Below are 60,208 nucleotides of genomic sequence, written 5' to 3'. Positions count from 1 at the left end.
GTTACAGCTAATCCGAATTCATATATAAGGGTAAATTAGCAGCCACCCTGTATTTAATTAGGGGGTGGTAACACTTATCTGTTCTGCCCCAAACTTTGTTTTGCGGAAAATTTTAGATTTATTAGTACTTTGTCCTTGGCCTGTTGATGGGGTCAAGGTACTAAATATCAACAAGGCGTTTGTAGGGCGTATCGACCTGTGTCAGTGTTTCTTTTTTTTTTTTTATGTTTTACTTAATTTTTTGAAATTGGTTTAGAGAGACCGGTTTAAGACCCGGTTACCTTCTGAACCAGTGATTGACCCAATACAACCTTTGTAGGGATGTATCTAGAAGCCACTGGCATGGTATGTATTGTTGACCGATACTTTGAAGCTTGGATGGGATTGACAAAAATAAATAAATTATCAAATTTTCCACCTAATTTTTTTTTTGGGATTGTTAACAATAAATATCAAAATGATGAAAATAACCATTCTAAAAAGTGTGAAGTGGCCAGTGACTGATGGCTGGAAAGTTAGGTTCCTCAAGGATCCTTGATGCCAAACTTTAACGCCTCTTAACCTTGGATCCTCATCCTCTACCATTGTTCATGGCCGTTGTGTGGTTGTACTTATTGATATAGACATGAATCAATGGAAGAGTAATAAAGTCCATTTTTTCCCCGTCATATTGCTTTGCATATCTTGAATATCAGCCCCCCCCCCCCCCCCCCCCCCTCAGCCGAAGCACAACTTAAAATTCTCTAGTTTGGATGTTTACAAAGAATGGGAATTTCAACTGTTCATAAGCTATAAATCCCTCACTCTGGATCGCCCTGGCTCCTCACTAAAATCTTGGGCTTGGCTGGGAGTTACTTGGAAGCAGTTCTGGCAAACTGACCTTTCTTATCAGAGAAAAATGTGAATTTGGGAGTTACTTGGAATTATTCCCTCATCAGGTTCACATTTTTCATGCTTCTGGTGACCCTTCTTGTCCCATTTGCAGATCTGAAGCGGAATCTATTAATCATAGTTTTATTTTATTTTTTCAATGCAAGGTTATGCATCCTATATGGTTTGGTGCTACCAATTGTAGCGTGGACATCTATCATGAGTGGGGCCTTATTGATTGGTTGAAGGAATAGCCGTAGGCCGATCCATCTTGTGCACTTTTTACTAATTCGGTATTGTTTGGTTATAGAAGGGAAGGAATTTATTCCTCGGCTGGTCATTAATAAAGTGAACGCCCAATTTCGAGAGTAATTGCTGGTGTCCAATGACCCACCAGTAAATAACAATATTAAACCCCGTTCGCCTCCTAGGCTCCTCCCTAGTCTCATTTGAAAGTTGACGTGGATGGGACCAATGGTAGTTCTTGCTCGGTTGAAGAAGCTGAAGGCCAAACAATTTTATTTGCGTTCCGCTTTGCTTGTGAATTAAATATTTTAACATTGTAGTGGAGAGTGATTGTCTCTAGCCATGGTCAAATTTCTGTTGGAGGGGTCCACACCTCCATGGCATTTAACCAATATAACTGGAGATTGCAGGGGTTTATTATCTTACTTATTGGTGTGCTTTCTCTTGTGGTATCCGTAATGTGTTCATTTGATCATCTATACCATCTTTTTAAGAAAACCTCCTTAATGAATAGATACCTTTTTTTTTTCTCTAAAAAAAAAAAAAATCAACGCATACAGGAAGTTATTGTAATTTGTGTTTGTACGCAAAGTACACATGAAACCACTATTTACAAACTAATATGTACAGAACATCTAAAGTTAAATCATATATTGTACATATAAATGATAAACTCATCCCAAATTGATCTTATATATAAATGTCGAATATAAATTTTTTGACATATGAGAGCTGGAAATCCACAAATCATGTTGACATAATATCCAAAATATTTATAATAAGTTATTACATGTATTAATATAACTCTTGTGTTCAACTTAAAAACATATAAATCTAATATAAAATAGCATCTTCATACATGTCAGCATGTATGAATTTCTAACAGTCCGTATCAGCTCAACAGTAGAATGGACCTAAATTCAATGAGTGTATTGTATTTTCATACATATCCAGAATTAGTGGTTGACGACGCAAAATATCAACATTCACATTCAGCTGCAAAGTCCAATTCACTGTAGTGACTAGTGAGAGGCTGCTGGATGGGCACGACACCAATATCAGATTGCGAGGCATCCAAAACCTTCCAGACCTCGCTTGCTTAAGCTTTAGCAGCAGTAGTAACTAAGTAAATATGCAAGATCGAAAGAATAATCTAATAGGAATCCATCAACTTATAAAGTTGGGCGAGCTATCAATATAATATTTAGTTAGTAGTCAGTCAGGCACGAATAACTTTATGGTCAATTTGCCATATAGTTAATTGGCAATTTGTGATATCATCATTTAGGTATGATTTGCCAATTGACAAGTTACAGATATCACAAAAAGATTGACACAAGTAGGAGATCCTAACCAAATCCCCGGGTTAAATTACTGACTTTTGAGGTAGAGAAATTGGACTAGGAAAGTGGCTTGGCTTCAAGCCTTCAAGTTCAAGAGACAAAGAAGGTTGTTGACATGCCGCAGCAATTTGAAGCAAAAGGAAAAGAATAAAAGAAAAAAAGAAAAAGACAGTGGATGATATTTTAAACAAGCCCATCAAATTAGGAAAATTAATACAAAAATAAATTGAATTACATTACACTAGTGGATGATATTTTACACAAAATTGATGAGATGGGATGGCGAGCAGATGACCCAAATGAATCAAAGGTCCAACCATCTAAGCTTCATCTCTCAAAATTTCTTGGCATTCCCCTGTTAGCTTTCCCACTTTTCAGGTAAAGTTTACTCGGTCGATTGTTCGCTTGGTCAGATATATGACAGACATCAGGAAGAGCCTTCTATAAGAAAATGTAATTTGTGACTCAGTCAACCTCCTTTGCACTTTTAATCACCTGTCCTCCAGAGTATTAAGAATTCCAATCAGGTAAAGCTCGAAATTCCATTTTTGTTTCATATTGTATTTTTTAATATCATGAATCATGAGAGCCTTGGACCATCAGAGTAATACGCTTAGCACTGTCTGCACGAAGGCTTTCGCCTTTAAACCCAATCTGGAAGTCCAAAACCATATCGAAAATATCTTAACCATTCACTCCTAAAGGATGAAAGCAATCTTCAAACAAATCAGTGACAGGGATAATGAGTGCCAAGATAAAATAAGTTACCTCGCCTTGACCACTATCAGGGGAGAACCAACGCAGTAGAATTCCAAGATGTACAACAGCAGGTATCATCTTGAAAAGCAATGGGGTTGTCACCTGCAAATGGTGCTCTTTAAGTCAGTCATCTGTACAAACTGTCAAGCCATAGTGAGCTACATACAGGGAGAAATTGCTCTTGAAATGCCAACGATCACACAAAAGTCATAACCTATATCAAACTGTCTAATCTGTAAGATACTCCACATTTTCTGGTAGCCGTAGAATTTTTTTTTTTTTTTGATCAATAACAAATTCATTGACTCATCATTAAAATAATTACAAAGAGGAAGACAAACACTCTTATCTTCCAAGTACAACTTAAGCCTTCAAAAAAAAAGAAAAGGAAAGGAAGAAACAATAAAGTTACAATTTAGCCCAAAACATTGAGTCCCTTTCTACCCCTTGTTTAGCTAATCCAATTCATCTTCACTTCCATCTCCCGCACCAGCCACTTAAATTTTCTCCTCTCATTGCTGTAATTCCATAAACCACTGTCATCTTTATTCAGCCACCCTATCACCACCTCTGAGTCCCCTTCAATTATAAGCTTTCTGATATTCATCTCCTTAGCTTTCTGGATTCCTTCCATAACTGCAGAGATCTCAGCTCTAAGAGAGTCACCCACTCCAATTGGGCCTGAGAACAAGGTAGAAATGACCCCATTCTCATCCCTGAAGACACCCCCAATCCCTGACTGTCCGGGATTCCCCCTACTATTCCCACCAAAGTTTAATTTTATGAATCCAGCAGGTGGTGGGGTCCAGTGCACACTCATTACTGATCTGACCTGTGTACAGTTTGCAATCTCACCCCACTTCCTCATGTCATCCACTGTGTAATCTGTAAATATCTCTAAGGATTTCAGCCATTGGACAGCCCTAATAATGGATTATAGCCCTCAGTTCTTCAGCCCCTCTCTCCACTTCTGAGAAGATCCTGGAATTTCTTTCTTCCCATAATGACCAGCATACTGCAGCCCTCAATCCCCTCCACATAGTCCTTCCTCTTTTCATACGCCACCTGAAAGGTAGTTGTAGATTTTTATTTTGATTTAAATGAAACTCACTCTCTGATGACTTTCCATTTCTAAACATCCTGAACATGGATACAATGAGAATTCCATGTACAATCACTTTATGGTACACGGGAACACGGGAACCATTGCTTGGTGTTATGGTAAAATCTCATGCTGATAAGTGTGAGAATGCAGGTTCAAGTCTAAGAGCAGCCACTTCGTCCAAAAACGTTGCCAAAGGTTAGGATCCCTCCCTCCCAAGACCCCAGATAACTGGGACTAACTTTGGACAATCACCTTCTTACATAATTTAAATGCGTTTAATACTATAGAATACACCTATGGTATAGAATACATCTAGAAGCGTCCATGAAACATCTGGTGTGCGAAAGCACACCCAGAAAATGTCGTTTCGGACACTGGTATGCTAAGCATGTACAAATATCTGGGTATAAGTATTCCCAAGTCTTCTATTCTCCACCAAAGAGTTAATAAACCCATGATCCAATTAAAAAGGATGTCCATGGAAAACTCACCTCTTTGGCAGTGATCAAAAGAAAAGAAATGATGCAGGGATCATGGACCATCAAAGAGTAGCATCCATCCTAACACAACAATTAGTCTCCACCTCTACATTGTCAAAATCTAAAGTGAAAATCATCAACCCAAGATCAAGGTAAGGCTAAGAACTTGGCTCTCGGCATCCCCAAAAACAATTTGGGGGGGAAGAAAAAAAAATGAGAACAAACGTGCCCTGTGCATGTCTGACACCATGACCAAATTCCTACACCAAATGCTTGAATGCATTTGTTATTGCTGCTATCTACATGTTTCTAGTTTGAAAACTGTTCTGCAACCATTTTGGCACATAAATAATGTGCTGGCAGTGACTTTTGGACCTTTTCCAGTTATTTCTCTCATTTCATTATTAGGCACCTGTAGATTGTCCAGACTGCTATTCAGTCTTGATCACTAAGAGATTTCAGGTTCGATGAGAAGAGAATGTGAAGAAGATGTAGAGGAAAGAGTGGTGGAAGAGCAATAGAACACAGACTTTTAGGAGAAGAACAGAATGTCAATATTCTGCCGCCGTCAGTTTAAGTTAGTATATATAGGTTATGCTATTTACATGAAAGGACATATCTGCCCTTGGTGTTTACATCATAACTGCTAACAAATAACAAACAACATAAAACTGAAACTAGAGATAACAGAACAGAAAAATAACCACAGCTGTGACTAGCTACATTCTACCCTACGGACAGAGTGGGACCACAGCTGTGCGGCCCACATCACTGTTCTCTACACTCCCCCTCAAGTTGGGAGTATATGTTCATCATTCCCAACTTGGATAGATCCGCCTCTAGCTTCTTTCTTGATACGGCTTTAGTAAGAATGTCTACTAGTTGCATACTGGATGTGATGTAAGGGAGGCATACTTCTTGAGATGAGACCCTCTCTCGCACAAAATGACGGTCAACTTCAATGTGTTTGGTTCTGTCATGCTGTACTGGATTATGTGCTATATTAATGGCGGCTTGATTATCACAGTACAGCATCAGGGGCTTCTCATACTCAATACCAAACTCCTAAAGTAGAGATCTTAGCCATAGGATTTCAGCCACTCCATTGGCCATGGACCTGTATTCTGCTTCAGCACTTGACCGGGAGACAACACTTTGTTTCTTACTTCTCCAGGAGACAAGGTTTCCTCCCACAAGGGCACAATATCCCGAGGTAGACCTTCTGTCATCAACACTCCCAGCCCAATCTGCATCAGTATAAACCTCCACCTTCATGTGGCTGTTGTTCTTGAAAAGTATGCCCCTACCTGGGCATCTCTTCAAGTAAACTAAGATTCTTTCTGCCGCAAGAAGATGTGTGGTTCTAGGAGAATGCATGTACTGGCTGACAACACTAACAACATAGGTAATATCTGGCCGAGTGAGGCAGAGATATAGGAGCTTTCCAACCAGTTGTTGGAACATAACTTTGTCTTCCAGAAGCTCCCCACTCTCGGCACTAATCCTGTGATTCTGTTCAATTGGTGTATTTGCAGGCTTAACACCTAACTTTCCAGTTTCTGCCAACAAGTCTAGGACATATTTCATCTGAGAAATAAAGATCCCTTGTTTGGATCTAGCAACCTCAATACCCAAAAAATACTGAAGTACACCAAGGTCCTTCACCTCAAATTCTTGGTGAAGAAGCTATTTAAGAGACTCGATCTCATGGCTATCATTCATTGTGACCACAATACCATCAACATATACTGCCAATAGTGTCAAAGAGGACTCCACTCTCTTGATGAATAGGGTATGATCTGACTGGGCCTGTACATATCCAAACTTCACAAGTGCTAGTCTGAATCTATCGAACCAAGCCCTAGGTGACTGTTTCAAACCATACAAAGCCTTGTTGAGCCGACAAACCTTCTTACCTACTTCTGCATCATAGAGTCTAGGAGGCAAACGCATGTAAACTTCTTCCTGCAGATCTCCATTCAGAAAGGCATTTTTCACGTCCATTTGGTATAAAGGCCAGGTGTGACTTGCTGCAAGAGACAAGAGAACTCGAATAGTAGTCATCTTGGCTACCGGTGCAAATGTCTCCAAGTAATCTATGCCATAAGTCTGTGTAAACCCTCTTGCAACTAACCGAGCTTTGTACCTCTTAATGGATCCATCTGCATTATGCTTCACCGTAAATACCCATCTGCATCCAACTGGTTTCTTTCCTTTTGGCAAATCAACTACCTCCCAGGTGTTGTTCTTCAACAGAGCATCCATCTCAACTTGCATTGCATCTTTCCATTCAGGGACAGATAGGGCTTCTTGCACTGTTCTTGGAATAGAGACATTGGAAATGGAGCTAAGGTAGGACCTGTAGGTAGGAGATAGACGATCATAGGATAAAAAGTGGGAAATACAGTGGGTTGTGGATGTGGTACAATGTCGTTTCCCTTTACGGACTGCAATTGGAAGGTCAAGATCATCTGTAGGGGAAGTCTCTGTGGGCTCTGGGACTGAAGTATCTGGACCTGGAGCTGCAGATCAGATTGGAGCTGGTCTGGATTGCTGATGATCAGGATCAACCTGCCTGCACCGCCTGTGATAAACCCTCAACTCCTGATCCCGCTGACCACTCTCACCATTGCAGCTTTCCCTCAACTCCTGATCCCTCTGACCACCCTCACCATTGCGGTTCTCATCACCCAAAGGAACAGGTAAAGGAACTGCCCCACTCTCACTACTCTCCCCCTGAAGACAAGAACTCAAACCCCCACTCTCACTACTCTCCCCCTGAAGACAAGAACTCAAACCCCCACTCTCACTACTCTCCCCCTGAGGGGCAACCCGAGGATAATAGGGTGTCCCCTCAAAGAAAGTGACATCCATAGAGACAAACTTCCTCCCGGAGACAGGATCATAACAGCAATAACCCTTTTGAGTTTGTGCATAACCAAGGAAGATGCATTTGGAGGCTTTGGGTTCGAACTTGGAGGGATGGGGTCCGAGAAGCTGAACAAAGCAAGTGCAACCAAATGTCTTAAGGGGAATAGAAAACAAGTCCTTACGTGGTGTAGAAGCGAAAAAGGAGATCGCATATCAAGGACCCTGGAAGGGACCCGATTAATAAGGTATACCGCCGTGAGGATAGCATCCCCCCAGAAGCGAATAGGGACATTGGAAGTAAACATGAGGCTTCTAGCCACTTCCAAAATGTGCCTATTCTTCCTCTCGGCAACTCCATTCTGTTGAGGTGTATGAGGGCAAGAGCTCTGGTGGATAACCCCACGATGAAGAAGATAAGATGTCAATGATTTGGCAAAGTATTCCTTTGCGTTATCAGATCGAAGAACTTTGATCTTGGCATCAAACTGGGTTAGAATCATTTGGTGAAAATTTTGGGTCAGGGCAGGTACCTCATCTCGTGAACGCATGAGGCAAACCCAAGAAAACCGGGTATGGTCATCAACAAATAACAAAAAGTATCTGTAACCACCCATGGAAGGGATATGATAAGGCCCCCAAACGTCAGTATGCACAATATCAAAAGAATTATCACTCTTTTTATTACTCAATAAATAAGGCTTTCTACAATGTTTAGCAAACTCACAACTTTCACATTGTAGTTGAGACAACTCAATAGACTCAAATAAAGTAGGAAACAGACTCTGCAAAGATCGAAAAGACAAATGACCTAATCGGTTATGCCAAAGCATAACTGGACTCACACTCTGAGAAACAAAAGATAACTTCTCTACTGACTCTCCCTGTCAGAACCGCTCCCCGAGCAGATAGATCCCATTCGTCTCATGGCCAGTCCCAATCACCTTCTGCATCTCAAAGTCCTGAAAAACACATCGGTCAGGGAAGAAGGTTATTGAGCAGTTCATATGCTTGGTAATACTACTGACTGAAAGAAGGTTAGTATCAAGCTTATGCACATGCAAAACAGATGATAGGGACATAGTATCTGAAAGCTTGATGTCACCCTTCACAGAAATAGGAACCAGGGAGCCATCAGCAATAGATACCTTATCTCTACCAAAAGACAAATGGTAAGTAGTAAACAGTGAAGGCAAGCTAGTCATGTGATCAGATGCACCTGAGTCTATTACCCAACAAGGCTCAGTAGTACCTGGAGCTGAGGCATGATAGGCTGAAGCTCGAGTACCTGAATGGGCGAAGGCAGATGTGACAGGGGCTGATGGAGGTTGTGGTGGCTGAGTTGAATTTCCTACCTCCTTTTCTATCTATATTAGGGCAGCCCGAACTATAGCTAAGGTCTCCAAAGATGTTCCTTTTGTGCCAGATGAGGATGCTGAATCAGTGTTCATGGCTACATGAGCAGTGCCCTTCTTGTTTCTTAATTTCACAGGAACCAAGTGAGGATGCGTTTTCCAACATGTTTCTTTTGTATGTTTGGGTTTCTTACAATGTTCACATACTACATCCTTCTTGTCTTCCTTCCTCCTGTCCTCTGAATCACCCCCTGATTTGGGTGTAGCCGCTACAAAGGATGATACGGGTTGCATCATAGCCTTCATTCTGGTTTCTTCACTGTGTACAAATGAGTAGGCCTGAGAGAGAGTCATTGTCTCTAGTCAAAATCTACTGCCTCACAATATCATATTCTGGGTTCAGTCCCGCCAGGAACTCAAACACTCTGTTTGTCTCAATGTGCTTTCTATGGGTCTGAGCATCTTTGGGACTCTCCCACTCAAGAGTCTCTAAGTGATCAATCTCATGCCACAGGGACTTCAAGGTAGAGAAGTAGACTGATACCGGTTTCTCTCCTTGTTTAAGGGTGTTCACTTCACATTTCAATTCATATGCTCTGGCAACATTACGGGGTTGGGAGTAAGTTTCTTTCATAACATCCCATATCTCCTTGGCTGTATTTGCCCACAAATAGTTCCGGCTATTATGAGGCTGCATAGAATTACACAGCCATGTCATAACCAAGTAGTTTTCTAGCATCCACTTGGTATATGTCGGGTCTCCCTTGGAAGGTTTTTTCATATCTCCCAGGAGGTACCCTAATTTACCTCTTCCACCAATAGCCATCATGGCTGATTGGGCCCATTCCAAATAGTTTGATCCATCAAACTTTACGGTCGTAATCTGACCACCCATCTCAGAAACACCACCATAACTGCTGTTCCCAAAATTGCCTTTTGCCTGAATCTTAGACTCCATTTTTGTCAAGTCTCAAAAACAGTACTTGAGTCACCAATCACAATCAAAACAGTATAGGCCTGACCTGTATTGTCAGTGTATGTGCACAAAACCGAAGTAATTCTGATCTGAAACCAACTAGCCAACATAGCAGTAGCTGTCCGTAGATCTCTAATCCCCTTAGAACTCTGAGAACAACTTTAAAACAAAACTGATATGCTAGGGAAAGTTAGGGTTTTAATCAGTCCTGAAATGAAGCAATTCAGTCGCACAATCCAAACTGAATAGATGAGCTTGTAGTAATAAGAAACCCTAGAATCTGATCGGACCTACCAATCAACTTAAGAATAGCTCTAGGTAGATCACAGGGTTCAATCAACCACTAGGGCTTGCCGTAGATCACTTTCAAACCCTAGAGTAGAGAGAACGCAGTTCGGTTTAGGGTTTGCTGTAAAACCCTAGGAAATCAAAGAGAGAAAGAGCTAGAATGGTTCGGCCTTCCCCTCCAGATAGGTCCAACCTATCTTCTATGAAAGAACTTTTGTTAAAAAAGTAACAACTTACAAGGAAAAATAGTTCGCTGCCTTCTAGGGTTACCTGAACCCTAGTCTCCTCTGATCCTTCCTGACCACCAACACTCTACAACCCTAGCAAGTTTCCAACAGCTGCTAGTACCTCTGGCGATCTCCAAGAATCAGTCTACAAACTCCTCCTCTTCAGCTTTCAGTCCCAGGAGATTCTCATGTGGTCGGCTGGTATTAGACTCACATGAAAAACCCTAACTTGGCTTTGATACCATGTAGATTGTCCAGACTGCTATTCAGTCTTGATCACTAAGAGATTTCAGGTTTGATGAGAAGAGAATGTGAAGATGTAGAGGAAAGAGTGGTGGAAGAGCAATAGAACACAGAATTTTAGGAGAAGAACAGAATGTCAATATTCTGCTGCCGCCACTTTAAGTTAGTATATATAGGTTATGCTAGTTACATGAAAGGACATATCTGCCCTTGGTGTTTACATCATAACTGCTAACAAATAACAAACAATATAAAACTGAAACTAGAGATAACAGAACAGAAAAATAACCACAGCTGTGACTAGCTACATTCTACCCTACGGACAGAGTGGGACCACAGCTGTGGGGCCCACATCATTGTTCTCTACAGCACCAACAGGACAAATCAGGCCAAGCTACATACTCTCACTACACAAGTAGGGTAGCAATTGGATGGGTTGGGTTTCAACCCAAACATCTAACCCATCAACTTGTTAATGACCCGTTTAAATGAAATTACATGGGTTGAGTTCAACCCAAACCCACCTTGACCCAACCCATTAACCCGTAATAACCTTAGCTTATGAAAATGGCTTGAAAGTTGAAACCAGCTTACTTTTATTTACTTGGTTAAACATGTCTTAATGGTAAGAATGGTTATAGGTTCAAATCACATCACTTGCTAGAGAATTTAAATGGATTAGTGGAGTTAATCATTTGGATTAGTAATTTAAATGGAATTAATGAGGACCTTAAATTCAAAGAGAAAGAGGACAGAGAATAAGATAGAATGGTCTTTAGGGGTGTTTCCAACCCACGATTGAACCGGCCAGCCTGACCTGTTAGTGGTATGGAAAACCAACCAGACTAAACTGGTTGACTCTACCAACACCATTGTAAATTGGTTGGTTGGACCAATACAATGTCCGGCACATATAGCCATCCTGTCAGACCGGTCAGTCTTGTCAATTGCCCTATAAACTGGATGATTGAACTGCAAAACCATTGGGCCAGGTCAGGCTTGAGTTAATTTAGGTCAGATATGGATTGAACCATATCTATGCCAAACCCAACTGTTAATGGCAAGAATGCATTAATTATGGATTGAGAGTTAGTTACAGCACTTTACAACAATTCTAGGCATTTGTATTTTGAGTTAATAATTATTTCCAACAATTAACAATAAGTTAATGCATTAATTATGGATGGAGAATTAACTACAGCAATTGGAGATTCCATAAGAGCGGAAATCTTGGCACTACATCAAGGTGTAAAACTGGCCAAACAGTTGGGGCTACAGCAGATTGAGATAGAGGGAGACTCCAAGTTGGTAATTGGGTGGATGCAATCAGGGCAGCTGGGAATTTGGCAATATAGACAGCTAATAAGGAAAATTCTTAGCATAACAAGGGAGATGGGTGTTTTGTTCAAGTGGGTAAGGAGATCAGCAAATGGTTTTGCAGACGCCCTAGCAAAACAAGGGACTGCAAGGGAGAGTCATTTTTGGGCAGTGCTGTAATGTTTGATGTTTATTGAAACAACCTTTTCTAATAAGGGTTGAATTCTGTATTTCAGGTTAATTTATCTCTAATGAAAGTTATCGTTTCTGATAAAAAGAAAATGAATTAACTACAGCAGTTAACTATGATTTAAGTCAATGAATTATTTGAATTTAAATGAAGGGCTAATGAGAATTAATGAGAAAATGGCTAGACAACTTAGTCCTTACACTAAACCATTTATATGCGATAAACCCAATGGGTACCCACAATCCCACCCAATTCAACCCATTTATGTTGACCCAATGAGTGATTCAACCCATTTCCAAGCAGCTAAATATATGGACAGGTTAGGTGAATAGGTGAGTTCAGTGGGTTGGGTCTAAAATTTCCATCCCTAGACATAACATTAGTCCAAACATGCAAGGCAAAGATTCTTAGAAACATAGCCAGATGACCCGAAGGAGGGAATGGTCATGGACTCATGGTTAGGAAGAGTTGGAGGAAGAGGGAATGAGCTATCCTTCTTGGGATGAATGTCCCTTCCTTAGTGGAGGGGATAATACATTTATGAAGGGTTCAATGCAATGTGCAGGACATTCCTCCCTTCGAGGTAGGGGTGGCCACGAGCCGAGCTATTCACGAGCTGCTCGAGCTCGGCTCAGTTTCAACCGAGCTTTGAGCCGAGCTCGAATATATATATATATATATATATATATTATAATTCTTAATTTTTTAAATATCAAAATAAAAAATATTTTTTATATATAATTTTTTATTTTTATAGAACATTTTTTTCTGAAATCAAACTCAAGCTCGAGCTTATGAGTTTTTGAATGTTCTAGCTCGAGCCTCGTACTATTCGGCTTGGCTCGGCTCGAATCCACCCCTACTTCGAGGTGAGAGAAAAAGAGAAGGATCACAGCACGTTTTGAGGGTAACAAAGCCCACACAACCTGCCACAAAAACTGGCTGGTCTTCTACCCGCCACTGTTCAGGATGAGCATGGCCAGCTTTTGGCTGCAATGTCCTCATCCTGAAGCCCATGTCATTGCAGGTCGCCGTTCTCAGGATTGCAAGGATAGCCCTTGAGGCAATGAAGGGAAGCTACATTGCTACCACCCTTTCTTTTTGGGAGGCAGTCTGAAAGAGGGACTGGAATGAGAGCCCCAGCTTGCATCCCCCATCATGCCACCATCTGTCTTTTCTTCTGCAGGTATGCCTCTTTTGTCCTTGATCCACCTCCGCAGACACCAAACCTCTACTCTATTGCCAGACTACTTGCCTCATTTCTCCATCCATTTGAGCAAATCAGATTGTCAGGTTGGTCTGGCATGGCCAGCTGAGTTGGACATCCACAGAAAATACCCTCAACAAACAAACACAATAAAAACTTGTCCTGTACACACCTGACACCTCCAAACCCACCATTACCTAAATTTGGCTTATGCAGAATTGTTGACAGGGATGTTCTACAACTCAATAATTTCTGTGCCTAGACTGCCAAAATCTGGCACTGAAAAATGGCAAGATGTTACATGCAAAACACGTTATATCGCTTGTAATATGATACCAAAAGCACCACGTACCAGACTAAGAGCTGTTGTACCAAGAAGCAGCAGATACAGTTTCCCCTGTAAAGGTGAAAACTTAGTTATTGACAAAATGTCTAATATAATTTTACTACGAACATACAAATACATGCACATTTTAGTTATGAAAGACATTGTCTGCAGATTATCTGTTGTCTGTGAGCTAGGAGACATTAATCTGATATAAGATCACTCTCTGGAGAAAAGAAAAGTAATTGGGCAGGGGGGAGGGGGGTGTTAACCTCAACCAAATGAAGATTAGATGCACGACTGAGAAGAACAAAGGCAAATTCCCCAATTTGTGCCAGAGACATCCCAACCTATAAATATAGGAGAATCAAAGTTCCATCATTAAATGTGATATATGATGGTTCCAAGATAATAAATATCCAAGTATGCAAATATCTTACAAGAAGTGAAGTCCTGTTGTTGTAGCCAAATCCTTTAACAACTATGGCTATCACAAGTGTTTTTATAATGATCACTAATATAACAGCTGCTAGTAAAATATCAACATGGTTCCAAAGGAAATGGACATGAATGAGCATTCCAATGCTGGCAAGAAAAAGAGCGGCAAAGAAGTTGCGAATGGGCTCAACCTGCAAAATATTAAAAAAAAAATTAGTGTGTGCTTGAAGCCACTTTATCTGCTAAAGCCAACCAAATATTTGCCCAAGTATATCTGGCACAGTGCATATACCAGTAAGACAGTGTTCATCCTCCATAACATTCAACCAACCACCCAAAATACCAGAGGAATAGTTTGCCCATTTACCAACCAAAAAGTTGATAAAATAATTATAAATCCCGGAATTGCAATGTTGATAATTAAAATTTTCAAGAAAATGCCCTGAATCACTACATAATGAATGATCAATTGATCATATTTCAATTGTTGAGAAGTCAATTGCAATTATAGAGCATGTATCATAATCCCAATGGAAAACAGCATTACAGGAATGACTCAATGTCCTAAATAATTATGGTCATCTTCATAAGCAGAAATGGAAAGTTTAATTCCATTTATGGAAGAAAGGCATACGAGAGAGAGAGAGAAACATATTATCTAAAACTTTCCCAGAAATTCTCCTCAATATGCTGAATCTTGGAGGCAGAAAGTTCATCATCCAAGAATGCTAATAAAAAAAGAAGAAAATAATCTTGCCTGTTCAAGTGTATGTTGTGCAAGATCGGTGGTTGATATCATCACGCCCGCAGCAAAGGAGCCTAGTTCAAGACTTAGACCAAGCTTATCACTGCACTGAAATGGTAAATAAGAAAGAGAAAAAAAAATGAAAAGTTAGGTCAGATGAATAAATGGTCACAACATTTCACAGAAACTATGATGATAAAAAGCTGAAAGCATTGTAGTGTAAAGATAGGAGCAAAGGAGAGAGGCTGGTTGCAGGGTGTGGCAGGTGCCACCAAAACAGATTCATCCACTCAATAGTTCTGGGCACTAAAAGCTGGTGGATGGAGAAAAGAAGGGAGAAGAACATAGTGCGGAAGTCTCATTCAGAAAAGCACATCTAGCTTTCTTTACAATTAGACATTGAAGTATAAAAAACTACACCAATGTGAAGGTAACCGACTTGAGTAGTGAGAGTTTAAAATCTTAAAACTTGACTCAGGACATTGCAGTTCCTGAATCTCTAGTTTCATCCAAGTATAACAATTATTAATGGGCATGAAAATAACATGAAGATAAATCTAATTTTCTTTAACCAATAAATATGAAAAGATGCAAAGTACTTGTAAAGGAAGGTCATTTTTGTCAGAATTTGAAAATTTCAACTACACTAGAGGGGTTTTTGACAACAAGGTTGGTTTTGTTTTTGAAATAAAAAACAACTACCTAACATTGTGCAGCTGGCAGAGCCACTAAAGATATGGTCAGGCACTCATAAGCATCATGACTTTTTATAGTAAAAGACTGCCAACAAGCTTATGAAATAATGACTTGAGGTTCTTTCTCTGCAAACTTGTAAGAACTCTAAAGATTTCATATAATAAATACTTTCAAAGCAAGAACTTAACCATTACGAAAGCTGTCAGTGCAGCAATTATTATCACAACACAAAATAAAACAAACAAGTATACTGAAGCAAAAGCAAGACATGCATCAGTCCAAGTTCTAAGAAGTGGCACAAACCCAAGCAACAAGTAAACAAAATGCCACTGAAGCAAGCTGATAAAGTTCATTAGTCTGCACAGATACAAACTTCAGTCAAAACATGCTGAAACAGAAAGTAAGCAATTTTAATCCTATCATTTATGGAATCCATACCTGTGATGACAGGCTTATCATCAGCTTAAGAAACCAGGGTACACATGTGCGAGAAAATATTGACAAAATGGCCAAAAATGTAATCAGCAGGACCAACCTGGAACAGAGAATGATCTACTAATTAATAGCCATTGCTTGATACAACAATACCAAATATCTCGGGTGTGAATTATCACGTTCACCTTGAATGACAACATACAGCAATTGCTTATTCTAACCACAAGAATAGGTAATAATATCAATACAGAGATCAGGGAGCTACTTGGATGTACCACAAAATGTTGTTGGCACTATCAATTTGTGCCAACCATGTTTGGGGTATTCATGCACTTTGGCATCCTTTAGTCAGTGCCTTTTAATTTGTGCCTGGAGGAAAAAAAAAACCTCTAATTATGGAGTTTGGATGTTCATGCATTTTGGCATCCTTGACTGAAAATAAGGATGATCTCTTCCTCCTTATTTCACATTTGCATTGGCTACAAATAACCTTAGGCTATTCAATTAATAATTTCCCTTTTCAACCAATCCAAACAATAATTTTCTTCCTAAGTTTTAAGTGTTAAATGAATATATTTTTAGTGTCTATTTCTTTAAATAGACACATTGATATGGCCACAGGCATGTCATCCTTAAGGTTAGAGCAACGCCTGCAGTTCTAGAAAAGTGCATCTTAGGTGTAGTAATGCACATTAATAAAAGTCAAGAAAAAAAAATAATCCTCCAACAAAATAAAAGTGTAACACCAAACAATCTTAGAATTTTCTTCAGATACAGAGATGTATGGTCTTATCAGGAACCATAAAACTAATACCTTCTTTTCATGCATGAGGAAAAGCCAAAATTTGTTTAATTGAATTAAGCAGCAAAAGCACTAACAGAAGGAGGAGGGGAATATGTGGGTCCTTTACTTACAACTTAGTCATGGATATTACTCCTTGAAGAATCCCAGAAGAACCACCCAGAACAGGTAACAGTGCAAACAGCAAACCAACAGCGCAATCCTGGCAGGAAAAGAAAACTCAGGATTCAAGCATGAAGTTTTTTGTATATGCATTCATTCTCTCATAAAGAATAACAAATATTCCCCACTTGAAAGTGCAACAGTAGAAAAGCATTTCTACTCTAAACTGATTTCTGAACTCCTAGTAATTGTTATAACGTTTTACATTAATTATGATACTGTTGTAATACTAGAGTTAGATTGCCATAGGGGCATAATTGTCTTTGTATTCCTTTTTGTTAAGTGATGTCACCGTAATATAAATACAAATAAGGGCCCCTGCCAGCTCAATTTCTTGGGAGTTTTCAAAATTTTGACTCTCTTTTTGTTCTCTTCTCTTCTTCCCATCTACTTCTCTTGTTTTCTATTGGATTATATGGTATTAGTCCTATCAGAGCAGGGATCTTGATCAGCTTCAACTTTATCCATTTTCTACTCTCAAACCTCTCTGTTTTCTGATTGGGAAGCATATTACAAGAACCCAGGTTGGTCTGAAATCCTTTTTCCCCTCCTTTTTTACTGTTTCTTGGTCATGGGACCAAGAGAACCATTCTTTGTGGCAATCAGTTTGTTTAGATGGAAGTTTAAAGTTTTCCTAGAACTTCCCATGTTCTTTGTTGGGTTTGTATGATCTATGTAAACCTCCTTGAGGAACTTGGTTTTACTGTAAACAGCGCTATGTTTTTGTATTGTGATAACAAAGCAGCTATTAACATGAAGACTAATCCAGTCCTCTATGACAGGACTAAGCATATTGAATTTGATAAGCACTTCATCCAGAAAAAAAATTGAGAAGAGAGAGGTGTATAATCCTTATGTTAACACAGAGGATCAGCTTGTTGATGTTTTAACAAAAGAGTTGTGTTCTTTGCAGGAGCAGCGAAATCTGTAACAAGTTGGGTATGATTGACATCTACAGCCCAACTTGAGGGGAGTGTTGTAATACTAGAGTCAGATTGCCACAGGCACAGAAATTGCCTTTTTATTCTTTTTTTATTAAGTGATGCCACCCTAATATAAATACAAATAAGGGACCCACCAGACCAAATTTTTGGAAATTTTCAATCTTTTGACTATCTTCTTCTTCTTGTCTTCTCAGCTTCTTCTCCTATTTTCTATTGGATTATAGATACCATTCATGATTGCAAGATAAGTTGGCAGTGCTCAATACCTGAAGAATGAGGGTTCCAATTGTAACTTGACCATGAAGGGCATTAATACTATTTCTTTCCATCAGAAACTTCAAAACCTGGATGCAGATAAGATGCCACACATCAGATATACTCTTTCTCTTATTCTTCATTGTATTAGTAACAAGAAATTTCTGATAATAACAATGGAACATTACAAGAAAATAGAAAGAGAGTAGGAGAAAAGAAGTGATCAAGAAAGAAAAGTTACAAGCTAGGGTACCTTTACCCTCTTGTGGGCCTGTCTACAATCTACATTCCCAAGAAAAAGATACATAAAAAAAGATGGTTCTGTATTTCTCTGTAAATACCATGTGACAATTTTGATTGTATCCTATTTCATCACATGTTTCTATTCCAAAATGTCCACAAAGCTGCTCCCCTCGTGTGTGTGTGTGTGTGTGTGGGTGGGTGGGTGGGTAGGTAGTGAATCAGAAGAGTGCCTTTTCGTTGAATTGGGAGCAAGATAAAAGTCTATCCACAAAACAAAGAACAAGGAAGAGTGTCGTATATGAAAACGTTAGTTATTAATTTAAACTTGAGAAAATTATAAAACCACTTTGCAAAGTGCAAGATAGTGCAACAGAATTGTCTGGCCTCCATGGGGAAGCAAGGTATTTAAATACACACATAGTTTTCAAGGCACCAAGGCAAGGCTAGGTGATAGGGGAGGACCTTGTCGCCCAGTCGCCTAGGCAATGGATTTTTTTTTAAGTAAAAACGATATATCCTAGGGTAGTTCCTTAGGTTCCTTAGCAACTAGCAACCATATTTCCTTAATAATTATCTATAATTTTCATAAGAAAAATATGAACTTCATGTTAAAGTATAGAAAATTAACATATCCATGAGAAAAAGAAGAAAGAAAAGAAATTTCAGAAAACAAGGGGCTGAGCCCCTATTTTTTTAATAGGAAAAGGAGAAAAGAAAAGGTGGAAGAAGAAAAATGTGTTGATTGGACAAAATTTTAAGTTCTTCCTTACTTGTTGTTTCAGGTTTTGACAAGCTTGAGGGTTCAAGACAGCATACAGGAATGTGTGTGTTGACTGTTGTTTGAACCCTCACAAATAAGAAAATAATACAAAGAAACTAGTGTTAAGCAAAGGCAACCCTCCAAGGGCATCTTGTTGCCTAGGCATCACCTTGACAACTGCGAATACAGGATTAAGTAGTGGAGTTATGCTAGATACCTGAAGATGTGTTTTCTTCCCCTTCAAAAAGGCTCATTAAATAATGCTGGGCAACTCACTATATAATGTCTAGACTGCAAAGATCCAGAACTAATCTAACTTGAAACATTAAAAAGAGTAAAACTTTTTACTTTTCAGAATTGCAATCCCCCAGCAGTGTGCTAATTGCTAAATACATGTTTGAGGAACATTCCATCTTTGATCAATGCACCACTATTTAGTGGACTTGGATTACCTTACAAACATCTCTTTATCTCAACCTATGTTTTAGAACCTAACCCAGAGGTTGAATTTCCCTCTTGGTGATGGGCTGGTTCAACCATCCGGGTCAATGGATCAACCTGTGATGCCATAACAGTAAAACAATTCAAGTAAATAAAATAATAGAAAAAAATGGTAACCAAGTGAATGGGTTGAATAAGTCAACAGTTCAACTATTTGGGTCAATGGGTCAAAGATGGGTTATGACATGCTTTATACAACAGGCAATTCATGAATGAAAAGAATGGCCATGCAATATTCTTATCACTTTAGATATCACAATAGGACTCCTCATCAAAGTCCTTTGAAGCAAGGATCCAATAAACCAATAGCCCAATATAACATTTTTTTTGGTAATTAATGGTGCACGATCTAATGCTCCCTACTGGTGGACAGCTCGGACGACGGACTACATAGGTCGCCTAGTCGAGCTACAAGAAGAGAGAGATCAAAGTGTCTGGGTTGCTTCACCTAGGGTGGGCACTCCGATGCTTAAGTTAGCGATAAGTTCTTGGAGAGCTATAAAGAGAGAGCTAGTATGCTTGAGAGCTAAATCACACGTACCTTTTTTGAGGAAGGGGACACTTTTATATAGGCAAGTTGTCGTGAGGCTCACGAAGCACGTCCGAGATCTCCAGCTTGTCTAGTTCGAAGGTGGTTTCACGCCTGGAGGTGGACTCCACGTAAGTAGATAGTGCTTATCCAGTCGTGCTCGAAGCAGGTGGGGTGATAACCGGCTCTTTCGACGTGGCGTTGTGATCCCAGGGAAATTTGAGACGATAGCCCGAGGCATTAGGCAGGTCGCCAACTGGGTCCCAGTTAGGTCGGTGACTCGGTAGGGTCTCGGAGGATGTCACCCTTAATGTCAAGGTCCCTAGCTCGGTCGTGATGAGGTCATCACATGAGTCTTCGTTAGGTCGACAGAGGTAGGTTGCCTCTTCTGTCAATCTAGTCCTGTCGAGATCTTACGCCGTCAGGTCGGCGAAGGTAGGCTGCCACTTGAGTCTTCGTTAGGTACTTAGGTTGGCGGAGGTAGGTTGCCTCTTCTGCCAACCTAATCCTATCGAGATCTTACGTCGTCAGGTTGGTGAAGGTTAGTCGCCAGTTGGGTCTTTGTTAGGTTGGTGGAGGTAGGTCGCTAGTTTGTCAAATCGACGGAGGTGTAGGCAGGTTGCTACCTGGACCTCAGTTTGGTCGATGAGACCTTGGTGGGAGGTCTCCCTTTGTGCCAAGGTCTCAAGCAGTGCTAAAAGAGAAGAAAAAAAGAGAAAAGGAAAGAAAAGGAAAGGAAAAGGGAAGGGAAGAAAAGATAAGGGGATAGAAAGTGGTTTGCCTAACCCTTCAGCTGGGGGGCGAAGCCCCTAGACCCCCCCGAAGGAAAGGAAAAGGGAAGGGAAGAAAAGATAAGGGGATAGAAAGTGGTTTGCCCCTGACCCTTCAGCTGGGGGGCGAAGCCCCTAGACCCCCCCGCCCCCTTCTCGATGCAGCCCAACAAATGTTATGCATCTTTATTCTTCTTAATATAAAAGATTTTTATTAAAAATAAAGAAAAAATGAAATCCCCCTTCCTCTCCATCCTCCTCCTAACCCCCCTCCTTTTAAGGAGGCTTACACCTCCTTGTGTTTTGGAGGGCTTACGCCTCTTGCGTTCTGAACTATGCCTCACGTCTCTAGGTAGTGGAACACCTTGCGTCACGCCTCCGCATTTTAAAACATTGGTCTCAAGCTCAATCCTAAGGTGGCCGTCCCGATCCTGAGGAGGTGTCTACAGGTCGACCATAGCAATGTGGTGATTAAGCGCCCTTAGGGCGTGCGAGGCACATCCAGCGTGGTTCTGAGTAGGTCTCCATCATTTTGGATAAGGCAAGTCATCGCCTACGTGGTGCTAGGGTGTCATGCGACGATTCTGGGATTGCCACATAGCACACCATCACTAAAGGGCCAAATCAGCCCACATCAGTAATAAAATAAAATTTATTAAAAGGAAAAAAGAAAGTATAAAGGAGAGTGACCAGATGTCACTCAAGAGAGAAGAAAAAACAAACTTCAACTCAGCATAAGACCAATAGAAACCCAACAAACCACCTAAAAACAAACACTCACAACAACCAAAATCACAAAACAGCCCAAAGCAAACACAACTTCAAAGACAGAACAAGACAAACCCACTTCAAACCCCACAAAAACAACACCCTCTCTCAACAAGAACAGGAACAAAGCCACCCTCGAAAACTGCAACCTTTAAACCACTAAACTCTTCTTCAGGCTTTCTTGATCTTCAATAACTTCTTGCCTGGTCTAAACCCAAATAGACCCCCTTTTAGTCTAGCGAAAACCTTTGAAACCAAAACATCTCAATGCTTTCTCTGTTTTAGTCTTCTACTTGCTAAAACATTCTTCCTGAACTCCAGCAAACAAGAAGGATTCTCATTGACCCTTTCCAGTTCCAGTAACTGTGTTTTTCTCAATGAACTGGACATCAACCACCACAGTATCTTTTTCAATAACAACTTCTTCCGGTCTAGCTGTACTCAAGTCATTGTGGCCCTCATCAGAAACAACTAGGAACAGATATGGGCCTGTTTCACATGAAATCTTAAAACTAAACTTCTACACACCCTATTTGCTAGCAGGATACCTCATCTTATTTGTTTCACAGAAATGTAAAAAGAAAGTGTTATGCGGGAGAGAAGAATGAAAGAAGAGAGAAAAGAGAGAAGAGAGAACTGAGAGCTCAAAGATTACTGCTGGCAGCGCAACTTTTTAATATATATACTAGGGCGACAACAACTAAAATAAAAAGGACCAAAAATACAATAGTACCCCTGCGGTACTATACATAGGAAAAATAATAGCTGTTAAAACTCCCCCTCAAGTTGGGACATAGATGTCAATCATGCCCAACTTGTCACATAAATCATGATGTCTTGAGTGGTGTAGTCCTTTTGTAAAGATGTCTGCAAATTGAGCCTCATAGCTAACATAGGGAGGACACACTTCCCCAGTGATAACTTTCTCTATGATAAAATGCTTGTCGACTTCGATGTGTTTAGTTCTACCATGTAGCATAGGGTTAGCAGCAATGTTTATGGCTGCTTTGTTATCACAAAATAAGGTTATAGGTCTATCCACTGGAAAACCCAACTCACTCAACATATTCTTTATCCACATAATTTCAGCCACTCCATGAGCCATTGCTCGATATTCAGCTTCAGCACTGGATCTAGCCACCACACTTTGCTTTTTGCTTCTCCAGGTAACTACATTTCTTCCTATGAAGGTACAGTAGCCACTAGTTGACTTTCTATCATTTAGAGATCTTGCCCAATCAGCATCAGTATACACTTCAACATTCAAATGTCTGTGCCTTTGAAACAACAAGCCAGCACCTGGAAACCTTTTAAGGTATCGAATGATTCTTTTTGTTGCTTCAAGATGAGTGGTCATAGGGGCATGCATGAACTGGCTAAGGACACCAACTGCATAAGTAATGTCTGGGCGGGTCATAGAAAGATATAATAATCTCCCTATAAGTCTCTAAAACTGTTTCACATCCTTGATAGGTTCACCTTGGATGTCACCTAATTTATGGTTAGGATCAATGGGGGAATCAATTGGCTTCACTCCCATTTTTCATGTATCTTGGAGTAAATCTAGGGCATACTTCCTCTAGGAAATGAAGATACCCCTTTTTGAGCGGGCAACTTCAATTCCTAGGAGATATCTTAGAGGACCTAAATCCTTTATTTCAAACTGTGTGGCAAGAAAACTCTTCAACTTTTGGATTTCATCCTTCCAGTCGCTAGTGATAATTATATCATCAACATATACCATCAAAGCAACAATTTTACCTTCTCCTCTTTTCATAAACAATGCGTGATCAGATTGACATTGCTTGTATCCTTTCTGTTGAACCAGGCTCTCGGTGATTGTTTCAGCCCGTATAAAGACTTCTTCAACCTGCAGATCTTTTGTTCATTGCCTTGAGCCTGAAAACTAGGGGGTTGTATCATGTAAACTTCCTCTTCAAGGTCACCTTTCAAGAATGCATTCTTGATATCAAGCTGATGTAGATCACAGTCAAGATTAGCGGCAAGAGAGAATAGAACTCTAATAGAGTTCGTCTTGGCAACGGGTGCAAAAGTCTCTGCATAATCAACTCCGTACACTTGTGTAAACCCCTTTGCCACTAAACGAGCTTTATACCTCTCCATCGTGCCATCAACCCTATGTTTGACTGTGAACACCCATTTACATCCAGCTGGATCCTTTCCCTTAGGAAGATCTACATGTTCCCATGTACCATTTTTATGAAGGGCATTAATTTATTCCTTCATAGCATATGTCCATTCAGGTACTGAAAGAGCTTCTGCCACATTCTTAGGGATAGGAACACTGTCAATGGATGTGAGAAAGGCTCGAAGAGAGGGTGAAATGTTTTCATAGGAAACAAAGTGGAAAATGAGGTGTTTAGTGGTGCACGATCTAACACCTTTCCTGTGAGCAATATGAAGGTCAAGGTCATTAGCAACAGAGGTATCAATTGCAATGGGGTCAGGAACATCAATGGGAACCAAGATACCTGAGTGAGCATGATCTGTCCCCGAAGAGTTTAATGGCACTGGAGGAACAATTTTTAGATTCTCCACAGCTCTTGAATTTGGTTGGCCTTTGTGCTGATGGAAGAAGACACGAAAAGGAGGATCAGGAAGACGAGGGAGTTGAACCAGTTTCTCCTCATTCCTACTCCCCCCCCGAGGAGAAACAGGGAAAAAGGGCTCACTCTCAAAGAAAGGAACATCCATGGAAACATAGAATTTCCGAGAGACATGATCAAAACAACGGTATCCCTTCTGAGTGAAAGAGTACCCAGGAATATGAAAAGAATAGCACGAGGATCCAATTTCCCATGAGTGGGGGACAAATTTTGGACAAAGCAATGACAGCCAAACACACGAGGAGGAATGAGAAGAAGGGAGGCCTTAGGAAAGAGAAGCTGATGTGGGGCTTTGCACTCTAACCAACGAGAGGGCATACGGTTGATGAGGTAGGTAGCACAAAGGACAGCCTCAAGCCAAAAGCGTTTTGTGACATTCATATGGAGTAGTCAACCCTAGGCCACTTCAAGGAGGTGTTGGTTCTTTCTTTCAGCAACACCATTTTGTTGTGGTGTTCGGGCACAAGAGCTACGGTGAAGAGAACCACATGACGCAAAAAATTCTGTGAGATCACTATGAAAATACTCTTTGGCATTATTTGACTGAAAAATTTAGATTTCAGTTTGAAATTGGGTGAAGATCATCCGCTGAAAAATCTTGGATAATTTTTGGTATTTCATCCCTGGTTCGCAAGGGATATACCCATGTATATCTAGAATAGTCATCGATAATGGTAGTAAAATACTTGTAGCCACTCTTAGATGGTAAAGTAACAGGGCCTCACACATCAGAATGAACAATGTGAAAAGGAAATTCAGATTTATTATTTGTTGGAAGAAAATGAGTTCTACACTGCTTACTCAATTGACAAGTTTGACAAGAGAAATCTGAAACGGACACTGATTTAAACAATTCTAGAAACACCACTTTCAAAGACTCAAAAGATAAATGACCAAGACAACATTGCCATAAATAAACTTGACTCTTAGACTCTGATTTGAAGACCAGCCTTATTCTCCAACATGTAAAGTCCATCAACCATACATCCTCTACCAATCGTCCTCCCCGAGGCCGGATCCTGGATCACACAGTAAGAAGGGAAAAAGGTCACTGAGCAATTTAAGGAATTAGTAATACTACTAGTAGAGAACAAATTAAGAGGAACTTTCAGAACATGTAAAACATCTGAGAGGGTAAGGCCAAGAGGGAGAGAAATGGTTCCTTGACCAGCTATGGTAGTATATGATCCATCAGCTAGTCTCACCTTGTCTCTTCCAGAAAGAAGGTGATAGGTTTGAAAGTAAGAAGACGTACCAATCATGTGTTTTCACGCTCCTGAATCAATGATCCAGGGAGCGTCAGGGTTATGAGAAGCAACATGGAAAGTTGTGGCAGAGTTGCCTAATGTAGACGTAAATGAAGTTGAGGGAGGAGCATCCATTTGACAAATCGCTCTACCATAGAACTCTAAATGGCCCAGAAGGAATTTATAATATCCTCCCTTGGGTTAGATCCAGATGAATGTGCCTGAGTCACAATATGAATGGGGGGCTGATTCTCCTGAGTAGCCATGTTTGCCATAGTGTGTTTTCTTGTACCTTGCTGTCTTGACTTTTTATTCATATCTGAACCTTGCTTCTTATTCAGATCTTGAGTCCATTTTGACTTTTTATTCATAACAGCCATGGGAAAGGATAGGTCCACACCCCCACTCATTCCATTCAGCATTGAGGAAACATCGGATGTAGCAGAATCTTCACAACTCATGATTTCAGATTCAAAAGCAACTCTTAAATGGGGTACACAGCCTTAAAGTGTTGTTATAGGTCCGGTTACAGCACTAAAAGGTCATTCCTTGACTTACAAGTTCAACACAAGTGTTGTCACAGTGCATACAGGTTATCTCTTGACATACGCATCAACAGGACTACTGTTACAGCAAGTACTGGTCACTTTCTGACCTTCAGTTCACCATAAAAGCTGTTGTTGCAGCACACAAGAAGTACTGGTCATTTTCTGACCCACAGTTCTCCATAAAAGCTGCTGTTGCAGCACACAAAAAAGGTCCTCACGACCTACAGTTTCACAGGGATCAGTCGACCTCACAAAAAAGGAAAGAAAGAGGTGTTGATCACCTCACATCCAATCGGCAGACCTAGTACAGGTTCTGCCCTGGCACACGACCAGAAAAAGAAAAAGGTAAGAGAGAGAGAGAGAGAGAGAGAGAAAGGTTACTTCAATGTGTGAGATCTTTAATCAGCCGAACAACAGATGAGGGCGACAGATCTGGAAATCTGGTGCGAAGAAAAAAAAAGACTGTTCACTCGACTTCTCCTTTCAGATCTGGTAGTCCCACTCTGATACCATGTTATGCATGAGAGAAGAGTGAAAGAAGAGAGAAAAAAGAGAGGAGAGAACTGAGAGCTCAAAAGATTGCTGCTGGCGGCGTAGCCTTTTAATATATATACTAGGGCGACGGCAACTAAAATAAAAAGGAGCAAAAGTACAATAGTACCCCTGCAGTAATATACGTAGGAAAAATAACAGCTGTTAACAGAAAGTTCATTCCAGAGAGTGGTGGCAACGCTATTCCTGGCTTACAGATCAAGATTTCTTCAAATTGATGCCTCACCATGCCTATTTTGAGTTTTTGATTTTGTTTACCTAGAGGATGATAGAGATCTATGCTAAATCTGATTTTTGTATCTTTGTCATACATCCCAGGGTGTACAGTCCCTCATAGTACATGACCATACCTCTATATGCAGGATGATTTTGGAATGAAATACAATAACTTATGTTTATATAAAAAATCACCACTGTAAATATCTTTTTCTTTAGTGCTTATGACTAATCCAAACATACTGAAAGATCAATGCATATCTAATCTTGGAAACGATTTCAAGCATGTCATTGATAAGTACACAAATTTACTAGCAAATCAATAGTCAGGAATAAAAACATGTATCAGAAAGTACCACTGCAGTTGAAGACATTGACAAGAATGCACCTACAAATACCCCCTCAGAAGGTTTACCACCACATAACTGCAGAAACATACAGTTGCATATATCAGGACCAAGGGAAAGAGAAACAGAAAAGATCCCTAGAAACATTCTAAAAGTTCTGCAAGCCCAAAAGGAGAAACTAAGAAATTATAAGGCATGCAATGGAGTAAATCCATGGACCCATAAACCTTAGAGTACAGCATGAGCAAATAGGATAGAAGAAAATAGAAGCAAGAAAGGGTAATCCCCAGCTTCTTTTTGTGTATTATGTGTTAAATATACATGAACCTTGAAACCATGTTGAGACGTTAGAGTTGCTGGATTGGGAGAACCTCAATTTTATCAAAACAACTAAAAACCTCAACCACCAATGCTATGAGGTAAAAATGTACAAGAAGGTGCCGTTGGACCATAAGAAATTATAACAAATGGATAAATGGTCAAAACCTTGCATGCATAATATGGTTAATGAAGATTTCTTTCTCACATTACTTGCTACTTTATTTTAAGGAGAAACTCATAAATTTGATTAAATCAAAATTTTCTGTGATCACCTCAAATTTTAAGAAGTGGCAAGAATTACCTAGTCCACAAACCATACCAAGTCCTGCTTTTAGTCCTTAATTCAAAAAAAAAAAAAAAAACAAAAAAAGGGAAGACCCTAGAGCAGTCTCTCTAAGAAATTTTGTATCAGAGTAGTATTTATAATGTTAACTGGTTAATTCAATTCTGGTTTCAAATTATGGACATATACTGCACCTATGTGGAGAAAGGCAACAAAATCATTTTTCAGTTGTACCCATGCTTAGAAAAGTTATTTTAGATTTAAGGTGTAATACTTTTGGTAAAGGTACTGATCCATGGTTGAAATATGGCATTACTAAAATATCAATAAATGAAATAGTTGAGAACCATTAGACATACTGAAGCAGTTATGCCACACAAGCACATAAATAGGAAGATTTGGAGTAGACCACCTAAAACAGCAACTGCTCGAACAACCCGGAGCTGAAAATGTTTGGGAAAGACAACATTGATAAGAAAGGAATAAATAATGAGATCAATGTCATAGGTTAATATGTACAAGTTCTAGAGTTGGAAAGAGAAGGACATGCAATAAAGGTTTTTACAAGCCAACCTTTGTTACTGAGAACTCCAGACCCAAAGCAAAAAGAAGAAAAATTACACCAAACTGTGCTACTGTTTCAACCTGCACATCCAAACATCAGTCTGAAAGGGGACAGCTGTATGCGAATAATATGAAGACATAAAAATCACACATTCAATTGAGACATGGAACCTTATATAAAGTATTCCAATAATGATAGTATGAAAATGATCTCTTATTCATTGCAAAGAAGTCTTACATGGTAATAACTCATGTCAGACATCCACCTTACCAACCCAAATCTGCTATCCAATATCCTCTCCAACAAATAATTTTTTTATAGATCTCTCCAACAAAGAATTGCCTGTTTTATGCATTCATGAGCATATTTCTTCATTTGTCTTCCCATGGAAGAAATAAAGATATATGGTGTACATGAACCAAAAAAAATGTTTATATTTCTGTGAATGATCCACAAAATATAAACATGCTTATGTGTGTTTTAAGTTTCCTAATTGGATCAAGTAGGGAGCTTTTCAATGGCTCTGCCACGTGGATGGATGCTCCATCCAATACAGACCATGTATCAAGTAGGGAACCTTCTGGATTGGCCATATGTTTCATCTCCCTATCCGCATTAACCTGATACCCCACTTTGTTTTGATCATTTAGACAACTAATTATTCCCATACAAAGTTTTACCTTCTTTAATATGAAACTCTCCCAATCTACATTAACCTAATACCCCACTCTGTTTTTTTTTTTCTATTTTTTGAGAAAAGTTGACTGATTTCACTTAACAAAAAGAGAGGCACACAAGAGGGGTGTACAAGGAGAAAAAGAAAGAAAAACAGGGATCAGACCCCTGAGAATTACACAGGGGGGATTTTATCGCAGTACAGAACTTCTAAAAGAGCACCTAATTTTGCTAACCCATCTGCAAGAGCATTGAGCTCCCTTGGGATCCAGTACAAGTTTGCATTTGAAGCAGCCAATAAATCCCTTGCTTCTGCTAGGGAGTGACTGAGTCTCCATGGTCCAGCCTCCTGTCTTCCTAGCCTTTTTATGGTGTTGGCTGAATCTCCCTCTATGGTTAAGTTCTGAATGCCTATCCGGTTGATTTAAGCGGATCCCCGTAAGTGCAGCCATCACTTCAGCCTTAGTAGAGTCAGCTGTACCTATCGGTCCGCTGTACACCCAGCAGATGTTTCCATTTTCATCCCTTAGTTCTCCTCCAATACCAGCAGATCCGGGGTTACCTGAAGCACTTCCGTCGAAGCTTAGGGTCCATGTTTCTTCCATCCTAAGGGGAAGCCTCCTGTAGATTGGGGGGAAGGAGGGGGGGAGGAGGAGAAAAGGAAGAGACCAGCGTCCCTGTTGAGGTCATTTATGGAGACTCTTTTAAACTTGTCTGAACTGGCTGCCACTGATTACAGAGATAGGGGAAGGCCTTGATCTTGCCCTATTCTCAAAAAGGCAGTTGTTCCTTTCTTTAAACTCCACAAAGCACAGCATGCAGCATTATTTGCCAAAACACCTTGCCTCTCTTGCTCAATCCTTTGCCTTGCCACTGGTGAATCAGGTTGTGAAGTTGATTTGGAGAAGCCCAGCTATACCAAGCTAGCTGGAGGAAATGACACCAAATGTCTCTGGTTTCCTGACAGTGGATGAAGAGGTGATCAGTTGTTTCCCCTTCTCTCAGGCAAAGGATGCAGACATGGGGGGAGATAGCTAGTCTGCCAAGGTTCTTCTTTTGAAGCAGCTCACAAGTGTTTATCCTATTCAGGTAGGCTTCCCATACAAAATAACACACACTGGAGGGGATGTAATTGCACCAGACCTTCTTGAAAGGAAAATTATAACTCTTCTCTTCTGTGACCAGAACCCTGAAGAAGGATTTGGAAGAGAACTCACCTATGGGGTGGGGTTTCCAGACATGGGAATCTAGAGAGTTAGGAGAGATGTAAACTTTTCTGAGAGAGAGAAGGAGCTCAGTTAGATCACTGATCTCCGAATCCCTTAAAGGTCTTCTAAGGTTCAAGTTAATATTGCTCACAGTGGGGGAGAAAGAGAGGCACTGGGAAATGGTAGCTTCCTTGTTAAGAGTGGTTAAAAAGTCTGGGGTAGGCATCAGCTAAAGTAGAGTTGCCCCACCACAGATCAGTCCAAAATTTTACTCTAGTACCATTACCCACGTTAAACCTTACATGTGGAGAAAAACTGTTATAAGTTGAGATGATACCTTTCCAAAGACTTGATGAAACTACTCGGTTTGAATGAAGATTGCAGTCCCAACTGTTGGTGTCCAACCCATATTTGCTGATGATGACAGCTACCAATAGAGAGTTTGGCTCTGTAGGGAATCTCCATAGCCATTTTCCAAGAAGGGAGGTATTCTTCTCTTTTAGGTTACCAATTCCCAAACCTCCGGCCTCTTTAGGTTTACAGGTCTGAGTCCAGCTCACTAGATGATTTCCTTTCTCCCTCCACCTTCCCAGAGGAAGTCTCTTTGCAGCCTCTCAATTTGGATTCTGATTCAAGAGAAGTCTTAATGAGTGTAAGTCTCCCCCCTTTTGATAGGTAACACCATTTCCAAGTGGCTAATTTCTTTTCACACTTTTCCAACACTGGCTCCCAAAAGCTTTGACTTCTGGGGTTCTCACCCAAGGGAAAACCTAAATAAATAATGGGAAGATTTTCCATTCTGCAGTTCAGAACTTCTTTAATGCATTCCAAAAGAGCTTCTTCATCTGAATTAATAGTTGCTATACTACTCTTTGTGTAATTGACCCTCAGCCCAGTTACTAGTTCGAAGCAATTCAGAACCCTTTTCACATTGGTTACATTCTCCATAGTAATAATATCATCTGCAAATTGGAGGTGGGAGATGTTGAGGACTTCTCTTCCTACTTCAAAAACCTTTTATTAAATTTAGGTTTTTTGCATTGTCTACTAATTGATTAAAGACATCCATCATCAATGTAAAAAGAAAAGGGGAGAGAAGACATCCCTGTCGAAGACCTCTGCTTGCCTTGAAATATCCTTCTGATTCTCCGTTCAAGAGTATTGAAAACCATGTTGAGCTAACCATTTTGCACCGAAACCCCTCAGTTTCAAAACATCAAGGAGGCAATCCCAATCCACTTTGTGATACGCCTTTTCAAGATCTTCCACTCTTCTTTCTTCAACACATTCGTTTGCTATTAAGATGCTGTCCACGATTTGACTACCTCTCACAAAGGTAAACTGATTAGATGAGACTAGATCTCCTAGGCTTTCTTTGATCCTATTTGCCAACACCTTTGTCTAGTTTATACACACTCCCTACTATGCTTATTGGCCTAAAATCTTTTACTTCCAAGACACCTCCTTTCTTCAGAATGAGACAGATAAAGGTGGAGTTGTTACCTTTATTTACAACATCCGAAGAGTGGAATTCCTTAAAAACCTCCATGAGATCATTTTTTACTATATCCCAACAGATCTGGAAGAAAAATATGGGAAAACCATCTGGTCCTGAGGCTCTGTCCCCGTCCATGTCAAAAACTGCTTTCCTTACTTCTTGCTCCTGAAAGTCTTTTTCAAGCCAGCTCCTCTTTTCTTCTGTTAGGGTTGGCCCTTCCCAACTTAGTGTCAGACTTCTGAAGTTTTCTTTAGAATAGAAATCTTTGAAGTGGTTAAGAAAACTTTCTGTTATCTCATCCGCATCTTCCACTTCCCTTTGATGTACTTTAATTTTTGAGATGTGGTTTTTCCTGCGCCTCCCTGAAGTGTAATTATGGAAGAACTTTGAGTTATTGTCTCTTTCCATCAACCATCTGATCCTAGATCTTTTTCTCCAAAAGATTTCTTCCCTTCTGTTATGCAGGAGAGAAGAGTGAAAGAAGAGAGAAAACAGAGAGAAGAGAGAAGAGAGAATTAAAAGCTGAAAATATTGATGCTGGCGGCGCAGCATTTTAATATATATACTAGGGCAACAACAACTAAAATAAAAAGGAGCAAAAGTACAATAGTACCCCTGTGGTACTATACAAAGGAAAAATAACAGCTGTTAACACTCCCCCTCAAGTTGGGACATAGATGTCAATAATGCCCAACTTGTCACATAAATCATGATGTCTTGAGTGATGTAGTCCTTTTGTAAAGATGTCTGCAAGTTGATCCTCAGAGCTAACAAAGGGAGTACACACTTCCCCAGTGATAACTTTCTCTATGATAAAATGCTCGTCGACTTCGATGTGTTTAGTTCTATTATGTAGCACAGGGTTAGCAACAATGTTTATGGTTGCTTCGTTTTCACAAAATAGGGTCATAGGTTTGTCCACTGGAAAACGCAAATAACTCAGAAGATTCTTTATCCACATAATTTCAGCCACTCCATGAGTGACTGCTCGATATTCAGCTTCAGCACTGGATCTAGCCACCACACTTTGCTTTTTGCTTCTCCAAGTAACTAGATTTCCTCCTATGAAGGTATAGTAGCCACTAGTTGACTTTCTGTCATTTAGGGATCCTGCCCAATCAGCATCAGCATACACTTCAACTTTTAAATGTCCGTGCCTTTGAAACAACAAGCCAGCACCTGGAAACCTTTTAAGATATCAAAGGATTCTTTCTATTGCTTCAAGATGAGTGGTCATAGGGGCATGCATAAACTGGCTAAGGACACCAACTGCATAAGTAATGTCTGGGCGGGTCATAGAAAGATATAACAATCTCCCTATAAGTCTCTGAAATTGTTTCACATCCTTGATAGGTTCACCTTGGCTGCGACCTAATTTATGGTTAGGATCAATGAGGGAGTCAACTGGTTTCACTCCCATTTATTCTGTATCCTGGAGTAAATCTAGGACATACTTTCTTTGGGAAATGAAGATACCCGTTTTTGAGCGGGCAACTTCAATTCCTAGGAAATATCTTAGAGGACCTAGATCCTTCAAACTGTGTGGCAAGAAAACTCTTCAACTTTTGGATTTCATCCTTCCAGTCGCCAGTGATAACTATATCATCAGCATATACTATCAAAGCATTAATTTTACATTCTCCTCTTTTCACAAACAATGTGTGATCAGACTGACATTGCTTGTATCCTTTCTGTTGAACCAGGCTCCAGGTGATTGTTTCAGCTCGTATAAAGACTTCTTCAACCTGAACACCTTTTGTTCATTGCCTTGAGCCTGAAAACCAGAGGGTTGTATCATGTAAACTTCCTCTTCAAGGTCACCATTCAAGAACTCATTCTTGATATCAAGCTGATGTAGATCCTAGTCAAGATTAGCAGCAAGAGAGAATAGAACTCTAATGGAGTTCATCTTGGCAATGGGTGCAAAAGTCTTTGCATAATCAACTCCGTACACTTGTGTAAACCCCTTTGCCACTAAACAAGCTTTATACCTCTCCATCGTGCCACCATCTCCATCGTGCCGCCATCAGCCCTATGTTTGGCTGTGAACACCGATTTACATCCAACTAGATCCTTTCCCTTAGGAAGATCTACAAATTCCCATGTGCCATTTTATGAAGGGCATTAATTTATTCCTTCATAGCATCTGTCCATTCAGGTACTGAAAGAGCTTCTGCCACACTCTTAGGGATAGGGACACTGTCAATGGATGTGAGAAAGGCTCGAAAGGATGGTGAAATGTTATCATAGGAAACAAAGTGGGAAATGGTGTGTTTAGTGGTGCACGATCTAACACCTTTCCTGTGAGCAATAGGAAGGTCAAGGTCATTAGCAACAGAGGTATCAATTGCAATGGGGTCAGGAACATCAATGGGAACCAAGATAACTGAGTGAGTATGATCTGCCCCCGAAGAGTTTAATGGCACTGGAGGAACAGTTTTTAGATTCTCCACAGCTCTTGAATTTGGTTGGCCTTTGTGACAACGAAAGAAGACACGAAAAGGAGGGAGATGAACCAGTGTCTCCTCATTCCTACTCTCCCCCTATGGAGAAACAGGGAAAAAAGGCTCACTCTCAAAGAAAGAGACATTCATGGAAACATAGAATTTCCAAGAAACAGGATCAAAACAACGGTATCCCTTTTGAGTGAAGGAGTATCCCAGGAATATGCAAGGAATGGCACAAGGATCCAATTTCCCACTTGTAGGGGACAAATTTTGGACAAAGCAATGACAACCAAACACACGAGGAGGAATGGAAAGGAGGGGGGCCTTAGGAAAGAAAAGCTGATGTGGGGCTTTGCACTCTAACCAACGAGAGGGCATACGGTTGATGAGGTGGGTAGCACAAAGGACAGCCTCAAGGCAAAAGCGTTTTGTGACATTCATATGGAGTAGTAAACCCCGAGCCACTTCAAGGAGGTGATGGTTCTTTATTTCGGTAACACCATTTTATTGTGGTGTTCGGGAACAAGAGCTACGATAAAGTGAACCACGTGACGCAAAAAATTCCATGAGATCACTATGAAAATACTCTTTGGCATTATCTGACTGGAAAAAATTGGATTTCAGTTTGAAATTGGGTGAAGACCATCCATTAAAAATCTTGGATAATTTTTGGTACTTCATCCCTGGTCTCCATAGGATATACCCATGTATATCTAGAATAATCATTGATAATAATAATAAAATACTTGTAGCCGCTCTTAGATGGTAAAGTAACAGGGCCCCACATATCAGAATGAATAATGTGAAAAGAAAATTCGGATTTATTATTTTTTGAAAGAAAATGAGTTCTACACTGCTTACTCAATTGACAAGTTTGACATGAGAAATCTGAAACAGACACTGACTTAAACAATTCTGGAAACACCACTTTCAAAGACTCGAACGATAAATGACCAAGGCGACAATGCCATAAATAAACTTGACTCTTATAGGACTGACTCTTAGACTCTGTGACATGAAGACCAACCTTATTCTCTAGCATGTAAAGTCCATCAACCATACATCCTCTACCAATCGTCCTCCTCGAGGCCGGATCCTGAATCACACAATAAGAAGGGAAAAAGGTTACTGAGCAGTTTAAGGAATTAGTAATACTACTAACAGAGAACAAATTAATGGGAACTTTCAGAACATGTAAAACATCCGAGAGGGTAAGACCGAGAGGGAGAGAAATGGTTCCTTGACCAGCTATGGTAGTATATGATCCATCAGCTAGTCTCACCGTGTATCTTCCAGAAAAAAGGTGATAGGTTTGAAAGTAAGAGGACGTACCAGTCATGTGTTTTCACACTCCTGAATCAATGATCCAGGTTGTGTCAAAGTTATGAGAAGCAACATGGAAAGTTGTGGCAGAGTTACCTGATGTAGACGCAAATGAAGTTGAGGGAGGAGCATCCATCTGACGAATTGCTCTACCATAGAGCTCTAAATGGTCACGGAAGGAATTTATAATATCCTCCCTTGGGTCAGATTCAGATGAATGTGTCTGAGTCACAATATGAATGGGGGGTTGATTCTCCTGAGTAGCCATGTTTGCTATAGTGTGTTTTCTTGTACCTTGCTGTCTTGACTTTTTATTCATATTTGAACCTTGCTTCTTATTCAGATCTTGAGCCCATTTCGGCTTCCATGAAGATCCTAGCATGCGTCTCGGGTGTGTCGGGGTTTCTGGCAATGAGTACACCACAATTTGTCTTTGTCATCCATCTTTTTTTGAAGATCTCCCTTCCTAGAAGTATTTCCCCCACTGGTAATAACACTCTCTTTCGCTGTCAATACAACTGCATCTCCTCCAGAACTATTCATCAAATTCCTTCTGCTTTCTTCTGATTGCACAGGAGTATAAACTTCCTGAACTGATGAAAGATCCTTGCTACCTAGGATCTGGACTCCAATAGATTCATGTGTAGGGTTCAAACCATGTAAGAAAGCAAACACTCTCTGCTGGGAGACGAGTTTTTTGTACAGTTTTGAATCTTCATCACACTTTCAGTCCACACTCTGATAATGATCTAACTCCTTCCAGGCAGAGGTCAAGTCTGAGTAGTACACAGATAGAGACCTCTACCCCTATTTACAAGTAGATGATTTTGCCTGTAGTTGATAGATTTTTGCATAGTGTCGCAGTTCCAAATATTTTGATTTGGCTTGTTCCCAGATCTCATTTGTCGTTTCAACCCACATGAAATTCCTTCTTATTTGAGATTGCATAGAAACTAAAAGCCAAGACATGACCATGCTGTTTTCCTGGTTCCATTTGTCATATTCAGCACTCGCAAAATGTGGTTATTTGATTCTCCAATTAATATAACCTATCTTTCCCCTTGTGGTGATGTACAGCTTGATCCCTCTTGACCACTCTAAATAATTTAAACCGTCAAGAGGGATAACAGCCATGGGAAATGATAGGTCCACACCCCCACTCATTCCATTCAGCATTGAGGAAACACCGGATGTAGCAGAATCTTCACCACTCATGATTTCAGATTCAAAAGCAACTCTTAAATGGGGTACACAGCCTTAAAGTGTTGTTATAGGTGCGGTTACAGTACTAAAAGGTCATTCCTTGACTTACAAGTTCAACACAAGTGTTGTCACAGTACACACAGGTCATCTCTTGACATACGCATCAACAGGACTACTGTTACAGCAAGTACTGGTCACATTCTGACCTTCAGTTCACCATAAAAGCTGTTTTTGCAGCACACAAGAAGTACTGGTCACTTTCTGACCCACAGTTCACCATAAAAGCTACTGTTGCAGCACATAAAAAAGGTCCTCACGGCCTACAGTTTCACAGGGCTCAGTCGACCTCACAAAAAAGGAAAGAAGAGGTATTGATCACCTCACATCCAATCGGCAGACCTAGTACAGGTTCTACCCTGGCACACGACCAGAAAAAAAAGGTAAGAGAGAGAGAGAGAGAAAGGTTACTTCAATGTGTGAGATCTTCAATCAGCCGAACAGCAGATGAGGGCAGCAGATCTGGAAATCTGGTGCGAAGAAAAAAAAGACTGTTAGCTCGACTTCTCCTTTCAGATCTGGTAGTCCCGCTCTGATACCATGTTATGCAGGAGAGAAGAGTGAAAGAAGAGAGAAAAGAGAGAGAAGAAGAGAGAAGAGAGAACTGAGAGCTCAAAAGATTGCTGCTGGCGGCGCAGCCTTTTAATATATATACTAGGGCAACAACAACTAAAATAAAAAAGGAGCAAAAGTACAATAGTACCCCTGCGGTACTATACATAGGAAAAATAACAGCTGTTAACACCTTCTAACAACATTCTCCCAGGAATTTCTTAGGACTTCTCTTCTCCTCTTTTCATCTCCATCCAGGTTACCTATTTGTTCCTTTTGGTTTAGGTCCTCGAGCTCTGAGAGAATTGCACTTTTCTCCTCTATAAAAAATTTGAATTCTTCTTTCCCCCAGGACTTCAGCTTTCTTTTTAGGTCTTTCAACTTCTGTAGGAGTCTGAAACCAGCCCATCCCTCTACTGAATATTCTTCCCACCAGAAAGTCACTTTCTTGTGAAAGTCCTTGTGCAAGGTCCACATTTTTTCCAGCCTAAATGGGGATTTTACTTTCAGAGTCTTATCTGTCTGCAAGACTAGTGGCCAGTGGTCTGAAGTACAACACGGTCTGATTTCTTGAATAAGATCTGGAAAACTTCTCAGCCCATTATGGAGAAACCAGAAATCTGTCAATTCTGCACCTTACTGGATTTTCTTGCAAGTTTGACCAGGTAAATTGGCCATTTTGAAGAGGGAGATCACAAAGGTTATGTCTGGATATGAATCTGGAGAATTCCCTCATGCTTCTGGTCACTGTTCTTCTGTTTGAGTTTTCTTAGGAGAATCTTGTGACATTGAAATCACCCCCTAAAGCCCAAGGGGTGTCATTGTGCTCTTGCAAAGAATCCAATTCTTCCCAAAAGTTCTGCCTATCCGAGGGGTTGTTTGGTCCATACTCTCCTGTCAGAATCCAACAAAACCCATCAGAATTGTTGGTAAACATAACTGAGATTGTATAATTTCCTTTATCTATCTCAATGCCTGTAACCTCCTCTTCATTCAAGGCCAATATAATTCCCCCCGAGGTGCCTACAGCTGGAGGACTGCCCATTTCTTTCCTCTGATTCCCCAATTTGCTCTCATCAACTTTCTGTCAAACACTTCTTTCTTAGTTTCTTGCAAAATGACTATGTCCGGCCTTTCTCTTCTTAAGGTGTCTTTTACCAGACTTCTTTTAATCTGGCCTCCCAATCCCCTGACGTTCCAGCTTAAGATCTTTATTGAGTCCTATTCACTGTTTTTCCCTTATCTGCCCTAAGACTTGAAGATCTGTTGTCAGTTACTCCCCATTGGAGTCTCTTTAATTCTCCTTTTGAGCTCCTCTTTCCACTCTTCCCTGTCATTTTTCCAGTTGCTGCCACTTCCCTTTTCTGTTCCTTGGTTTAGAAAGGTTTCCTTTTCTCCGCCTATCCCAATTTGCTTGCCATATCTAAAGTATCCTCTTCCAGTTGAACTTCCCTTCCATGGCTGTCCGGGAGCAGGGAATCACTGTTCGCCTTTGCTTGTCAGCTTTGGTTGACATACGGTTGGGACTGCCCTCCATTCAGACCTGAGAAGAAAAAATGGAACCATGATAGGGAAGATTTAAAACACTTTTTGAATGAAAAGAAGACAGCAAAGGAGAAGAGGGGGTGGGAGCTCTAGTATAAGAACAACATACGGTGGAAGGGGGCTTGGAATGGGATGTTGAGCCTCTCCCTCTTTCTTCCTCTAGGCTGGTTGTGTCACAGTTTTTTCTGTATTCTGAATCGACCAGGTGCATCTGTTCAAACATCTCGATGCTTTCCCACACTTCCTTTTCGGTAAAGAGCTTTTTCTCTCTTGAAAAGGCTACTTCCCTTGGATCGATCTCAACCTTTGAGGCATAGGAGCTTGAATCCTCTGTTTCTTCTAATTTGTACATCTCTGAGGAAGGAGATGAGCTGGACCTGTCTGATATGGAGGGAGGTCTATGAACATCTCTTTGATGCCTATTTGCGGATCCACAGAGATCCAGCTGTTTGAATTTTGAACTGTTGTTGGGCATGTGGCAAGGCCCACTCTGCTTTTCCGGCTCCTTTTTTTTAAGTGACCGAGAATGGGATTTCTTGGTAACAGAGGTTACCTTCTCAAGGGAGTTACTTCCTGTCCTGAGTAGCTCTTCTGGTTTCCAACAGTTTCCTGAAGTGGGTTTCGGCTATACAGGAGCCTTTGATCCTTCCCCAATAAGGGAATGATGAGTTGACTCGGCTTGAGGGGCAAGTGACTCAGTCGTTTTCTCCACCTCCACTGAAACGTAGAATCAGACATTTCTGTCTAGCAGGAGAACCGTTCGAGGGATCAAATGAACTCCATGGCTCTTCACTTTTATTCGAGCTGAGTTCAAATCTTGAAGGCTCTTCATTTTTGTCTATTTCCACTAGACCACCACACAGGTTTCCAATCAAGGAGAAATTTTCTTCCATCCAGAGGTGGAAGGGCAACCCATAGATTTTTACCCAGCCATTGAAGTTTAGACAATCTGAAACGGTGTTTATCATCGGAGAATATCGTTCTAAAAAGATTGGCTTTCCATACAGCAAAAAGTTTTCTAAACTGGCCCATCTTAGAACTAACTCCTCGGAGGGAGCAAAACCTACTGTTCGATTTGAGTCAAATGGGAAGAGTTTTAAGATCTCTCAGGCGTGAAAGTTGGCTGAGAGACCTAGTTCGACTTCTCCAAGACAGGGAGTCTGGTTTGGTGTAGGTGAACACTTGCTTCCAGTTTCCGAATGGTTTGTCTTGGTGTACCACTGAGATGAAAGAGCAGCCTCCAGCCTTTATGATCTTACTTCTTTTCTCAAGCTAGGGAAAAGGGTTTAGAATGGGGGAGGTAGGACAGAGGTTCTCTGTTTTAGGGACGAAAGCACTTAGCAGGTTTACAAAGATTTTCCAACCTTCACTTGAGTATTCTTCTGGGATGCAGATGTTTCTCCACTTGGAAGATTTCTCCCAGTTACTCAATCGAACGAATATCCCCCATTTATTCTCTTTTAGTTGGAGAATTAAGAATCCACCCTGATCATTTCGAAATTTCTTCTCGAGTGTTTGTTTCTGATTCTGGAGTACCTCTTGGAAAAAGTTTCTCCACCAATTTACTTCTTCAATAGAGAGAACTAGTCTCGTCCAGGAACCTCTGCTTCTTTTTGTTACCTCAAGAAGGTCTTCTTGATCTCCTAAAATTAACTCCAAGTCAAAAGTTTTTTGGCCGATTATGGCTACTCTTTTCCAAAGTTTCTCCATTCGCAAGTTGTTGTTGTTCTCTATTGAAACTGCCCTGAGATTTGTCGCCATTCACCACGAGTAAAAATCTGTGCGGTGGTCAGTTCACGCTCATCACATTGTGGAACAAACACCACAAGTACAGACGTATCTCGCCCACTAATATGCTATGTGTCTAGTTAAATTTTCAAGTGACTTCATTGGTAGATCTCTCTCTCTCTCTCTGCCTGCATCCCCCCACTCTGTATTGGTCATTTAGACAACTAATATTGGCCATATAGTGTACATGAACCAAAAGAAAATGTTTATATTTGTGTGAATGATCAGTAAAACATAAATGTGCTATTTATCAAAAACAATTTCCTAATTGGATCAAGTAGGGAGCTTTTCTATGGCTCTACCATGTGGATTAATGCTCCATCCAATACAAACCAAGTGCCAACTAGGGGACCTTCTGAATTGGCCATATGTTTCATCTCCCAATCCACATTAACCTAATACCCCGCTCTGTATTGGTCATTTAGACAACTAATATTTTCCATATAAGGTTTTACCTTCTTTAATATAAAACTCACCCTTGGAAAGTGCCTCTTTTTAGCACATGGTAAGGTCTTTTGGGCTAAAATTTGTTCCACGAATACAAGGTGGGGACCGGGAGTGTAACATGGAAAGCCTTTTTGGGTCTACACTTACACAAGGGTGTCGTCTAACTTCTTACTAAAAAAAAAAGGATGCCTAACTTCTTTTACATAAATCTACACTTTCCTACAAGTAGAACTCATTAAACAGACCACAAACTGCTTGCCCCACTCATTTGCTCGACAGGTGGTCAATAGGGAGCATATTGTCTAACTACTTAGTGTTCAAAATAGGGTGTCTAACTTCTTTTACATAAATCTACACTTTCCTACATCATTAAACAGACCACAAACTGCTTGGTTCACTCATTTGCTCAACAGGGGATCAATAAGGAACATATGTTTTGGAAAATCACCAATGTAAGATGAATGTAAAAAAGTCAAAGCAAAATATGGAGGAAGGGGATAGAAAGAATGATAGCCTAATATTTGAGTTTCCTTATTGTCCATAAAATTCTTTTTCACAATCAATAAAATTTACACTGTTACCGATAAAAAAACATATCACAAAATAAGACCAACTTACTTGCACCAGTTCACTAACAAAACTCAACCCTCCAGGTCCAATAACAGATCCTGCTAGCAAATATCCAGTAATAACCTGCAAGAAATTCAAAATGGATGAAATGCACTTCTATAAGTACATTATAGTAATTTTCATAGAAAATTTGAGGGAAGATGGATGTCGGTGCCACAATAACTTAGGGCATGCAGACATAAGAACAGTTCATTTGAACAAAGCATAGAGCAGAGATGGTGTTCTGACCGGTTGTCCAGCACAAGCGAAGGCCATTCCACCACAAGTAGCAGAAACAATAACAACTACCAGATCTGATATAAACCTTCAAAGAATGTAAGCTCAACAGTTTAGTAAAGCACAGATTGACATTAGTTACAAATTTAATTGTAACAAAGAAATAATTAAGGTTACCTCAAGTCCAGTTGTAGCACAGGATATTTGGATTTCGGATTGGATATAATGAAGACATTGTCCTGAAAAAGCAGTTCAAGCAGTTGCATTGGGCTATGTTTTTCTGATTGGTAATTGTTGAACTTTTATAAGATACAAGTAAAGAAGTATTTATGTACAAACTTGTTAAGAATTCCCATTTTTTGTACAAACTTGTTAAGAATTCCCATTTTTAATTACATCAGGACATGTTACCAACAAAGTAGTCCAGGTACAAAGTATCAAACTAAAACGTCATAGTTTTACATGCAAAATATACCCGACGATCAATTAGTGTTGGCATATCATCTGCCCGATTCTCATTATCCAAATTGAATACATCATGAAGTTGAAATGACCTATAATAAAAGACGCAAAGAGGTCAGTAGAATTCAAATTTCAGATAATAAAGCTTAAGTTTCAAAGGGATCTAAATTCCCCTTGTGCCAATAAAGAAAAATATCCAATGAAACACCAATTATGAAAATCATTTATTTATTTATTCACATTATAGAGCATACTTCTCCTCCTTGGTGTCATTTTTCTTGGGCTTGACTCTAGCTACAGTTTCCAGAACAGCCTGATGAACAAAAAAACAAAAAAATTATATATTCAGCAGAAGAATTATGACAAGTTCCATTATTCCATCAAACCAAGTATGAAGAGAAAGATAGCACAATCACTTAACATGGTATGTTCTCCTGCAACATAGTAAACATTCTTGAAATTCATATCAGTTTCAATTTTCAGATAAACATATATAATTCATAATTCTTAACAGAATTTGTCTTGACTGATAAACGAAAAAAGAAGACACTTTTGAAAAACAAGTCAACAACTGACGCATGGTTAAAATTGAGAATCAATCCAAGACAAAGTTGGCATTGCAAATCGGCAACCAATATTTACTAGGGTATAAGGTGCAACTTAAGTCAGATTCAATCCAAACAAAAAGCATCAGACTGGTTTTTTAAGACCTCAAGTACTTACTCCAGAAACCTAAAGCTATCTCAATGGTAGGTTGGCTCTTTTGTATATGTATATGGATGGACACATGTACAAACCCCAAAAGAGGTAAAGTTACCTTGCAGAAATAAGTCCTTTCTTGCTTACTGATTATTTATCTCTTTCACATTCTGCCAAGGAAGCGGATGAAATGGAGAAATACATGAGTGATTTTTTGTTATGAAAAGGTTGGAAGGGAGAATTGAAGATCCATGTAGGAAGAATGGAAAATCCATTGTGTTCAAAACTGGGTAGGTTTGTTTTCAACAGAGGATGGGAAGATCACTGGGAAAGTATGATTTCTAGAGCTTTGCCTAGAGTCACCTCAGACCACCACCCCATTAGATTAGGTTCAGAATCTTTCTTGCATGGTCCTTCACCCTTTAGAATTAAAATATGTGGCTGCCACATCCAGAATCTGTTCTCAGAGTGGAGGAATGGTGGAAGGAGGATCGAAGGGGGGTAAGATGGGAGGGAATAAAATTCCACAAAAAATTGCAAAGATTGAGATCTAAAATAAAGGAGTGGAATAGGGAACATTTTGAAGGATAGAAGAAAGGAAATTGACCCCAATCTCTAAGATTGAAGAAGTGGATGAAATGGAGAGGGAGAGAAACCTTACTATGGAAGATAGGGAGCTGAGAGGAAAGTTGAAAAAGGAATTGGAAGAAGTCATCAATAGGGAGGAAATCTGCTGGAGACAAAAGTCAAGACATAAATGGATCAAGGGGATGGGAACACAAGATTTTTTCATGCGATGGCCAACAGAAAAAGGTGCAACAATTTTGTGGCTAGGCTGGAAGTAAATGGAGAAGTGACCTCTAACCAGGATGAGATAGACAGGATCTTTGTGGACCATTTCATATCCTTGTATAGAATGCCATTGGGAGAAAGATTTAACTTAGAAGGGTTAGAGTGGCCTTTATTAGAAGAGGAGGCAGCAAGGTGGCTAGAAAGGGATTTTGAGGAAGAAGAAATAAAAAAGGCAGTTTTTTCTATGGATAGATCTCAAGCACCAAGTCCGGATGGTTTTACAATGGCTTTTTATCAGGACTGTTGGGAAGTGGTGAAAGATGAAGTCTTCAAAGAATTCTCGAATACACATTGTAGGTGTTCAAGACTGCTATCAGTCTTGACCACTAAGAAATTTCAGGTTCAATGAGAAGAGAAAGTGAGGAAGAAGTAGAAGAAAGAGTGGTGAAAGAGCAGTAGAACACAGATTTCGAGGAGAAGAACAGAATGTCAATCTTCTAACGCCGCCACTTTAATTTAATATATATATGTTATGCTAGTTACATGAAAGGACATATCTGCCCTTGATGTTTACATCATAACTGCTAACGCATAACAAACAATATAAAACTGAAACTAGGAATAACAGAATAACAAATTGACCACAGTTGTGACTAGATACATTCTACCCTACGGACAGAGTGGGACCACAGCTGTCGGCCCACATCAATGTTCTCTACACTCCCCCTCAAGTTGGGAGTATATGTTCATCATTCCCAACTTAGATAGATCCGCTTCTAGCTTCTTTCTTGATACGGCTTTAGTGAGGATGTCTGCTAGTTGCATACTGGATATGATGTAAGGAAGGCATACTTCTTGAGATGAGACCCTCTCTCGTACAAAGTGGCGGTCAACTTCAATGTGTTTGGTTCTGTCATGCTGTACTGGATTATGTGCTATATTAATGGCGGCTTGATTATCATAGTACAGCATCAGGGGCTTCTCATACTCAATCCTCAACTCCTCAAGTAGAGATCTTAGCCATAGAATTTCAACCACTTCGTTGGCCATGGACCTGTATTCTGCTTCAGCGCTCGGCCGAGAAACAACACTTCGTTTCTTACTTCTCCAGGAGACAAGCTTTCCTCCCACAAGGGCACAATATCCTGAAATAGACCTTCTGTCATCAACACTCCCAGCCCAATCAACATCCGTATAGACCTCCACCTTCATGTGATTGTTGTTCTTGAATAGTATACCCCTACCTGGGCATCTCTTCAAGTAGGATAAGATTCTTTCTGCCACAAGAAGATGTGTGGTTCTAGGAGAATGCATGTACTGGCTGACAACACTAACAGCATAAGTAATATCTGGCCAAGTGAGGCAGAGATATAGGAGCTTTCCTACCAATTGTTGGAACATAACTTTGTATTCAAGAAGCTCCCCACTCTCGGCACTAATCCTGTGGTTCTGTTCAATTGATGTATCTGCAGGATTGACACCTAACTTTCCAGTCTCTGCCAACAGGTATAGGACATATTTCCTCTGAGAAATAAAGATCCCCTGTTTGGATCTAGCAACCTCAATACCCAAAAAATACCGTACACCAAGGTCCTTCACCTCAAATTCTTGATGAAGAAGCTGTTTACGAGACTCAATCTCATGGCTATCACTCCATGTGACCACAATATCATCAACATATACTGCCAGTAGTGTTAAAGAGGACTCCACCCTCTTGAAGAATAGGGTATGATCTGATTGGGCCTGTACATAACCAAACTTCACAAGAGCTAGTATGAATCTATCGAACCAGACCCTAGGTGACTGTTTCAAACCATACAAAGCCTTGTTGAGCCGGCAGACCTTCTTACCTATTTCTGCATCATAGAATCCAGGAGGCAAACGCATGTAAACTTCTTCCTACATATCTCCATTCAAAAAGGCATTTTTCACGTCCATTTGGTATAAAGGCCAAGTGTGACTTGCTGCAAGGGACAATAGGACTCGAATAATAGTCATCTTGGCTACCGGTGCAAAGGTCTCCAAGTAATCTATACCATAAGCCTGTGTAAACCCTCTTGCAACTAACCGAGCTTTATACCTCTCAATAGATCCATCTGCATTATGCTTCACTATAAATACCCATCTGCATCCAACTGGTTTCTTTCCTTTGGGCAAATCAACTACCTCCCAGGTGTTGTTTTTCAACAGGGCATCCATCTCAACTTGCATTGCATCTTTCCATTCAGGGACGGATAGGGCTTCTTGCACTGTTCTTGGAATAGAGACATTGGAAATGGAGCTAAGGTAGGACCTGTAAGTAGGAGATAGACGATCATAGGATAAAAAGTGGGAAATACAGTGGGCTGTGGATGTGGTACAATGTCGTTTCCCTTTTCGGACTGCAATTGGAAGGTCGAGAAGTCTCTGTGGGCTCTGGGACTGTGGTATCTGGACCTGGAGCTGCAGATCAGATTGGAGCTGACTTGGACTGCTGATGATCAGGATCAACCTGCCTGCACCGCCTGTGATAAACCTCAACTCCCGATCCCTCTGACCACCCTCACCATTGCAGCTCTCCCTCAACTCCTGAACCCTCTGACTACCCTCACCATTGCAGCTCTCATCACCCACTGGAATAGGTAAAGGAACTACCCCACTCTCACTGCTCTCCCCCTGAGGGGAAACCCGAGGATAATAGGGTGTCCCCTCAAAGAAAGTGACATCCATGGAGACAAACTTCCTCCCGGAGACAGGATCATAACAGCAATAACCCTTTTGAGTTTGTGCATAACCAAGGAAGATGCATTTGGAGGCTTTGGGTTCGAACTTGGAGTGATGAGGTCCGAGAAGCTAAACAAAGCAAGTACAACCGAATGTCTTAAGGTGAATAGAAAACAAGTCCTCACGTGGGTGTAGAAGGGAAAAAGGAGATCGCATATCAAGGACCCTGGAAGGAACCCGATTAATAAGGTATACCGCCGTGAGGATAGCATCACCCCAGAAGCGAATAGGAACATTGGAAGTAAACATGAGGCTTCTAGCCACTTCCAAAATGTGCCTATTCTTCCTTTCGGCCACTCCATTCTGCTAAGGTGTATGAGGGCAAGAGCTCTGGTGGATAACCCCATGATGAAGAAGATAAGAAGTCAATGATTTAGCAAAGTATTCCTTTGTGTTATCAGATCTGAGAACTTTGATCTTGGCATCAAACTAGGTTAGGATCATTTGGTGAAAATTTTGGGTCAGGGAAGGTACCTCATCTCGTGAACGCATGAGATAAACCCAAGAAAAACGGGTACGGTTATTAACAAATAACAAAAAATATCTGTTCCCACCCATGGAAGGGATATGATAAGGCCCCCAAACGTCAGTATGCACAATATCAAAAGAATTATCACTCCTTTTATTACTCAATAAATAAGGCTTTCTACAACGCTTAGCAAACTCACAACTTTCACATTGTAACTGAGACAACTCAATAGACTCAAATAAAGTAGGAAACAGACTCTGCAAAGATCGAAAAGACAAATGACCTAATCGGTTATGCCAAAGCATAACCGAACTCACATTCTGAGAAACAAAAGACAACTTCTCAACTGACTCTCCCTGACGAAACTGTTCCCCGAGTAGATAGATCCCATTCGTCTCACGGCCAGTCCCAATCACCTTCTGCATCTCCAAGTCCTGAAAAACACATTGGTCAGGGAAGAAGGTTACTGAGCAGTTCATATGCTTGGTAATACTACTGACTGAAAGAAAGTTAGTATCAAGCTTAGGAACATGCAAAACAGTTGACAGGGAGATAGTATCTGAAAGCTTGATGTCACCCTTCCCAGAAATAGGAACCAGGGAGCCATCAACAATAGATACCTTATCCCTACCAGAAGACAAATGGTAAGTGGTAAACAATGAAGGCAAGCTAGTCATGTGATCAAATGCACCTGAGTCTATTACCCAACAAGGTTCAGTAGTACCTGGAGCTGAGGCAAGATAGGCTGAAGCTCGATTACCGGAATGGGCGAAGGCAAATGTGGCAGGGGCTGATGGAGGCTATGGTGGCTAAGCTGAATTTCCAACTTCCTTTTCTAGTTGTATTAGGGCAGCCTGAACTACAGCTAAGGTCTCCAAAGATGTTCCTTTTGTGCCAGATGAGGATGTTGAATCAGTGTTCATTGCTACATGAGCAGTTCCCTTCTTGTTTCTCAACTTCGCAGGAACCAAGTGAGGATGCAGTTTCCAACATGTCTCTTTTGTATGTTTGGGCTCCTTACAATGTTCACATACTACATCCTTTTGTCTTCCTTCCTCCTGTCCTTCTCTGAATCACCCCCTGATCTGGGTGTAACCGCTACAAAGGCTGGTGTGGGTGGGTGAGGTTGCATCATAACCTTCTTCTGGTCTCTTCACTGTGTACAAATGAGTAAGCCTGAGAGAGAGTCACACTGTCTCTAGTCAAAATCTGTTGCCTTACAATATCATATTCTGAGTTCAGTCCTGCCAAAAACTCAAACACTCTGTTTGTCTCGATGTGCTTTCTATGGGTCTGAGCATCTTTGAGATTCTCCCACTCAAGAGTCTCCAAGTGATCAATCTCATGCCACAGGGACTTCAAGGTAGAAAAGTAGACCGACACCGGTTTCTCTCCTTGTTTAAGGGTATTCACTTCACATTTCAATCCATATGCTCTGACAACATTAAGGGGTTGGGAGTAAGTTTCTTTCATAACATCCCATATCTCCTTAGTTGTCTTTGCCCACAAATAATTCCGACTAATATGAGGCTGCATAGAATTACACAGCCATGTCATAACCAAGTAGTTTTCTAGCATCCACTTGGTATATGTCAGATCTCCCTTGGGAGGTTCTTTCATATCTCCCAAGAGGTACCCTAATTTACCTCTTCCACCAATAGTCATCATGACTGATTGGGCCCATTCCAAACAATTTGATCTATCAAACTTTACGGTCGTAATCTGACCACCCATCTTAGAAATACTACCATAACTGATGTTCCCAAGGCTGCCTTCTGCCTGATTTTTAGACTCCATTTCTATCAAGTCTCAAAAACAGCACTTGAACTACCAATCACAATCAAAACAATATAGGTCTGATCTGTATTCTCAGTGTATGTGCACAAAACTTAGATAATTCTGATCTGGAACAACCTAGCCAACACAGTAGTAGTTGTCCGTAGATCTCTAACCCCGTAGGACTCTAAGAACAGCTTTAAAAAAAATGATATGCTTGGGAAAGTTAGGGTTTTAATCAATCCTTACAGTAAGCAATTCAGTTGCACAATCCAAACAGAATTGTATAGAGAGGCTTGCATTAGGGTTAATAAGAAACCCTAGAATCTGATCGGACCTACCAATAAACTTAAGAGTAGCTCTAGGTAGATCACAGGGTTCAGTCAAACACTAGGACTTGTCACAGATCACTTTCAAACCCTAGAGTTGATAGAAACACAGTTGAGACAGTTCGGTCTAGGGTTTGTTGTAAAACCCTAGTGAATCAAAGAGAGAAAGAACTAGAATGGTTCAGCCTTCCCCTCCAGATAGGTCCAACCTATCTTCTCTGATAGAACTTCTCTTAGAAAGTAAACAACTTACAAGGAAAATTTGTTCGCTGCCTTCTAGGGTTACCCAAACCCTAGTCTTCTCTGATCCTTCCTGACCACCAACACTCTGCAACCCTAGCAAGTTTCCAATAGCTGCCAGCACCTCTGGCGATCTCCAAGAATCAGTCTACGAACTCCTCCTTTTCAGCTTCCAACCCTAGGAGATTCTCATGTGGTCGGCTGGTATTAGGCTCACATGAGAAACCCTAACTTGGCTCTGATACCATGTAGGTGTTCAAGACTGCTATCAGTCTTGACCACTAAGAAATTCTAGGTTCGATGAGAAGAGAAAGTGAAGAAGAAGTAGAAGAAAGAGTGGTGAAAGAGCAGTAAAACACAGATTTCGAGAAGAACATAATGTCAATCTTCTGTCGCAGCCACTTTAATTTAATATATATATATATGTTATGCTAGTTACATGAAAGGACATATCTGCCCTTGATGTTTACATCATAACTGCTAACACATAACAAACAATATAAAACTGAAACTAGGAATAACAGAATAACAAATTGACCACAGCTGTGACTAGATACATTCTACCCTACGGACAGAGTGGAACCACAATTGTGGGGCCCACATCAATGTTCTCTACACACATATTGTTAGTCCTGGAGTTAATGCAACTTTTTTTCCCTAATTCCAAAATAACCTGATGCAAGCCAACCCAAGGATTTCTGACCCATTAGTTTGGTGAACAATATCTATAAAATAATTGCTAAGGTCTTCTCTTTGAGGATTAAAGTGGTACTACCGTCTCTCACAAGTCAATTTCAAGGAGCTTTTATTCAAGGGAAACAAATAATCGACCAAATCCTAATAGCCAATGAATGTTAAGAGGAATTGAAGAAATTTGGGAAAGGAAGGTTTTGTGTGCAAATTGGACCTAGAAAAAGCTTATGATCTGGTGGACTGGAATTTCTTATTAGAGGTGTTGCATTAGTGTGGGTTTGGGGAGAGATGGTGTCATTGGGTGTTTTATTCTATTCGGTCTTCTCACTTCTCTATCATTGTTAATGAAGTGGTCAAAGATTTCTTCCCAGTTTGTAGAGGACCAATTAAGGGGATCCTCTCTCACCCTTCCTTTTTACTTTAGTGGCCAATGTGTTTAGTAGACTCCTCTCTAAAGCTGATAGGGAACATGAGATTAGGGGTTGGAGAGTGGGCAGAAATAGTGTTCCAATTACTCACCTCCAATGATATTAAGAGGGTGAGGGGATTAAAAGAATCGATCAAGAAGTTTGAAGGGATCTCAAACCTGAAAATCAACTTAGGTAAGTGTTCCGTAGCACATGGTTTAAAATGTCACGACACTTCGGTAATGTTGCCCAACATGTCGATGTTGAGACCTACCGACATGAACTCTCACTTGAATTAAAAAAATACAAATGTTGGTCAATATTTCGACCATTTCGGTAAATATTGCTTATGTCATTTAAAAAACAAAAAAAAAAGTATAATATTTCTTCCAAATGTCGACAACATCGAAGTGAAGACAATCAAGTTTCATCACAAACAAAAAGAAAAAAAGAGAGATTTAATGAAAAAAAAAAAAGAAGTTTTCAGTTTACTTACCTGAAGCTAGAAGAACTACAACTTCAGGCTCAAATAGGCACAAAAGTGGCTTCTACCCTCAGTCTTGCACTCAAATACCTTCTTGGAAGAAGATGCAGGACACTGGACATCTAAAACTCTAAGGAAATTGCTCTTGTCTCACTCTCAAGTCTCATCTCGATTCAGGTATGCAATACTATCCCTATTTCCCTCTCATAGTGAATAACCATGAAAAATAAGGGGAAAAAGGAAAAAACAAAAGAAGAAGAAGATGTGGAGTTGAGGATGAAGAGAATGCTTGTCTTCATCTTCCTCTTCTATTTTTGTGTCTTCATCTGCGAATTCCTAAAATCCTCGCACAACCGCACTATGTCTTTGTGTCTTTGCGGAGTCTTTGAAATTTCAGGTTGAGGGTTCAAATGACCAATGAACCAAAAAGCCTAATGTTGAAGTTTATGTTATAAAAGACATGCTACAATACACGATGGTCTATAGACCATCACAAAAGCATGCCTTTAAATGGTATCTTCAAAACATAACCACAAGTATGTTGCAGTGCAATAGGGTCTGTTGTAATACTATAGACCTCCTAATAGAAAACTTATAAAAAGAATCTTTAATATATTCTTTTAGTTTTATTACAAGTGTATGAAGGTCTATGGTAATATTGTAGACCCTCATTATAAAAGCCAAAAAAAAAGAATAAATAATAAGAAAATTAATATTTAAGATAAAATATAAAATATTCATAAACACAAATGATTAAAATAACTACTTATTAAAATAAAATAAAATGCATGAATAAAATATTTTTATAAATAATAAAATATTTTTATAAATAATAAAACATTAACTGGTTTATCTAATTTATATGGTTTAATAAATAGTTTATATGGTTATATTGTAGACCCTCATTATAAAAGTAATAAAAAATGAAATAATAATAAGAAAGTTAGTATTTGAGATAAAATATTCATAAAAAACAAAAAATAGTGGGATGTTTTTATATAATAATAAAAGTATTACTTAAACTAATTACTTATTACAATAAAATAAAATAATTTTCTTAATAATAAAAATGATAAATGGTTTATATTGTTTATATGATTTAATTCTAATTATTTATTAACCGATCAAAAATATTCTAATTATTTATTAGAACAAAAACATGTGCATCATGGAAGATAATAGTCTATAAAGGTGCATTAATGTTTCTTTTATCGTTTTACTAAATATCATTGCATATTTCCAAATATTTCACAATATTTACACAATGTCTATAATTTTTACAATATTTCCATCCGACATTTCCAACATTTGTCCTATATTTAGGTAAGCGACATTTCCATCAACATTGACATTTTAAACCTTGGCATAGTAGGGATTAACCTAGCGGATGATGATTTAAACTTGGTAACAGATTGCTTAGAGTATCCCATCACCCAGTGGCCGTTGACTTATTTAGGTGCCTTTAAGCGCCAACCCTAAGGAAAGTAAGTTCTGGAACCCAAATGTAGAAAGATGTGGGAAGAGATTGGCGGCTTGGAAAAGGAACTATATTTAGCTAGGACGTAGGATCACTCTAATAAGATCAACTTTGGCTAACCTACCAATCAAATTCCTCTCTGTGTTTAGGATTCCAGCAAGGGAAGCGAAGAAGTTAGAAAATCATGAGGGATTTTCTTTGGGAACCGGGATAGTCTAAAAAAGATCACCTAGTTAAATGGGAAATTGTGTCTAAAAGCAAGAAAGAGGGTGGCTTAGGAATTGGGAATGTGAGAAAGAAGAATATGGCTCTATTAGGGAAGTGGTTATGGAGATGGCCTTTAAAGGGGGATAGATTATGGCATGAGGTGGTGAACAGTATCCATGGGAGATTGGAGAGTGGTTGGGATGGTAGTGTATCACTTCGGGATACTTTGGTAGCACCTAGGAAACAGCATTCTTCCTCATTTCCTAAGGTTTATCAGGTATGATGTTTGATCAGGTAACTTAATTCACTTCTGGGAAGACATCTGGTTGGGGGGCCAGCCTCTAGAGGACTTTGTTTCCTTCTTTGTATTCCATCTCCTTGTATAAAAATGAGAGCATCTCTTTTTTTCTAGCACCTCCTATTTTTCCTCTGGGTCATAATTGGGACTTTGGGTTTGGAAGGGGATTGAGGGATGAAGAAGTCACCTCTTTGTCAGAGTTGTTGCTTCTTGAAAGAGTCTTCTTAGAGCCTCCAAAACCGGGCAGAAGGGTTTGGTGTCCAAGTCCTAAAGGTTTCTTTTCTTGTGCCTCTTTTTTTAGTGCTCTTTGTCGGTCCCCTATCCATCTTTCCTTTCCTTCTAAGGAAGTTTGGTGTCAACCGATTCCTCCAAAAATTAAGGATTTTTGTTGGGAAGTGGTTTATGGGAAAGTTAACACTCTGGATTACTTAGAGAAGAAGAGTCTGTTTCTGTGTACTTCCCCGCACTGGTGCACTCTATGTAAACCGGATGGTGAATCTTGTTTGATCCAGCTAGCTTCGTGTGGCCAAAAAGAAGGGGAAGAATAATGTGGAGATGCACCAGAGAAGCAATTATTTGGACCCTATGGGAGGAAAGAAATGCTAGGATCTTCCAAGAGAAGCAAAGAAGCAAACAAGAAACTACTAACTTGGGATCTCTTTAGACAGTTCTCCTTCGATGATATTTGGAGGAACATGTTATCAGTGGCTTCTAGTTTAGTACAAAAGACAAAAACAAGGTTGTTATGGGCACCTCCCAGTGAAGGTTTTTTGAAATTAAATTTTGATGGAAGTAGCCAAGGCAATCCAGGTCCGTCTGGAATTGGAGGAGTCATAAGAGATAGGGAAGGAAATCTGATAGCACTTTTTTCGGAACCAGTGGGGAATGGAGACTCTATAAGGGCTGAACTGTTTGCAGTCCTACAAGGTGTTCAGATTGCAAAAGGGATGAACTTGGAAAACCAGGTGATTGAAGGGGATTCCAAGGTGGTGGCGGGCTGGTTACAAGACCCGGATTCAGTGGCACAGATGAGCTTAATTATACAATGGGTGGGAAGGGAGGCAAATACTATAGCTGATTCATTAGCTAAGCAAGGGGTAACTAGGGACCAATTGTTTTAGTCTCAGTCGTAATTTTTGTGACGTCTTTTCTTTATGAGTGAGGCTGCATCTCGTGCCTCCATTGGGGAAGCTTGTAACAGTTGATTTTTTTTTCTGATTGAATGAATTTTTAAAGAATCTTTTACTTATCAAAAAAATTGAAGATCGATGTGGTGGATAGGAATAGAGTTTGCTCTCCCAAAAGGAGTGGGTGTTTGGGAATCAGACATTTGAAACTGTCAGTGTTTCTCTATTAGGGAAATGGTTTTGGAGATCCCTGAAGAAAAACGCTAGCTTGTGAAATCAATTATTGAATTTGAAGCTTAATATGGTTTGAATTATAACCAACAGTACTATTGATAAAAAATTATAACAGGGGAGGTAGACTATCCTATGACTGCTTGGAATGGCAAGGTATAAGTGAAGCTTTTCCTCAGTTTATTAAGGGGACTAAAAGGAAAGTGGGAAATGGCTAGAGGATCAGTTTTTTAAGGAACCTGTGCCCTGTGGTCTGCACATAGCCCACTTATGGAGGTTTTTCCTGATCTCTATTTGGTGGCTGATAGCATAGATGCTTAAGTAAAAGGTTGCTTTCACTCACCTGCAGGTGTAATAAACAAGAATTGTCTCTTTCATAGAAACATGAACAATTGAAAATTAGAATAGGTGCACCTGCAGGTGTAATAAACAAGAATCATCTCTTTCATAGAAACATGAACAATTGAAAATTAGAATAGTTGGAAGAACTATTTGGGTTGCTGTAACAACCAGTATCTTTGTCAAGACCAGGAGGATGATTGGATCTGAGACCTTCAGAAAGCTCAACTACGAAAGCAGTCTGGGAAATTTGATCTAGATGAATCTCAGTGGCATAGTCTGGGAAATCCTGAACCTTCAGAGATTGACAGAGTATTCAGAAGTTGCAATGGAGATATAATAGCAATCTTTTCTAGACATATTGGATATGGAACTCAACAAGGGCAGAACTATTAGCTGTCTTCAATATAAGAATGTGGTGGTGATTGGTGAAAGGAGATTCTAAGGTAGTGCATGGTTGGCTGGCTTATGAACAACATCTTGGGAATTGGAAATATATGTACTTATTGAGGAAATCGGAATGGTAGCCATTAAACTAAATATAATTCCTTCATGGGTCTATTGATCAGCCAATAATATGGCAGAGACCTTGACAAGATAAGGAGTCAATTGAGGAGAATTGTATTGGGGAATGATTTGTGGTGGGTGTCCTTTCTAATTTCTATGAATATATAGGGTGGAGTAGGAAGCTTCTGCCGACCTACAATGTGGTGCTTGGCATAATTCTGTAATTTGTAATTTATTCTTTTACCAAGTTAACAAAGCTTTTATGATTGTTATCAATAAAAAAGTAAACCATGAAGGCAGGGACTGTTTCCTAATAAAAATTTTGGCAGTTGGAAGCTTCCTTTAAAGTGGCTTTCTTACCAATGGAGTGTAGTACTGAAGATGTGCCTCACCATGGACAACTTAAACAGAAGGGTAATGGGCCTCCAAATACTTCTTGCATATTATACTCATGGGAGGTGAAAACCAATGTTTTAAAACGTGGAGGCATGACACAAGGCGTTTCTCTGCCTGGAGGGCTGAGGTGTAGTTCAGAATGTAAGAGGCATAAGCCTCCCAAGCACAAAAGGCATGGACCTTAAGAGGAAGAGGTGAGGAGGAAGAAGAGGAAGGAGGATCTCTTTTTTTCCTTTTTTATGAAAGATGTCTTGTATTAAGAAGAATGAAGATGCATAACAGTACGACTGATGATTTAATCCAAATCCAACTTAGTTAAGACTTGACACTTCATCACAATATGTAGAGCATTATCTTTAAACATTTATTTATCAAACACAATTTTTTATTTGTAACTGTTTCCTTAAACATATCTTGGGATAAAGGAATGAAGGAGTTCAAAAGAATATGGATAGTACTAATTGGTTTGCTTACTTGCTTTGGCTTCTTAATCAAAAAAAAAAAAAAGGAATTTTGGAATGTGTATTTGGACATTGAGACACACATCTGTCTGACTGTATTTTTGATGGTTGGGTTGTTCAATGGAGTCAGCACAATTCAGGAATCTCCCATGGTGTAAAATAAGTGGGGTAATATATCAAACTTCCATTTTTCGACTTGATTAAGAAATCCTTTTCCATATGCAGATATGCAATTCTGAATCTAAAAATAACTCATTATTTTGCTTTTGTTTTTGGCTTGGGATGTTCATGAAGGGTGCAACCTGGCTTTCTAACCAAACTGAACAACACAAACTTCAGGTCAGATTGGAAAATTTTCCTGCCCAACCCAATACAAATTCAAAAATATATATCATAACAAGAGAGTAATTATAGTGCACGAGGACCATGTTGTCAGTCAGTTTGTACTTTGTATAGAATGATATCAGGTGAACAGCTCAAGTTGAAATTAGATGTCACCTAGGAAGCTAGAGCTATAGTCACATACCCAAAATTAGATCGTAGTCCAAAGAAATGTTCTGTGCAAGTGCGTGAAGCACAACAAAGTAAATGGACAACGGTCAACTAAATCCTTAAAAAGTTGCAATGTGTCTAGGCATCCATAAGATCATATAGATTAATCAGAATAACCAGAAAGTTTTCTGTTTAACCTGATATCATCCATAAAGAGTAAAGAACAATTTACATTGAACATGGTAACCCACCTGTTGTCCTGCAACACTGTTGTTGAAGCTACCAGCATCGGCTTCTGCATAAGGAAATCACGTCAGTGTACCTCAAGCACCGACTCTTTAAATAAAGAGGCAAATGAAAAAGAAAAATTCGTTAAAAACTTCAATCTCTAGATTGAGGGACATGCACTGGTGAAGATCCATATGTCGTGTTTGCTTTCAGGGTGCTATTTTGCTGACCCTATCAAACTAAAGCAAATCCAAATAAAGTGGAAGCCATGTTATACCAGCAGAAACCGTGAAAACCTAATATACTAAATTGTAAATTGTAATAGCTATCACAAACGAAAACTCCAGAAAACAAATTATTGTATTAAACTGGAAAATCTTCCCCGTTAGTTATTTTAGTAGACAAGCATACTTATCTGTCTCCAAAATTGTTCAAAAGGATCAGAAAGAAATAACTATCAGGAAATTGCAATTAATATTTCAAGTCATTGAGAGAACGCTGGACTAATGTACGCAAGTTAGGAAAAACGCTGATGCTTTGACAAGAAATTCGGTTCTAAGGCGCAGACAAAAAAGAGCCTATATGGCTGAAAATCACTTTTTCCTGGAAATGAGTTAAAACAAAATTGAGAAAGGAAGAAAAATCAGCATGGGATCATGCTCACATTTGTCCTCCGGGACATCAAAAACCACATACAGCTGATCCACAAGGACGAACTTCACAATCTTTCCTATTCGCACTAACACGAAACCCGACACTGATATCAAACAGAGAAAAGCCCTAACAAAAACCCTAGTTCATTCTCCACAGGGAACGAATTAAAATACATAAGTAAAAACAGAAAAGAAGAAAGAGCGGAGGAGCGTAGATCCAGCAAACCTTCGGTCTGCTCATTTTCGGTGAATTCCTTCTCTAGTGCCCGATCGATCATACCAGCGAAGCTGTCTTCTCTGGATCTCGAGCGTGAAGCATTGGATTCATTGGAATTGCTGTCCCCGGAGCGAGCCAACTCAGCGTCAAGGAGAGAGAAGGAGAGAGAAGGAAGAGAAGGAAGAGAAGCGAAGCAAAGCAAAGCAGAGAAGGAGAAGAAGAATTGGAGAAGCTGAGGAGAAGAATTCCTCATTGCGCAGAGACCCGGGAACGGTAATGGCGCTGGCGGGTACGCAGGAAACGCAGAATGGCACAGCTTAACAGTGACAGCGTGGGAAGGAGGAGTGCCTCGTTTCATTTGTTGTTGGTGATGGGGATGGGGGCCATGGGGCGAGGAGAGAGAGAGAGAGAGAGAGGGTGTAGAAATAGAAAAAGGGAACCTGGGTATAGTTGAGGACCTGACGTTAATTAAAATTTAAGTTGAGTGTCGTATGTCATTTAATATCATCACAGCTGACATCTCACAACTTTTATTTTTTTTGTGTGTGTCTATGTGTGATAAACCTTTTGGATGTGTTTGGTTGCAGTGAAATCTTATTTGCATTAGTCGAAATGTATGAGAATGAAAAGGATGTTAAGTCTTATTTTACTTACAATCGAACAAAGTAAGGTAAAATATAAAACAAAAATAAATCAAAATTTACATTCAAATTATTTACATTATTATAATTTTGCATCAATATAAATTATTTGCAACTACGCAAATAAGCAGTGTTTGGGGACACCACGTATCGCACATGCAGATGTTTCACCCATCCACTTAGATTCGTTTTCTGATGATCACTGATCAACCAACTTGATCAACGGTAGCGCAGTGGCATCTTAATGTGAAGCATATAACGTTTATATAAGTGGGCCCCTTAACTGAAAAGTTCCAATCCAATGGTTTATTTCTTCAATGACACAAATTGATCTGTCATCCTTCCAAGCAAACAGACAGACAGACACAGTGGGTGGACCAATTTACCCTTATTAGAAGTAAGAATAATCCATGCATTTTTTTTGGGTGGCTATGAATTTTTTTTTTTTTTTTGGCCCAAAAAAACAAGTACAAACTACAAACAAATAAACTCCAACACTAATAGACTTGGCCACAGCCTAAAACGCTAGAACGATGAATGTGTGGCGAAAAACACTAATCTGGGCTCACCAGTCACCAGAGACCATTTGACCCGACCATTGTCCATCTGTTTGACCAATCGATAAGTTTAGCCTTTTAATCTTAACTTATTTTACAAACAAAACCAAAACCCTGGGATTACCAACCCACCTTTCATTCCACCTATGGATAGGGCTGATCGAATTCGGTAAAGATTATATCCAATTCGATAAAAATCCGACCAATCTAAATTTGATAAGAATTCGTCCAATTTTTAAAATTATAATTCAAATATCTTATTGGATATCTAATTCAATTTGGATTGTAATAAAAAATTGATGATATAACATAAATAGCATTATATATATATATAATATTTCATAACTAAAATATCATATTAGATCTAGGGATTCAAACGGATCAGATCGGATTCAAAGCCAATCCAGTTGGATCTAATAGGACTCAATCTGAATTTGAATCTTCAGACCTGATTTGTTTTCTTTAAATATAATAAATTATTAAAAGAAAAAATAAAATATACCAATTTAAATAAAAATACAAGTATTTTTTAATTATTTTCATCATATATATATATATATATATATATATATATGTTTTTTTATAAAAAAATTAATAATATAATAAATTTATAAAAATATAATATAAATAATATATTTATAAATAAATAAATAGCATATAATATATATATATATATATATATATATTATTGATATATATTTATAAATATATAATACATCGGATCAGGTAGAGGGTGATCCAATCAGGGGTGATCCAAATTCGACCAAATAGGATCGGATTGGATCTGATCTGATCCATTTGCACCCCTATTCATATCAAAACGAATTGGATCGTAACTAAATGGATCAACTTATTAGATTCTATCCAATTTATTAGGATCAAAGAAGGTATCCAAATCCAGCTCTTACCTGATCCAGTTCAGTTTGGAAATTTGAATCTGATCCAAGTTATTTGTAACCCTACCTAGGGATCATCATTTATTTCACACCATTTTTGGTATGGGAATTCATCTCGAATTGGAACCCAACATTTTTATCTCAACCAGATTTTCGAATGATAGAGACGGAGAAAATAGAAGAAGAAATAGAGAGAGGGAGAGGGACCCCCACTCTTTTTCTTTTA

At 39.6% G+C, this 60,208-nt stretch overlaps 1 protein-coding gene across 2 annotated transcripts; it reads right to left on the bottom strand.

Annotated features, from left to right (window-relative positions):
- Positions 1–2,446: 2,446 nt before the first annotated feature.
- On the bottom strand, positions 2,447–58,324 carry LOC148842381 (K(+) efflux antiporter 4-like). 2 transcript variants are annotated; one of them, XM_088957756.1, is made up of 20 exons: positions 57,898–58,324; positions 57,042–57,085; positions 42,858–42,916; positions 42,617–42,695; positions 42,319–42,380; positions 42,154–42,229; positions 41,914–41,988; positions 28,561–28,632; positions 28,347–28,430; positions 27,393–27,461; positions 18,287–18,364; positions 17,028–17,116; positions 16,116–16,212; positions 15,981–16,034; positions 14,994–15,089; positions 14,239–14,427; positions 14,071–14,148; positions 13,826–13,870; positions 3,228–3,320; positions 2,447–3,113 (listed from the first exon to the last, which is right to left on the bottom strand). In XM_088957756.1, exons 1-20 carry the CDS (start codon positions 58,244–58,246, stop codon positions 3,033–3,035), a joined length of 1,869 nt encoding a protein of 622 aa, XP_088813882.1. In that variant the 5' UTR covers positions 58,247–58,324; the 3' UTR covers positions 2,447–3,032. The 2 variants fall into 2 exon arrangements, with proteins under 2 accessions (XP_088813882.1, XP_088813883.1); XM_088957757.1 differs by having other exon boundaries at positions 2,447–2,954.
- Between the last annotated feature and the right edge of the window lie 1,884 nt (positions 58,325–60,208).

Source organism: Nelumbo lutea, chromosome 8 (assembly GCF_056320005.1).
Source record: "Nelumbo lutea isolate HS-2025 chromosome 8, American lotus-T2T, whole genome shotgun sequence".
Lineage (NCBI taxonomy): Eukaryota > Viridiplantae > Streptophyta > Magnoliopsida > Proteales > Nelumbonaceae > Nelumbo > Nelumbo lutea.
Note: the sequence above shows the minus strand (reverse complement) of the source record. Positions and strands in the feature narration are given on the sequence as shown.

Excerpts from the sequence above, each read along its gene's own strand:
- LOC148842381 (XM_088957756.1), bottom strand. The coding sequence starts at position 58,246 with ATGAAACGAGGCACTCCTCCTTCCCACGCTGTCACTGTTAAGCTGTGC. Across the intron at positions 42,696-42,857 it reads AATGACACCAAGGAGGAGAA|GTCATTTCAACTTCATGATG; the intron begins GTATGCTCTATA and ends CTTTTATTATAG. Across the intron at positions 13,871-14,070 it reads CTAATCTTCATTTGGTTGAG|GGGAAACTGTATCTGCTGCT; the intron begins GTTAACACCCCC and ends TCACCTTTACAG.